The 72,089-nt window shown below is 47.9% G+C and overlaps 1 protein-coding gene across 1 annotated transcript; it reads left to right on the top strand.

The window, feature by feature from the left end:
* Positions 1-35,338: 35,338 nt before the first annotated feature.
* LOC138264911 (syntaxin-3-like) lies at positions 35,339-39,960 on the top strand. The gene has a single exon (XM_069212578.1). The coding sequence runs from the start codon at positions 35,513-35,515 to the stop codon at positions 36,404-36,406; it is 894 nt and encodes a 297-aa protein (XP_069068679.1). The 5' UTR covers positions 35,339-35,512; the 3' UTR covers positions 36,407-39,960.
* Positions 39,961-72,089: the final 32,129 nt, after the last annotated feature.

Genomic DNA, 72,089 nt, shown 5'->3' with positions numbered 1-72,089 from the left:
AAGACTCATAGCATATATGTGTCACATGAGGTTGAGATGATTAAGCTGTAGTTTGCTGCTGACCACTAAGTGTTATGGTATTAGTATTATTGTGTGCAGAAAGGTTGACATTAATATATTATACACAGACTAACCATTTGTCAGCCATTCAGTTTTCTTTGCAAAATATATAGTTGTGACTGTACATCAAGTCTAAGTGCAGTTACGTACCCAATAGAGTTGCAAACCCTATGCCGCCTAGAACAAGCCTCGACTGTCCACCCTCACTATCAATGGAGAGTTAAGTGTACAAAGGAAGTTACATGATTATCTAACTGAAGTACATTGGAATGGAATGTCACTGTATACCAGTGGTAAATAAAAGTATCCATCCAAATGCTGCTCAGTAATCTCTCAGCACTCTGGCACTGCAACCTTTAAGATAATTATTTCTTCAGGACAATTGATTTGACGTTAAGATGCATATACTTTTAAGGCGTAAAGTCAGGAAGATGCAGATATATTTAGAGATTTGACCCTGCAAGATGTGGACTGTTAGGTTAAACAGCAGTAGAAATCATTAAAGTGTAAATTGCAGCATTGTTAATAATTGTCAACCTCTAATATACTGCTTTCAACAGCAGGGACAAAATGAAAATATGGTGTATGAAGGCATGTAAACTGAAGTATTGAAAACTCAGCAAAGCTTTAAACATGTAGCTATTTAGCCAACAAAAGACTTGGGTGGCAAAGAAATTCTCCCCAGAAACCGGTGTTTTCCCTGGTCGTGGTTTGTTTTTTCGGTCTCACCTAGCACATGAGCTGCCTCTACGAGGCATGGTGTATCTGATCTGTGGGCATAGAACACACCCACCTCTTGTAATTCGTTCCTTTGCATACCCTTCGAAAAACCTTGCTTTTCTGTGGGCAGTTGCTTACATTTGTCCCTCCTTTTAGTATTCTGCTCACACCCATGGAACTGCCCCTGTTACTTGTAGGCTTTCACTTTTAGGCCACTTGTCTTACATTCAGGCACTATTTTTACGGGCGAGCACAAATTGCTCAGTTCCGTGTTGTTATCTCTCTTTGGGCTTCAAACCACGCCCATGTCACGTCAGTGTCTTTCATTGGTTCGTGGGCTTGCCTTTTAAAATCTGCTCACTTTCATTAGTGGAAGGCATGCATATGTCATGCCTTTTCCTGTGGTTAGCCCTCCTCAAGAGCAGCGACCAAGTACTGAAAACATACAAGGCTCGCTGTTTTCTGTCCTGTTTGTGGACTACCTTTTCTCTTTTTTCGCAGCGTGATCTCGCTTGGCAGAAGTCAGGCACTTTGCATGGCATCGACCCTGTTACATAGTTAATTGCACTTTTGCTAATTACGTAGATAATTGCACTTTTGCCGATAGGGTTTCACTACGTGTGAACTGTTATTTCCGTTTATGTGTCTGCGTTGCACTGATGGCAGCCATCAGCTCTCTTATGTGAAACTTTTACTTTTCAGTTTATATGGCAAGAAAAGTCCAGTTAGTTATGTGAAACTGTTTTATTTTCATTGTCAATTTATGTGGCAAGAAAAGTCCGGTTAGGAGTTTACAATGCTAATTGCTCGAGCTCAAGCAAACGCAAGACCTTTTGCATTGCAAATGCTTGTTTCTTTTACAGCTCAGCTCAGCCTGGGGGAACAGCAGAAGTAAGGGCCGTAGAACTCTGCATGTGAGCCCTTGTGATTCTTGTTTAATCGGCTCCCTTCTTGAGCCAAAGCCCACTGCTTCCCCTCCTCTTCCGTGGGCAGACGAAGAAATCCATCATGGCTCTCGTGTGCAGAGAAGCACTCACTTCCATCTCCCAGAGTGGGTCAAGTGGGGGCTTTCAGTAACAAGAGAGGTTGAAAAAGTACTTCTGTTGGGGCATTTTTCACTAATTATTTGCTGCTTCCCAACTGGATGGGACTCCTTTTACTTGTAATTCTTAGCATTCCACCCGTGTCTGGTTCTGTTTGTCAGTTTGCCGTACTGATCCGCAATTGGTGTTTCAGTTTACAGCCATGAGTATGCTTACAGTTTTTGGCTGCATTTTTTAGAGGTTTGTTGGGTAGTGGATGTCATAGGGGTTTAGTCCATAAAGGTGTGAATTGCTATATTTGCTGTTGAGGGGCAGGATGGCAGTCTATGAAAGTACAGAAGCCAGGGTCGGGGCCTGACCCTCTGGAAGTCCCATTGAAGCCATACCTGGGTGAATTGTATGCTTGATCGGTCTTGCCAAAACTGCAAAAGCTAAAACGCTCTCTAAGTAGGTCATTGCAGTCATGGCGGTACAAGTTCCCCTTTTATGGGCGAGCACAAAGTGCTCTGTCCAGTCTGTAATCTCTCTTTGGGCTTTAAACCACACCCATGCCACTTCAGTCACTTACATTGGTTCGTGGGCTTGCCTTTTAGAATCCGCTTGCTTTCATTTGTGAAAGGCATGCATACGTCATGCCTTTTCCGGTGTTTAGCCCACCTACACAGCACCGGTAAAGTACCAAAAACATACGAGGCTCGATGTTTTCAGCCTGGAGTCCGGATTACTTTATCTGTTTATTTTACATGCAGAGCTTTTTTTGCTTTACAACGCTAATAGCTCTAACTCGAACAAATGCGAGACCCGTTGCATAGAAAATGCTTGTTTAAACCAGTAAGAGCACATTGGTCCCGGGCTGCTACCTCTAAGACTGCACGTCCGAGATGCCACTACATTGTAAAATGAATGCCCAGTGGTACAGTGAAATGCAGCCGCACTAACCCCCGTGTCGTTGGGAAGCGGCTTTGAAGCAGTCAGTTGGCAGGGCTGGCATCGCCTCCAGTGCCAAGTCCCTTCCACGTCAGGGGCACCCTGGCTGGTGGTAGGAAGCTGGCGACGATGGCTCCCTGGTCGGTATCCTTTGGCTGGCACCACTGCAAGGTGGCTTGTTACTCGCTCTTTGTTCTAGGTCTGTGCCAAGATGCAGACCGAAGCTTTGCCCTCCAGAGCAGCCTTCCGCGCCCCCAAGAACAAAAGACTACGACTGGCCAGCTGAGGCAAAGGCTGGCAGAGATAAGGAGGGCAGGCCTGCAAGTGCGGCGCCGACCTGCAAACAATGTTCATCATTTAATTTTCTGTAACAATATCCTCCATGGCGCAGGACTCAGCCCAGCTCTGCAGTCTGTGCTGTTAAAATTCACGTTTATAAAATACAAGTTACAGACACAGTGCCTGTAAAGACAGGTGCCAGTGCAATGCTGCAGCGTCGCATGACCTCCCTGCACGGTTCCAGGTAGCGGCAAGAAGTGTTGTAGAAATAGGCCATGCAATGTACTTCTAAGACAGTTTTAGTGAAGTGAAGAACGCGTGCAAAGGAAGTAGATGTGATAAACGAGAAAGGATAGCTTTAGCAAGGCAAACTGGCAGGATTCAAAACTCCCAGACCTGTTTCTCCCCTATGAAAATGGAGCTCTGTGATAAGCAAACAGGAGAACTGAAGCATAGCCATCCTGGATTTCTGTTCAGGCTGCGCTGCCAACTGGGGGTTAATTTTCGTTTGAAGGCTCCTGCTTCCCTGCTGAGGTTGGACAGTTGGTATTGTTTTACAGGCACTATGCCATTTGTGACCAAACTCGGGATTTTGGCATCAATAGTATTGCACGAAATGCCTGACGACCCCACCTTCTTCAAGATGTTTGACTGTGGATCCAACAGGTCTATCTGCATGATTTCACGGGTTCCACGCCCTGCACAAATCTTTTTTGAAGTGCATCACTTGTTTACCATCTATTAGAGTATCACGGGATCCACTTTGGGGTTTGCTGTTATCTTTCTTTTGAAGGTAAGCCTTGGATATTCCGATCTCAAGGTCCTGCACTTTATTCAGAACCTTCCTTGGCCTGTTTTGCACATAAAGATGCACCTTGATTGTTTTGAATCACATCTGAGTGTCCCTGTTCCATATATTCTGGATTAAACAAGACATCATTGTCCCACCTGACCAGCTGCACATGGGTACATAACTGTACGTTTTGCCGCTGTAGATGGGACACTCTTGTCTGACACTGTCCCTACCCAAAAAAGAATGCCTCCTTGTGAAATGTAACATGTGCTCATCTAAAGTGCTTTAATACCTTCAGGTTCTACACTCTTCCCCCTCCCCCCTCCACAATCCCTCATCACCCCTGGCTACATGTTGTGAGCCAGGGATAACATCAGGGTGCTGATTACCCAAACTGCACGCATGCAGAATCGCATACACTTGCAAATTGGCACCACCGTAGGCTCGTAACCCACCAGGCAACATCCTCATCCTTGAAAGAGTCCCAGGAGCTGTTAAGTACGAAGGGAAGTGACCACTACTGACCCATTTTGTTGCCTAAATATGTGAGAAACTCACACTTCTTTGCTTGGATGATAGTTATCATGGTTAGGAAAACACTGACGGGTGGATTGCTGGACTTAACCTCAGTCACTGATAATTAAATATTTGTCACTACGTCTCTCCAGACTGATGCCAGACACAGGGCCTCATTCCGACCCTGGCGGTACAAGACCGCCAGGGCCGGGGGCAACGGAAGCACCGCCAACAGGCTGGCGGTGCTTCATTGCCCATTCTGTCCGCGGCGTTAAAGCCGCGGTCAGAAAAGGGAATCCGGCGGTTTCCCGCCGGATTTCCCCTGCTTGGGCAGAACCTCCATGGCGGCGCTGCAAGCAGCGCCGCCATGGAGATTCCGACCCCCTTCCCGCCATCCTGTTCCTGGCGGTTTTTACCGCCAGGAACAGGATGGCGGGAACGGGTGTCGTGGGGCCCCCTAACAGGGCCCCAGGGAGATTTTCACTGTCTGCATTGCAGACAGTGAAAATCGCGACGGGTGCAACTGCACCCGTCGCACCACTGCAACACCACCGGCTCCATTCGGAGCCGGCCTCTGTGTTGCAGGGCCTTTCCCGCTGGGCCGGCGGGCGCTCCCTTGGCGAGCGCCCGCCGGCCCAGCGGGAAAGTCAGAATGGCCTCCGCGGTCTTCTGACCGCGGAGCGGCCATTTGGCGGTTCCCGCCAGGCGGGCGGCGTCCGCCGCCCGCCAGGGTCAGAATGACCCTCACAGCCTTGGCCCTGCTCCCACAGGATTAAAGTGCCACATTCTACAGGGAATACCAGCAACTCCTTCCGGTTTTGGCCATTTTTACCACAAAGTGTTGCACTGTGGGGCATATTTATACTCTGAGCCAGATTTGCATCATTTTATTATTTATGTTTTAAACAAATCAAGCGCAAACTTCACTCCATATTTATATTTTGGTGCTAGACATGTCTAGAGCCAAAATATTGAAGTTAGTCATTTTTTGCCTGCGGAAAACTACCTTGCGTCAATGAGATGCAAGGTAGGCGTTCCAGGGCAAAAAATGACTAAGGGCCTAGCACCTTATTTATCCTCCTGTGCACAAATCATGCACAGGGGGAGTGTTCAAATAATGCCTGGGTCAGGGCAGGCGTGAGGGGACCTGTGGGCCTATTTTCATGGTGGAACACCATGGAATAAGCCCACAGGTATCCACACCAGCGGGACAGCGGAGGATGGGGGACCCCATCCCAGGTAAGTACAGGTAAGTATTTTATTTTTGTCTTTAAAGTGCCATTGGGGGCCCTGGAATGCCCCCCCCCTACATGGCACTGGGTGCGCAATGGCCATGCCCAGGGTCCCCTGTGCTGGCCAGTGGAGTGGTGGGCATGACGCCTGTCTTTTTCAAGACAAGAGTCATGTGTTATGGATGGTTTAGCGTCAGAAAATGATGCTAGGCTGATTAGTTTTTTTTTTTTTTACTCCAAACCGGCTAATGTCATTTTTTTCTGCTAGCTTACCTTTTGCACCGGCTTGCACCATTCCATAAATATGGTGCCCGGCTGGTGCTCAGAAATGGTGCAAGCCGGTGCTAAACTTTTTGGTGCAAAACTGCATTAGTGCAGTTTTGCACCAAAAAGTATAAATCAGGGCCTGTATTTTTTTTGCAAAATGGGGCCTTATTCTTTATTAATCCATCCGAGGTTATGTGGCCTCAGTAGATTACAAAACCTATATTGTTGTGCAATTTACATATGTTTTTATGTACCCAATGTTTCCATACCATCCCTATTCCCTATCACATAATCATATATTTCCTGGGTTACAGGGTGATATACTCTGTCAGGTGTATCTCAATCGATTTTAAATGCTTCTATACACTGGCAAAGTCCACTGTGAAGAAACTTTACTGAGCTCCAAAGTTTCTGATAAAACTACTTTTTTATGTATATGTGTTTGCAAATTAAATAAAATGCATCATCATTTGTGTATGTGTTTGATAAATGCTTTTTTCTTATCTTTGTGTATAGTTTTGCAGTTCAAATGATCAATAATGTTTAGGCCTGGGACCCCAGCTTCCAGTAATGTATCATGTGGGGTTCCCTGGATTCCAATAATGATTCAGTGGGGGTACCCGGCTTCTAGTAGTGATTAGGTGGGGGTCTCTGGAAGTCTTCCATTGTACCATCCCTGTGGAGGAAGGTTGCATTGTACCTTCTCTGTGAGGGAAGCTTGCACTGAATATTTCCCGCTAGGAAAGTTTGCATTGAACATTCCTTGTGAGGGAAGTTTGCTTTGTACCTTCCATGTGAGGGGGGGATGCTTGCTTTGTACCTTCTGCGTGAGGGAAGCTTGAACCAGTTACTAAAAAAACTACCTATCCCTCTCTATCTTCCTTTTTATATATTCTCCTCAGCTCTGACCCATATATACTCACCATGCCACATAATTCCACTACACAAATGCACTCCTTACCACACAATTCCACACTGCACAATTCCACAAGTAACAAAATACAAACCATAAATTTCCACTCCACACCATATACATCCCCTACTCTCTAAACCAAAACACATAAATAAAATACATTGTCATTTACAACACCAATCGCTCAAACTCTCATAAATGCAAGACCTATTGCATTACAAATGCTTGTTACTCATGTATGTTTGACATTTCTGAGAAATGTGACAAAACAGGGTTTCGTGGAGAGTTACAAAGCTGAGGGTCACAAGGTAAATTGTAAATAAGGTTTGTTCCCCAATTAGCAATATGCACAACCCTCTCTTTTCCAGAGCCAAATAATTTGCTGCTGACTTCACTTACAATTGACGCTAAGAATATTTTAACTTCCGATAGGAATCCTCATTCTACGTTTACAAATCACATTATTTAATAATTAAAAAACAATCATAAAAGCAAACAAGGCATGCAAACAAGTGTAGAAAAAGTAAATCAATGAATAACACAAACAATAAATATAAAAATCACGACTCATCAAGACATGCATTCTAGCAAATCAGTGACATTAAACAAAAATGTTTCTCCTGTGACAAAGAAAAATTAGAAAAAAAGAGTTAACACAGGAGCAGATAAAGGGTGGGCTGAGTGGCTGAAAAATAAAGCAGGGCTGCAGTTAACAAAACTAAGGCTTCTCAAAATAGGAATTAATCATCGTTTAGTGTATGCTATCTAAAATCTACAAAAATAATAAATGTAAAATGCAATTGGCTTTGGATGAAGGACTCATCACAAGGACAAAGTATAATAGACGACCAACTGAACTGTCCGAAGATAAAACATAAAGAACATTAAATAGTGCCAAATCTAAATTTAGTAAGGGGGATTTGGTCTCAACTATTGGTACCGGTATCGAGAAATGGTTCTGCCCCCATAGCTGTGCAGGCCATAAGGTGCTCTAAGCTTTTGCCCTTGGCTAGTTCAGCAGCTTCCCTCTCTTTCTTCTTAGAGGCAAAATAAAAACACTTTTAGCCAGATTTTGTCTTTGGAGGTTAAGCTTTGAGGATTTGAAAAAATTGAGGGTCTGCCCCGTTTATGAGCAACTAATTGGATATATGAGAACCTTGGGATTCAGAGCCCAAGCTCACAAGACAGGGAATCCTCGATCAATTCTCTATTAAGAACCACCTACGGTTTGCCCCAAATCGAACACCATGATAGTAACGGGGCAAGGTTGATTGAATCCTCCATGTAAGCAAACCCCAAGTCCTCGTGAATAGCAAAAGTCGGACAACTATCAGGCAGACCCAAGAGGCGTCTACAAACCTTATTTTCCTCCAATTGCAGGGCTGTCTCCTTGTTGCCCCACAACCCAGAACCATATGTTAAATCATATTAACGCTTCCTATTGTAAATGTCTAGCAGGGGGCCAATTGGTTTGCCACTGATACAGGAAGCCACGCTAAACAGAATCTGAACAGAGTTGGAAAACCTCAGTGCCATTTTAGGCACATACAGACCCCAACTGCCATTAGAGACAAATGTGACACTTAAGTAGGAGAATTTGTACATTCTAATAATGTGTTTTCCCTTTAGGTCCAAACCACTTAACCTTGAAACTAATCCAACCAAGACTTTTGTCATGGCCTGTGGTCCTAAAAACCTCAAATTAAGACATAAAGGGGGTCATTACAACATTGGCGGTAAAAGGCGCTTACCGCAGTGCAGAAGACCGCCAATACACCTCCGCGGTGGCGGCATTCCGCCACAGCTATTATGACACACATCTTGGAATCCGCCCAAAATCAGACACCCACACAACACCGCCACTCCAAAGGTCAGTGATAAACTGGCAGAAAACAATCCTCCACGCCAACAGAAACACGCCCATGCTATTACGACCCACGAATCCACGCGGCGGTCATTCAACCGCGGTATTCCATTGGCGGTACATACCGCCGCGCTCAAAATACACACACATCTCCAAAACACCGCCACATTGTACAATTACAAATACACACACCTGATACACATACACACACCACACATCCAATACAATATAAAACACACACCCACATCACCCACAAACCCCTACGACCAAAAATCAGAGATGAAAGCGACAGAGAGAGAGCACAGAATAGACAACCCCACCACACAGAGGCACACAACACCATCACCCACACAACATCCACGCACAAAACACCACACACCACTACACATACCACAACCATCACCAAATACACCACCCCACACATCACCCACACCACCCCATGGCACGCCAAAGACACTCCCGCTTCTCCGAGGAGGAGCTCAGGGTCATGGTGGAGGAAATCCTACGGGTAGAGCCACAGCTATTTGGCTCACAAGTACAGCACACATCCATAGCCAGGCAGATGGAGTTATGGCGCAGAATAGTGGACAGGGTCAACGCCGTGGGACAGCACCCAAGAAATCAGGAGGACATCAGGAAGAGGTGGAACGACCTACGGGGGAAGGTGCGTTCAACGGTCTCCAGGCACAACATCGCGGTACAGCGGACTGGCGGCGGACCTCCACCTCCTCCCCCACAACTGACAACATGGGAGGAGCAAGTCTTGACCATCTTGCATCCTGAGGGCCTCGCAGGAGTCGGTGGAGGATGGGACACTGGTAAGTAAAATCTTAACTATCATATCCCCCACCCTACCTGCATGCTATCACATACCCCCTCCCTCACCCCCTCCCCTATCACTACAACTCCTCACTAATGTACCCATGACACCAACCACCCATCCCAACACCAAGCCCTGCATGACACAACTAAGCATGGACACCCAGCACTAAAGCATGCCCACAGCACATACCCAGTACACCCCCACAACCATCACCACACAAACCCACACACAGGAATGCTTGCACTGGGGTACACAAACACCCACCTATTGCACACCATTACATACACACATGTAATAATCATGCTCTTATGCCCATGCAGGAACACGAAGGACCGTCACCACACCAGAGGGTCCAGACAACACCACTCCACCCCCAGAAGAGGCCCACAGTGACGATAGTAGCTCTGCCCTACTGGATCCTGATGACCAGCCCGGACCATCGTGGGCCTCGGACAGTCCGTTCCCCCTGCACAGGCACAGCCCAACACCGACCTTCCACCCTCTGGTAACACCAGCACAGCACCCACCCAGCGGGCCCAAATCTCCCTACCCAGGACAGGTCAATCAGCGGTGTGTCCATCACTACAGGGAACCCAGGATAACCCACCACCCCAACAACAGGGACCTGGGGGCAGTGGTAGTGGGCACACGGTCCAGGGGACGGAGGCACAGGAACACAGGGGAACTGGGAGGGCTGCTGTGCGACAGGGGGCGGACAGGCCAAGGGAACCCACTCTCCACGAGGCCCTCTCCTCCATCATGGGAGCCTACCACCACTCCCAGGAGATGATGGCCACGGTCCTGGACAAGTTGCAGGAGACCCTGCGCCTGCAGGACGAACTGTATTTGGGGTTCAGGGAGGAGCTCAGGACCATCAGCTCCGACCTGGGCACCATCGTAGGGGTGCTGAAGGACATACAGCAGACCTTGAGGGACACCGTGGCACTCCAAGGGACCCCTGACACGAGCATGGATGATGAACTGCCCACCACCTCCGCCGGCGCTAGTGGACAGGACCCCCCGCCACAGGACCAACACACCAGCACCCCACCCCCTGCAGACGGACAACCACCACGCAAGCGGTCCCTGAGATCCAGGAACAGGACAGAGCAAGATGGCAAGACCCCCACCAGGAAATGAGACCACCCTGATTGTCACCCCACTGTCCCACTTTGTTACCTTGTCCATACTTAACCTGCCCCAGCTCCACTTCCAATGCCCAGATGGGCAGTGCACCTGTGAGACTAATAGACTGGACTCTGCCATGGACATTCCTCTGCCATCACCCATCACCATTTTACAACCCCCTCCCATTTCTGAGCACTTCAATAAACACCCTTGAAACACAAAACTATCTGGAGTCAGTCTGTGATTTAGTAAAAATGTATTATCAATGACAGTGTCATAATGGGTGTACCATTGTAAAGCTAACATACCTATGTCACACATCACAAGCCCTTGAAGGATGCAAGGAGTTGACACCAGGGTAACCACACCTGTGAAACCGTTATGGGAGGGTACAACTCAGTTACCAAATAGTGATTGAATTCGAAAGAAAGGATAGAGGTAGACGTGTGAAAGTTAATGTAATGCAAAAAATGAAAATTTTCTCACCTGTGTCTCACTGGAAATATTGCTGTATGACTGACTCCCTGTTGTCGTTGTCTTCTTCATCGGCTTCATCCTCATCACTGTCCACAGGCTCCACAGGCTCCACAGCTGCTACAACACCGTCATCGGGATCATCCTCCTGCAGAAAAGGCACCTGGCGTCGCAAAGCCAAATTATGGAGCATGGAGCAGGCGATGATGATGTTGCACACCTTCTTCGGTGAGTAGAATAGGGATCCACCTGTCATATGGAGGCACCAGAACCTGGCCTTCAGGAGGTCGAAGGTGCGTTTGATCACCCTCCTAGTCCGCCCATGGGCCTCATTGTACCGTTCCTCTGCCCTGGTCCTGGGATTCCTCACTGGGGTCAATAGCCAGGACAGGTTGGGGTAACCAGAGTCCCCCAATAGCCATACACGGTGCCTCTGGAGTTGACCCACCATATCAGGGATGCTGCTATTGCGCAGGATGTAGGCGTCATGCACTGAGCCAGGGAACATAGCATTTACCTGCGATATGCACTGGTCTGCCAAACATACCATCTGTACATTCATGGAATGATAACTCTTCCTGTTCCTGTACACCTGTTCACTCCTGTGGGGGGGGGCCAGAGCTACATGGGTCCCATCAATCGCATCTATGACGTTGGGGATATGCCCAAGGGCATAGAAGTCACCTTTAACTGTAGGCAAATCCACCACCTCAGGGAAAATTATGTATCTCCTTACGTGTTTCAGCAGGGCAGACAACACTCTGGACAACACGTTGGAAAACATAGGCTGGGACATCCCTGATGCCATGGCCACAGAAAAGACCCACTTGCAAGGAAATGGAGCACTGACAGCACCTGCACGTCAGGGGGGATTCCAGTCGGATGGCGGATTGGTGACATCAGGTCTGGCTCCAGCTGGGTACATAGTTCCTGGATTGTGGCACAGTCAAACCTGTAGGTTACGATGACATGTCACTCTTCCATTGTCTACAGGTCCACCAGCGGTCGGTACACCGGAGGAGTCCGCCATCTTCTCATATGTCCCAGCAGACCGTGCCTACGAACGACAACAGCGAAGAACCAGTCATTATTCCTCCAGGTATGTACCCACAGTCACACACAAGACTACACCACTCACAAAACCCTTCCTGGATGTGTGTTGAGTGTAGGCCTAGCTATGTGTGACGCAGTAGTAAATGAAGCCATGTGGGCCCCTGAAATGGCGGATGCCTGACCTCTAAAGTGGGACAATGTGATTGTGGGGTAACTGCGCTGGCGTTGCACACCGTCGCAGTAGGGGGTCGTAGACCGCGGCACAATGCTGCATTGGTTAACATTGGACCCTATGGGTCCCAGGAGCCAATGAACAGGTGCGCCGGCGGTGATGATGCGCCCCGCCGCGGACGTCACCGCTGCGGACGTCACCGCCATTTTCTATCTGTACAATCACTAGATACCTGACCTTCGACAGGAGAGGACCTACACTGCAAGTGCTGCTGTGACCTCGGTCTGGAAGCGACGATGGCTGCTGCGTCTGGGGAAAGGGACCCTGCCTTCACTGCACAGGAGTTGGAGAAACTGGTAGACGGGGTCCTCCCCCAGTACATGCTATGCTATGGTCCTCCAGACCAACAGGTTAGTACACAGGGAGCACGTTGTATGGGCTAGGCCTGGGTGGAGAGGGCTGGTTGGAAGAGGGAAGGGGGCAGAGTTCATAGAACATCAATGCATGTGAATGAATGGGCCACATGGCCAGAGTAGGGAGGGGGCCACTCACAACGACGGTGCAGTTGGTAATGACTGTTCCTCTTTCCTTGTGCATGTCATGTAGGTCAGCGCCCACCAGAAGAGGGACATTTGGGGTGCCATCGCCAAGGAGGTCCGGACCCTGGGGGCCCACCAGAGACGGGGCACCCACTGCCATAAGAGATGGGAGGACATTCGCCGCTGCAGCTAGAAGATGGCGGAGGCTCAGCTGGGGATGGCCTCCCAACGTGGGAGGGGTGCCCGTCGCACCATGACCCCCATGATGTTCCGGATCCTGGCGGTGGCCTACTCGGAGTTGGATGGGCGCTTGAGGGCATCACAGCAGACACAAGGGGGTGAGTACAACCTCATTCTGCGGACTTTGTGTGCAGTGGAGGTGTCTGGGTGGGGGAGGAGGGCTGTGGGTGTACCTAGGCCAGAGCGAATTCTATAGGCAAGGCCCCTCCGTAATGTAGGCCATGTGGCACTCCACCCCACCTCAGCAGAGTGCCAAGTCGAGGTATAGTTGCCCCTGTGGCAACCATGTGCGCCGATGTGCACCATTGCCATATAGGCCAGATCCCAGAAACTGCATGTGCAGAGGGCAGGAGCACGGCGTAATGCAGGGGGCAGCTGCGTTTGTCTTGTCCGCCAACGGTAGCGGTATGCCATGCACTAAAACCCTCTTTCTTCTGTCTCCCCCCCTTTTTCTGCTCTCCCTGTCCTTTTGTACATCAGCATCAACAGGCGGAGGTACAGTGGCACCGGAGCACGAGGGAGCTGCATCCCACATGGCCATGGATGGCCACACCACGGACTCTGAATGCACCAGTGGGACGGAGGTCGAGGGGAGCTTCACGTCGGCAACCGGATCACCAAGCAGCGACACGGACTCGTTCGACGATGTGGGCTCCCTTGTGGTGGCGGCACCATCTGTGCCCCACACCTCTACAGGTACAGCCGCCACCTCCCCTACCAGCACCGCCCTCCCAGCAGTCCCTCAGCATTCGCCCCGTGCCCGCTCACCCAGGAGGGTGGGCATCACCTTCGCCTCAGGCACCTCAGGCCCTGCCCCAGTCACCCCTGCTGCCCTCAGTGAGGAGGCCATTGACCTCCTCAGGTCACTCACTGTTGGGCAGTCTACCATTGTGAATGCCATCCAGGGTGTAGAACGAGAGTTGCAACACGGTAATGCATTCCTGGAGGGAATTCATTCTGGTCAGGCTGTCCTTCAGCGAACCCTGCAATCTTTGGCCTCAGCACTGATGGCAGCCATTGTCCCTGTGTCTAGCCTTCCCCCTCCAACTTCCTCCACCCAGACCCAATCTCCTGTACCCCAGCCCATCCCAAGCACACCTACAGACCAGCATGCACACAAGTCAACACACCCAAGTAGCTCAAGCAAACATAGGCACCACACACACCACAGGCACTCACGCAAGCCTCAGCCACATACATACACAACAACATCCACTGCCTCCACTGTGTCCCCCTCCTCCTCTTCTCCCTCCTCCCTCCCAGTCTCGTCTACACACACACCTGCATGCACCACATCTACAGGCACCATGAATGGCAACAGGACACCCAGCACCACAAGCCGCTCACCTGCACTCACCACCTCCACTGCCATTTACACGTCCCCTGTATCCTCTCCCAGTGTGTCTGTGACGCCCCCTCCCAAAGTACCCAAACGCCGGCAATCACTCACCCAACATCCATCCACCTCACGACAGCCTCCAGTACCTGCACCCAAAACAGCTAAAGTGACACCTCCTACAACCACCTCCTCTTCCTCCACTCCCAGACCCCCTCCAGCTACCCATCCCAGTGTTCGTCAGAAACTGTCCCTCTGTAAAGTTGACCTTTTTGCCCCCCACCCTCCAATTCATCAGTCCCGTCGTAGCGCCTCAGCCAAAAAGCCTCCAATACCAGTGGTGCCTGTTCAAGGTTTTTGGAGTGCACCGTCCACCAGGGCAGGCAGTAGGACCCGGAGCCAAGGCACTGGCAGCCCACCCCCTGTAAAGGCTCTAAAATTGGAGAGTGGACGACGGGACCATGTTAAGACTCCTGGTGGGAATACAACTGACATGGGTTCCAAGGGGATTGGAGAGTCAGCTGTGACTTCACCAAAGGTGGGGAAGGGCCAGAGGAAGTCTCCCCAGCCTGTTGTGAGTGTCACAGCGGAGAAGTGCGCCATCATTTCCGGCGGTCGTGACACAACCGCCAGCACCGTCGTTACTGGTCAGGAGACCACCGCCGAAGTCACAGCCCAGGAGGGCCCAAGTATCGTCACTGGTCAGGAGACCACCGCCGGAGTCACAGCCCAGGAGGGCCCAAGTATCGTCACTGGTCAGGAGACCACCGCCGGAGTCACAGCCCAGAAGGGCCCAAGTATCGTCACTGGTCAGGAGACCACCGCTGGTGTCACAGCCCAGGAGGGCCCAATTATCGTCACTGGTCAGGAGACCACCGCCGGAGTCACAGCCCAGGAGGGCCCAAGTATCGTCACTGGTCAGGAGACCACCGCCAGAGTCAGTGCCCTGGAGGGCCCCGGCTGCCACAGCCCCGCTGGGCAATGATGAAACGTCATGGCACACACCAATGTCCTTATCAGAACCGCCATGTCAAAGCACCGCTGAACAGGGCAAAGACCGCCATGGCAAAGCACAGCTGAACAGGGCAAGGACCGCCATGTCAAAGCACCGCTGAACAGGGCAAAGACCGCCATGGCAAAGCACCGCTGAACAGGGCAAAGACCGCCATGGCAAAGCACTGCTGAACAGGGCAAAGACCGCCATGGCAAAGCACCGCTGAACAGTCCTGAACCGCCATGGCAAAGCACAGCTGAACAGGGCAATGCACCGGGTAGGTATGAATGGACCGCCACATCAGGCATCCTTATCCTATGTGCAGCTGGGACAGTGACAGGACACGACCTTTCACGGGAGACTCATCCAGTCTGGGCACCAGTCCCCCCCAAGACCAGTTGAGACCTGCATCAACTTGAGAGACTGTGGCTTTGTACTCCCCAGGATGGCACAGTGGGCAACCCACCCACTGCAAAGACTTGTGAGACTGTGGCTTTGCACTCCCCAGGATGGCACAGTGGGCAAACCACCCTTTGTAAAGACTTGTGAGACTGTGGCTTTGCACTCCCCAGGATGGCACAGTGGGCAACCCACCCACTGCAAAGACTTGTGAGACTGTGGCTTTGCACTCCCCAGGATGGCATAAATGGGCATGGAGCCCCGTCGTGGATCTGGCTTTGCAGTCATCCGGCTGAGGTGCCTCCCCTTCCCTTCCCCCTGAGGTGCCTGTAGTATTTCTATCTGATGCCTCGGCAGTGTTCTCTCCGATTGTGGTCAGGTATCGTTTGTGGGCCTCGCCCATGCATTTTTGGACTGTTGGTGCACGGACATTGTTATGTACATATCTGCACTACTTCTCGTCTTGTATATAATTATGACTGATTTTCAAATATATATCTGTATATTTTTGTATGACATGTATATTGGCACATTACATTGTTTGACCGATTTTCGCTTTGTGTATTCATTCTTCCAGGGGGATTGTGGGTTGTTACTGTGAGTTTTTGTGAATGCATTGGTGTGTATGTTTTAATATGCGAGGGTGGGGGTGTTTGGTGTGTGTCCCCCTAACTTTTGCCTCCCCCATGTCGTAGGTGCAGTACTCACCATTGTCTGCGGCGCCTACGTAGCTGTTGGTCGTAGAGGAGCAGAAAGACAAGGGCAGGGAGTATTTGGAGTTCCGGCTCCATGGATTCCTCGTTCCTCCTGGGATATGTTAAGGTGAGCGTTTTTCCATAGCAAAAGCTGTTTCTGCCGTGTTTTTATCCACGGTGAATCCGCCCCGGAAAAGGTGGCGGATTGGCGGGTTGTAATACTGTGGGCGGTACATTGTCTTCCGCCTGTCTGTTGGCGGTGTCCGCCCTGCTGCTTGTCTGAACCGCTGTGGCGGGCGAAGTGTTAAAGTGGCTGTCTTTGTTGGCGGTTTCCGCCAGGGTCATAATTCCCTTTTTTTGTCTGCCGGCCTGTTTGCGGTGTTTCCGCTGCTTTAACACAGTCCACCAGGGTCGTAATGACCCCCAAAGTCAACAAAGGCATCCAGCACAATTTTAAGCCCATTGGAGTTACTTGCCATTAGAACGGCATCATCAGCATACAGTAGGACAGGAACTGTCTTGCCCCTAATACTTAGCATGCCTCTACCCTGTTGAATTTAAGGAGCTTCTAGCCCATTAACATACAATAAACATGTTTGGGGTGAGCACGCAGCCCTGCCTCACTTACCACGATATACTAAAAGGATCTGATAATTCTCCATAAATACCATATGTAACACAGACTTCCAAGCCACAGAAAAAAGGGCACGTAAAACAGTACCAATGGGTTGGTTGACCATCAAAAGCTCCAGGATTTTCAAAAGTTTGGATCTTACAACACAATCAAAGGTGCAAGAGAGGTCGAAGAATGCCAGGTAGATGACGCCAAGCATAGCAATGGTATATTTATTAATCAGTATGTGGAGATTTAGACACTGCTTCATCATGAACTGTTATTGCTGAGCGCTACTAGTTCTATGTGTGATTGATGAGTGAACTGCTGGTGCACATCCTATTGCTGTTATATGCTTGTGGTAGGCCTGCCCTGCTGGTAAATGTACTGTGCACCATGGAAGCTTACCATGAAGGTGCAATGCCCTATCTGTTCCCAGTGTGTGAGGGAATCTGCAAAAGCTGCCTAACCATTCTTTGTATGCTATCAAGAACTCATCATATAAAACTGGGCCTCCAGACCCTTAACTCCCACCATTGAAAGAACCCCTCTGAATATGCAACCTCAGAACATACCCCTCCGTTCTACAAATGTATCTCCACTACATTGAACAACTAGGTACCACTAAAACCAACCCTGAGTTATCATTCAGAAGTCTGTATGAATGCACCCTTTTAGGACATGGTTATTGCCCAGTTTTTGCCTGGTATCTGATGTAGTTTCGACAGAAAGTGCACTGGGTTCCTCCTAACCAGGTCCCCAGTGCCATATTTCTTGCCCCTAAAACTGCACAGTGGTTTCCCCTGATTGACAAAACCTTTCACACCCTCTGTAAGTCCCCCAGGAAATGGTACTCCTGGTACCTAGGACCTTGGGTACTCAAGAGGGTTCCCAACGGAAGCAGCACAAATTGTTCCACCCTAAGGGACCCCTCACCAAGCTCATGGCAGGCTGCTATTGCATGCTGTGTGCCTTGGGGCGGACAAGACAGAAAACACGATATGGCACACAGCCTGTGTGCCATGTCCCCTAACACTGCATGTAAGTCACACCTCAGCAGGCCTTACCGCTCTAAGGCAGGGTGCATTATTTTACATGTGAGGGAATATCTGCACGAGCACATATGCCACTACGATGTCTTTGTCAATTCTCAGACACAGTATGTGACCAGGGAAGACACTTTAAAAATATGTGCTGGACACTGGTCACTACAAGTTCCCAAGCTACATGACAGCTTCACTGAAGATATGGATGTTTGGTATCAAACATCTTGCATTGACAAACCCACACTTGATACCAGTGTTGGATTCACCAATACATGCACCCAGAGGGCACTTTGGAGATGCAACCTGAAAACCTACTAATTGCTAGTGTGTTAACTGACTGGTCCTAAACAGATCAGCCACCTTAGCCACATATCTGACCCCCTAAGGTGAGAGCCAGTGATCTTGGGGTCCAGAGACAAAAGCCTGCACTGGGTAGGGGTGTTGGCACCTCCAGGCACAATGGACATTCCAGGGTGGGAAGCTTTAAAGTAGTAGATGCCTTTGTAATGCAACCCAGGTCTCTCAACTGGCAGAGATAACCAACCTCCCCTGTCCTGACCCCACTTTTGGCAGCAATGCAGGCAGGAAAATTAGGCAGATTAGGAGGTGTGCCCACTTCATGCCAGTCCCACCCCAAAGATGGACGAGCTGAAGTGACACACTTTTTTAATTCTTCCATCTTGGTTTGGAAGGAATTAGGCCATTAGGGTCAGGATTATGCCCACTTCCCAAAGGAAGTGGTCATACAAACAGTGTAGTCACCCTAAATGTGGTCAGCCTATTGGCTGCCACCTGGCACTCTCTCCAACACCCCTAAAATTAATATTTAGGTGGCACCCTTGAATCCCAGAACTCAGATTCTGATGACCTAAGAAGGAAAGTACAAAGAAGAGACTCGCCCTCAGAAGAGGAGAAGCAGCAGCTGACCTGCTACTAACCCCGCCAGTCTGTCTGCACTCCTTGACAGACTATGCACCAGAAGATGCCTCGTCCTGCAGCTGAACCTCCAGAAACCTGGGAAGGCTGCCTGCCTTCAAAAAAGACTCAAGTCTCCTATGAGCAGCAAACCTGCTCTAAAACCAACTCTAAAGAAAGGACTCTGCAGCCCCTGGGACTGCAAAGACCCAACACCTGAAGTCACCACTGCATTCGCCGTCACTGTCCCGAGTGGGAGTGGACATCCAGTGCCAGCAAGGTCCCCTAGCTGTCCAGAATCCAAGTCTATTGTGGTTTTACCCCTCCCGGACTCCCTGAAGTCGCCTGCAGCCTCTGCACTCAGTCCACCTCTCCTGAATGCTCTGAGGTGAGAGAAACCTGGCACCTAAAGCAACCACTGCACCTGTCCCTGCTGGTCCCAGTTGAAGCGGTCCCCAGGTGTCAACAACATCTCCCAGCTCTCCTGAGGTTGAGTCCACTATGGTTTCACCCCTCCTGGACTCCACAACGATGCCTGCAGCCTCAGAACAAAAGACCCCTTAACCATGAGTGCTCCCCGACAAGGAAACCAGAAGCCAAAGGACACCCCTGCATCCGTCATCCCTGGGCCCTGGTGAAGAGGACCAAAGGTGCATCTACGTCCCTATGCACCCCTCATTTGTTATATACCTGTTTGTTGTTCCAACTGGCCCCCTACCCAGAGCCTGCAGCCTAAATCCACTGAGACCAATCCCAATTGAATTACATTGGTCACCTGACACTGTACCACACCTCTGCACCCAGCCACCCCAATGCCGCCTGGAATGACCTGTTGGTGTGGTTCTGACTATTGCCCAGTACTCATCTTAAGTCTACAAGAGTGATCCTATGAGTGATTGTAAAGTGTTTGTTACTTAATATGCTTTCTTTCCCTAGGCTAATATTGAAGAACTCTAAAATTGCACTGTCTCTATTTTTTTCAAGTGAAAAGTATTTATGCTTAAAAACATACTTACCTTGTGTAGGAGAGTAGCCTCTTTCTTGCTTAGTTACCCCCACTTTTGGCCTGTTAGTGTGTTTGACTGTGTTCACTGGGATCCCGCTAACCAGGACCCCAGTAACTGTGCTCTCTCTTCTAAATGTGGTTGCTGGTAACTTTTTATCCCCACAAATGGCATACTGGTGCCCCTGTGTAAGTCCCTAGTATATGGTACCTAGGTACCCAGGGCATTTGGGTTCCAGGGGATCCTTATGGGTTGCAGCAGTTACTCTGCCATGAACCGGGAGGCCATGCAAAGGGTTCTGCAGGCCAGTCATTGCAATCTGCGTGAACTGGGTGCACACACCCGGTTTCGCTATAGGTCACTGTAAGTCACCCCTGTGGTAGGCCTTCTCAGCCCTGAGGGCAGGGTGCACAAACTCCAGCCCCAGTTTACTGGACTTCGTGAGTGCGGGGACGCCATTTTATATGTTTACTGGACATAGTCACTACCTATGTCCAGCTACATAATGGTAGCTCTGAACCTGGGCATGTTTGGTATCAAACATGTCGGAATCATACCCCAAAACTAATGCAAGTATTAGAAGTATGATTCCATGCACTCTGGGGCTCCTTAGAGGACCCCCAGCATTGCTACCACCAGTCTTACAGGGTTTTACGGGCAGCCCAGCTGCTGATACCCCTCAAACAGGTTTCTGCCCTCCTGCTGCTTGATCGGATTAAGCCCATGGAGGCAGAACAAAGGATTTCCTTTGTGAGAGGGATGTAACACCCTCTCCCTTTGGAAACTGGATTGGGAGGGGTAGCCTCTCCAAGTCACTGGTTTGCTTTGAAGGGCACATTTGGGGCCCTCCATGCATAAACCAGTCCACACTGGTTCAGGGAATCCCAGTCCCTGTTCTGGCGCAAAACTGGACAATGGAAAGGGGAGTGACCACTCCCCTGTCTATCACCACCCCAGGGGTAGCGCCCAGAGCTCCTTCAGAGGGTCCCTGGGTTCTGCCATCTTGATTCTAAGCTTGGCAGGGAACTCTGTGAGCATCTGAGTGGCCAGGCAGGTGACTTCAGAGCCCCCTCCTATTAAATGCTTACCTGGTTAGGTGACCAATCCCCCTTTCAGGACTATTTAGGGTCTCTCTTTGGTGTGTCCTCATATTCGGCTTGCATGATTCCAGCAGAACTCCTTTGCAACCTTTACTTCAACTTCTGGCCGGAACTGCGACTGGAACCTCCCGGACTACAAGCTGCAGATCCACGAGGAAGACTCTTTTGCAACATTGTATCCAAAATTCCTGCCAGCTTTGCAACTTTTCCCCGGCTGTGCATCCTCAGAAGACTGCAACTCTTCAGCCTGCACAAGAAGGAGGAATCTCCCTTGGGGTGAAGGCATCATTCCCTTGTAACAACAGGTACCTGGCTGCAACGATGACGGGCTGCGTGGATTTCCCCTCATCCTGAGTGGCGTGAGTCCTGCATCACAGGTGGTGGTCCAGAGAGTCTCCCTTGATCCTCCCCACCAGCTGTCGCACCCTTTGGTGGTGGTAATTCCTTTCCACTCCACACAAGACAGCACCCCCTTGCATGGCTTGTTTGCTTCACCTTCAAGGGGAACTTCAGGCAACGTGTAGCTCCAGCCCCCAGCACTCCCTCCTGCAACTCTTGGGCCTCTGCGTGGTCCTCTGACGACGTGGGAGCAACTTCTGTGCTGCTGCCTGAGCTCTTCGGCAACTTCTGTGTCCCTGTCCTGTGGATGCTGTCTCTGCTCCTGTGGGCCTTCTGCAACGTGGAGGGTCCCCTATGACCCCCCCTTCCTGGGTAGAGTCCTCCTGGACCTTGCTGGTCCCTGGCAGCACCTCTTTTCTTCCAACCGTGAATTTACCCTTGCCAAGGCTTGTTGGTGGAACTCCTTCACCGACACCCATCTGCAATCCAGCTTCCAGTGTGGGACACCTTTTGTATGCATCAGGAATTCTTCTCCCTCTTTTGTGCAGACCTGTCTTCCTTCTTCGTCGACCAACTCCAAAATACTCACCTTTGGGTTGGTAGTATCTCCTACTCCCCCTGGACTCCACAGACACTTCTAGACTTGGTCCCCTCTCTCCACAGGTCTCCAGCTTCGTAAATCCACTGCTGGTTCCTTGCATGTTGTTCTCGGTGTGTTCTTTTTCTTTTTATCCTTTGGGGTGGTTTGGGGGAAATCCAGTGTTTTACTCCTGCATTCCTGGTCGCTGGGGGATACTACATTACTTACCTGTGTGGTTTCCTAGTACTCCCAGCTCACCTCTACAGGATTTACTTACCTAGGGGGGGTCCTGTGTTCGCATTCCACTTTCTTAGTATATGGTTTGGGCTCCCCCTAGGGCTACTATGGCTTATTGGTATTTCACACCGTTTTCCAACTGAAAATAAATATTTTTCCAGATTGGTCCCAGATTCATTCTCTGAATGTGTGCCTCATTCATTGTCTCGGAGTACAACAAATGCTTAGCACTACCCTCTGATAAACCGAACTTCTCGCCCAAAAAATATTTATTTATTTTCAGTTATCACTCTGACAGTTCCTCCTACAGCATCCAGCTCTTGTTCTTGCCAGAATGTCCTCTGTACAGAAGTGTTCTAACTTTGTATTGTCAGAGGCCCAGTACTTATACACATTTCTTTGAAGTAGGCAAACTTTAAAAAGAAGTCTCTGTAGTGCCTTTCCCTGCCCTGACCTCAGACACAGGGGGTTGGAGACTGCTTTGTGTGAGGACAGGCACAGCCCTATTGAGGTGCAAGGGTCAGCTCCTCCCATCACTCTAGCTCAGGAAGATCCATTACCCTGGTGATGGACCATCAGGGTATGCAAGACACACCTTGGCTCCCTTTATATGACTGTCTAGAGTGAATACACAAAGAACCCAGCTGTCATCCTGGCCCAGATGTGTATTCAGCAGACAGGCAGAGGCACAGAATGGTTAAGCAAGAAAATGCCCACTTTCTAAAAGTGGCATTTTCAAGCTTACAATTCAAAAACCAACTTCACCAAAAGATGCAGTTTTTAATTGTGAGTTCAGTGACCCCAAACTCCATATCTCTATGTGCTCCCAATGGAAAGGTACACTTGAAAGATATTTTAAGGTGATCCCCATGTTACCGTATGGGAGAGATAGGCCTTGTAATAGTGCAAACAAAGTTATCAGTATTTCACTATCAGGACATGTAAAACACACCAGTACATGTCCTACATTTCTAATAAACTGCAGCCTGCCCATTGGGCTGTCTTGGGCCTACTTTAGGGGTGATGTACATGTAGTAAAAGGGAAGGTTTGGGCCTGGCAAGTGGGTGCACTTGCCAGGTCGAATTAGCAGTTTAAAACTGCACACACAGACACAGCAGTGGCAGGTTTGAAGCATGTTTACAGGGCAACCCATTTGGGTGGCACAATTAGTGCTACAGGCCCACTATTATCATTTGAGTTACAGGGCCTGGGCACACATAGTGCACTTTACTAGGGACTTACTAGTAAATCAAATATGCAAGTCATGGATAAACCAATCCCCAATACATTTTAGAGAGAGAGCATTTGCACTTCAGCACTGGTTAACAGGGGTAAAGTGCCTAGAGTCCTAAAGCAAACAAAACTATGCCAGACAAAATAGGAGGAAGAAGGTAAAGAGTTTGGGGATAACCCTGCAAAAAGGGCAAGGTCCAACACCTTCAAAGATGTCTTTTGCACAACCTGTGCAGGGGAAGTAGCTAGGAGCATACAAAACAAGCCTTTAAAACTAGGATCTGTCTCATCTGGTTAAAAACCTCTTCACATTCTCAGGAAGAAGAAACTCTGCCCATTCACTCTAGCCATATGCAAGCCAATTTCCCATGAACGGTTACTAGGTCAACTATTTGAAAGAGCAAGTTTTTCAACTCTCCAGTTTAACTGAGGAAAATAGCTTACTGGGTTCAGACCAGTTAAAGGCATGGGGTCACCTCTTATACCATGTAGGAATGTCAGAATTTGGGTTGTTGGTTAAGGGGGATGTGAGCCTTTCTCAAGCACAAGCCACAATCCTTGTCAGGATGAACCACAGAAAGTCACTAACCTATGCTTAACCCCCTGGTAGATTGGCACAAAAGCAGTCAGGCTTAACTTAGAGGCAATATGTAAAGTATATATGCAGCACTAAAGTAGTAATACAGTGAAAACAGAACAGAAGAAAAATCCCAAGCCAGCTGAGGATTGTACCTTATGTTTTTGGTGCTCAGTCTGTGCTCTCATTCCTTTCTGAGGTGTCACATTATCTGGCTTTGTTTCCAATAAAGCTATGCTGTGAGTCTTTGGTGGGCTTTGCGCTGCTCTGCAACACTCCTAGTGAGCTGTCCGGCAATGCTTTGCGTCACTCACCATTGGCTCCCATGAAGCTGGCAGCTGTGCAGTGAGGCTTTACGTGGCTTTATATCACTACCAATGAGACTGGCAGCTGTGCAGCAAGGCTTTGCAGGGCTTCTCAATGCTTCATGTCAGATTTGGTGGAACCTTCAGTTAGGACAGGAGGCACTGTTTCAGATGCCAGCCAAGGACCCAGGACCACTTGGGGGATCTTGAACCCAGTCCAGTAGAGACAAGCATGGCTCAGGTAAGTCTAGTGCAGCAGGTCAGCTGGGCAGTAGATGGGAGGCCTCTCGATCCTGTTGTGTCCCTGTAAATCAGAACAGGAAGTCAGTTAGCTGACCCTTGCAGTCACTCAGATAGCCCAGAATAAAGTGAACAGGTACGGTCCTTCTTTTATTATAGCAGAGCAGGCCTCAGGTAGCATGGCAATCATTCTTCTCTAGTAGCCACGGGTCCAGGAGTGTACTGAAATGTGGGTCTCAGAGCCACCATTTTCTACTTGGTGCTAGCTTTAAAATAGGAGAAGCTATTGGAGTTTTCCTTCCACAGAGGTGTTGGGAATTTCATGACACCCTCCCATGGTCCTAGTTTGTCTGGAGTCACAATAGCAGAGTGTGAAGTCCTTTGTGTGTGATCTGAGGCAGTGCCTTTAAAGTGCAAGTGTGACAGGTGACAGATGTGGCCCATCCTGTCAAAAACTCAGACTCTCTATTGTGTGGCTGTATGAGAGGAATACCCAACTGGCATCTACACACAGTCATGTGAATAAGGAACTGGCAGCAGGCATTAAGTGGTTAGGGCAAGAAAACACCAATTTTCTGACAGTTGCATTTGCAGAATTGTGACTGAAATTATGACTTCAAAGTTTTTCATTATAATTCCAGCAGACGCCAAACATGACATTTCCGCCTGCTCCCAACCAAAAGATATCACTTATTAAATGCAATAAGGTAACCCAATGTTGTCCTATGGGAGAGGTAGGCTAGCCCATTTCACATACAGAATGACCCATCATGGTAACACATTCCCAGGTCTACTTTGGATCATCGTCCTTTCAAATGCAGCGGATGTGTCTTTGCCCTCTTAGGGGAACCCTGCCCCATGATAATCCCACTGTTTTCTCCACACCTTATTCAATTTTGGGGAGGCAACCTCTTGATTTGTATATTGTTTCTTCGTGCTGACCATACCAATCCATATCCCTCATCCACACCTCTATTGAGGTGGCTGTGGGTGATGTCAATGATTGGCAATGTCACTTTTAGCTATTATTGTGCATAGGCCAACAAGTGCCCTGTTGCCCCTTGAACCACCCATGTCTTCCATGATGCCCAATAGTGTACTTTGAAGATTTGGTTTGATGGGGGATTCTACGACAGCGGAAAGAACATTTATAAAGGTGGCCCAATAGAAATGCATCACCAGACACTTCCATACTTCACTGTGGGTGACGTCAATGATTGGCTATGTCACTTTTAGCTATTATTGTGCATAAGCCAACAAGTGCCCTGTTCCCCGAGGAACCACCCATGTCTTCCATGATGCCCAATAGTGTACTTTGAAGATGTGGTTTGATGGGGGATCCTACGACAGCGGACAGAACATTTATAAAGGTGGCCCAATAGAAATGCATCACCAGACACTTCCATACTTCAAGAAAAAGGTCCCCCCGAGGATCTTGGTATCTGTAACATGCTGGAAAATCACGAATGCCCACACTCCACATGTGATGGGGTGTCATGTATGCCTGATGCAGATAACTAAACTGCACCAGGCAGAGTCTAGCGGACATCGCCAGTATTTGAGAGGCCATACAGGTGTCTCTCCAATCTGCTTTGTCTTGTCTAGGGCTCCAACTCAACTCTCTCACTTTCCTTTTTAAAACATCTAGTGATGTGGGGAAATGCACTTCGAGTGACCTGTGAAATCTGGGACACTCTTCCCCTGCCCAAGTGACCCATTATCAATTTGCACTCCAGGGGGTTAAATGTTTTCTAGCTGATCTTGATAAGTGTAGAAAGCATAGTGGAGTTGTAAATAACTGAAGAATTGGGAGGACGGAATACTAAATTCCATTGTAGGTTCCTGAAAAGACTTCATATGGTCCCCCTCCCAGACATCACCAATCTTTGAAAGTCCTATAGAGTCCCAACTTCTAAATCCCTCCAGTCATACCCAACTTCTTAAATACAATGCACCCTGCTCCTATGGGCTGCGTATGGCCTACCTTAGGGGTGACTTACATGTATTAAAAAAGAAGGTTTAGGCCTGGCAAAAGTTTGATTTTGCCAGTTCAAAATGGCAACCCAGTGAATAGGCAAGCGCATGGGCAGTGCAGGGCCCCCCCTGTACCTGTTCCCGGCCACCCTTTTCATGGCAGTAAAATCTCCAGCAAAAAGCTGGCAGAGAACCAGGTTGTAATCAGGTGTGCGGGGTTGCATGCAGCACCGCCCTTGCTGAGTCTGACCTCCACCACCGTCAGCTCATCGGGATCACTGATCCCGGCAGAGATGGCGGTACCTTGGCAGTCTGACCACCAGGGTCTTAGTGTGTCATTGGGACAGCTACAGCAACAAGGGTCCTGAACCCCACCACGAGGCTGGCAGTATCAAAACCACTAGCCTCGTAATAAAACCAGTGCTTTTATACCCTTGGGTAATGTTCATGCTTGAGAAAACTAATAAAAGAAATTAACAAATCTGGCACTGACCAACACTAGATGCTACTATACAGACTCCATCATCTCACAATATCCCAAAATGCTTTATAATTGATTGCCTCATGCCTCAATGACAGACATTGGAAATTATTTCTATCACTTTTTATGTCCACCCTTCAAACCCACCACAATGAGTTTCTTCCGGGGTTCAATGCCTCTATTCTCCTATTCCGCAACTGCCTAACCTGATTACTGGACCTGATAAAATCCTTCAACCTGACCTGTTATAACTATGCATATGATATGCAAATAATACTAAAAACTCATGGTTCAGAAGACCTCTACAAGTTATGACTTAAGGGCTACTTCCATGCCTTAGATTCATGAATGATGATTAACCACCTAAAGCTCAATATAGCAAAGACATAGATCATGACATGTGGACAGCAGCACAAACATAAGCTTATGAAAATAAGCCACAAGGAGCGCAATGCCCCTCCAGCTTTATTGAAAGGCATGAGAATCCTAGGAGAAACTAGAAAGAAATGTATTTTTGTATGGTCACACTCAAAGTTTTGGACTGATGCTGCTGTGGTCTTTCATCTTTCGAAGTGCATTGAGGTCTGCTTACCAGATGACAGTGTTATGCTATATTGGTTTGTATAGCACACTAATCACCCAAGAAGATATTCAAGCACTTGGACATGTGTGTAGTTTTGTGGTCCCAAAGGTGCTTATACGAGGAGCCAGGTCTTCAGCTTCTTGCAGAACTCAAGAAGTGAGGAGGAGGCTATGCTGTGTAGAGGGAGGTCATTCCATTTCTTGGGTTTAATGCAAGAGAATGAGCGAACCCCACAGCGTAGGTTTCGGGTGGGTTGGTGAAAGTGTATGTGGCTGTTCAGGTATTCTAGCCCTGTGTTGTGTAGGGCTTTGTATGTGTAGGAAGCTGACTCTCTATGTAGAGTACCAATATAAGGGGACACTATGTAGATAGTCCATGGCGCCCTTATTGGCTGACAGGGGTTGGAATAACCCTGAAAGCTCTCCCAAATCATGTTAACATTGCCTTAACCCCAAATAGCGTATTTAATTTACTTGCAAGTCTCTAGTAAAGTGCACTACATGTGCCCAGGGTCTGTAAATTAAATGCTACTAGTAGGCCTGCAGCACTGATTGTACCACCCACCTAAGTAGCCCCCTAACCATGTGTCAGCTCTGCATTGCAGAGCCTGTGTGTGCAGTTTTACACTGCCATGTTGACCTGGCAAGATAAACCTCTTGCCAGACCCATAACTTCAGTTTTTATATATATGCCACCCATAAGGTAGGTCTTACATGATCCACAGGGCGGGGTGCAATATATTTAAAAGGCAGAACATGTACTATGACATGTCCTGGTAGTGAAAACCTCCCAAATTTGTCATTACTGCAAGGCCTATCTCTCTTATAGTATAACATGGGGGTTACCTTATTACATCTTAAAAGTGTAATTCCCAATCTGGAAGATATAGGTTTGTCATGTTTGGTGGCTCTGAACTCACAATTTAAAATCACAACTTATGGTGAAGTCGTATTTCAAACTGCAGTTCTTAAAATGCCACTTTAGAAAATTGGTACTTTCTTATTTTAGCCATTTGGTGCCTATTGCTGGTCTCCAATACATGTCTGGGTGGGCTGACAGCAGGTCTAGTGCATTCCCTGTGGACAACCACACACAAAGGTAGCATAGGTGTGACTGATAAGCCATCAACATCCTGATTGACCATCCTGGGCAGGATGGGTGGGTGGGAGGAGCTGGCACACCTGAAAGGGCAGTGTCCTGCCACACACAGAGAGCTCCATACCCCCCTGTAGTGAGTCTGGAGTCCTGGCAGGAAGGGAGGGCATTGGTGCACTTCAAGGACCGTCTTTGAAGTCTCCCTCACTTCAAAGGCACAACTGGGTATAAGTACTGGACCTCTGTCACCACCAACTCAGTACACTTCTGCCCTTGTAAATACTCTACCAGGAAGGAGGACTGCTGTGCTGATACAAGGACTGCCACTCTGCTGAGCTGCTACTCTGCTGGGCTCCTGCTTTGCTGAGCTTACCTGCTGTCTGCTGCCCTCTTGCCTGGGAGTGAGAAGGACTGAACCTGCACCTCTCCATTCCAGAACCAAAGTGACTCCAAGGGCTTGCTGGCTTGCCTCGTGTTCTGAAGTCTCAGGGACATCAAAGACTTCCCTTCCATCTACAAATAGCACCTGGACTTTTACCTGCTGTAAGTCTTGCTCTGCCAAGTAGTGCCAACCTATTCAATGGCCCTTGGAATTGCATGTGATGTGTTGCAACTGCAAGAACCTGTGCATCACAGCCATTGTTCGGATTGTAATTGATGCATCGCCTGCTGCAAGATCATGATCAATGCATCACTGCCGCTGCAGGGACTAGACCAGCACATTTCACACACAATCACTGCATTGGAACCAACGCTTTGCTGCCACTGCGTGGAGAAGATTGATGCATCGCCACCTCCAACGTGGACTGACCCGGTGCATCACATTCAGATCCGCTGCACCTAGAACCGGCACATTGAACTTGGACTCGATGCCATGCTGCCACTGTGTGGAGAAGTCCGGTCCAACACACCAAGGCCCATATTTATACTTTTTTAGCGCCACATTTGCACCACTTTTTGACGCAAAAGTGCCACTTTTGAGACAAAAAATTATGCAAATGCAGCACTAAAAAAGTATAAATAAGGGCCCAACTGTGTGGGGATTAGCAACACATCTCGTGCTACAAGGATTAAGGTACCGTTGCTCAGCCGGCACTGCGTGGGTCCTGCTGCCAGCTTGCGCTCCGTCGCGTGTGGCCTGAACTATTGACTTTGTCCCAGTCCAGAGCGACCAGACATCCCAATAGGTGCTACTTGCCTCTAGGCGCTACTTGCACATTTAATCTTTTTAAAAAATCATATCCCAACTTCTATTCATTGGATTTGTGTTGTTATAGTCTTGTTGCGTTCATTAAATTCAGATCTATTTTTCTAACCTGGTGTGGATTATTTTTGTCTGGTGTTTCATCATTTTACTGTTTGAAGAGTTGCACAAATACTTTACACATTGCCTCTTAAGTTACGACAGGCTGCTCTGTGTCAAGCTATCAGAGGGGGAGCACATCTTAACTTTTAGTGTGTATCTGACTTCCCCTGACTAGGATTGTGGTTCCTGCTTGTACATGATGCATACCTCTGCCAACCTGAAACCCGATTTCTAACAGTGACTAAATCCAAACATAGAACTCTTCAACAAGTGAAGGCACCAAAAGTATCAAAATTCCTCCTGCTCCTAGGGTTCCTGGCAAAAGCATATGGCTTAATTGAGACCTCATCTAGCAGCTATACGATGATGTGGAGAATTCATCAGCTTTCCTCCCTAAGGATTTTTGACTTCCATTTCGGAGGGTAAGTTTGATGGTAAAACTTCTGACAGGGTTAAACCTGATTTCTGTACCCGACCCACACTCAATTGGGGCCTCAACTTGAGCCTAGGTACCGGGGGCAAACACAGCCAGATGACTCTGGTTGACTTATAACACTTTTGGCGCTATTTTAAAAATTCATATCTTTGGTTTCTCCTATTGGATTTATGTTGGTTTGATGTAATTTTATTTATTAAAATGTACTTTATTTATCTAAATTGGTTTGAGGTTTGTCTTGTGTTGTGATGTTATTATTGTTTTGGGACTGCCTAAATATTTTATATATTGCCTCTAAGTTAAGCCTGTCTTCTCTCTGCTATAACTACTGGGTTAATTTAGTGACATTAAGGGATCACCCTGATAAAGGTTGTGATTAGTAGTTGAGGTGGGTGCTCCACCTCCTCAACTTATGCCCCAATTTCTTACAATAATGAAATTAAAACTAATAGTTTTCTAAATGTATGTATGTTTGTATGAATACTACCATATAAAATCTTAAACTTGCTTCTTGTGAAGTATGTATGTATGTATATGGGCATTTATATAGCGCGTTCCGGCCTTAGCATCGAAGCGCTCAATGACATAAATAATGAGAGGACGACCGAAGCCAGTAGCCCTACCGTGGAAACAACCAAGTTTTCACCCTCTTCCTAAATATCGAGAAATTATGTTCTTTCCTGATGTATAGCGGTAGACCATTCCAATATCTGGCAGCCGCCACTGTGAACTCTTTGTCTCCCCACCTGACTCTACACGTTCTATAGACCTGGATCAGGTAAGACTTGTCCGATCTTAGACACGTCCTGGACGATACCACCTGAGTCTATCAACCAGGTATTCAGCACCGTCCCCATATAGTGCTTTAAAAGGTAAGGCAGAGAGATTTAAAAATAATCCTCTTTCCCACCGGGAGCCAGTGAAGACACTTCAGGCTATGGGAAGCCGACGCTAAACGTGGAAGTGCCAAAATCATACAGGCTGCATTATTCTGAATTAGTTGCAATTTCCTCAAAGTGCTCTCATCAATATCCAACAACAACGAATTGCAGTAATCCAATCTGGACATGATCAATGCTAACATAACCATGACTCTTTCCTCCTGCTTCAGGAACGGTAAGATTTTTCTCAGGATTTTCAGGGCCCAGTAACTAGACTTGACTAAGGCACTAACCTGAGGTTTAAAACTTAATGAGTCATCAAAGATCACTCCTAAATTTATAGTAGCCCCGCATGGGACCAGTAATTGCCCACATTCATCCGGCCACCATTGCGGACTCCACAGTTCCTTACTGCAACCATATAGGACAATCTCAGTTTTGTTAGTATTAAGCTTAAGCCAATTCTGTCTCATCCATCGATTAATATCCTGCATGCAACAATTAAACTGCTCTGCCACTTCCTCCCAGTTACTCCTAGACACTGGAATGATAAACTGAGTGTCATCTGCATAAGAATATGGGATGAAACCATATGATCGGATAAGTCTTACCAGGGGGGCCACATAGACATTAAAAAGTGTTGGACTCAACGCCGAGCCCTGGGGTACACCACATGGAAGATGAAAAGCCGGTGCTTTAAAGCCCTCCCAGCTTACAATATTAGATCTATCACTTAAGAAGGACTCCAGGATTTTAAGAGCTAAATGTCTTATTACAGCATGATGAAGGCGAGAGACCAAGATCGCAGGCGAAATGGTATTAAATGCCACGGACAGATCTAATAGTACAAGAACAGCGCCTTGCCCCTCGTCCAGTAGTTTCCGGATGGAGTCCGATGTCGTAAGTAGCGCTGATTCCGTGCTATGAGCCCTTCTAAACCCATGTTGAGACTGATCAAAGTCTCCAGCCTGGTTAAGAAACATGGACAGTTCAGAATTAATGTGTTTTTCAAATATCTTAGCCAATGTCGGTAGCAAGGAAATAGGTCGCAGGTTGCTTAAATCAAAGGCAGTTTGATCTGACTTCTTTTTAAGGGAAATAACAGTGGCAATTTTGGTTTAAAAAAACTCCGCAATTTGATTACAAGTTGCCTGAGAATTCGGTGAGGTGGTAGGTGGAACAGGAGGCGTGATTAGCGAGCGAACTAACTTAAATAGTTCTTTAGGCGCATTAGATGCATTCTTAATTTTAGTAGAAAAAAAGGCTGATTTCGCCTCAAAACAAGCTGCCTTGTACTTTTTTAAAACGACTCTTAATTTCTCCTTCTCTGTCTCATTAGGATATAACTTCCATTGTCTTTCTTGTTGACGGTACTTCCTCTGAAGCACCTTCAAATCACTTTTAAACCAGGGCCAACTAGTTTTCTTAGGCCTGCCCTCCTGCTTTAATATCACTGGGGCCAATTTATCCATGGCAAGGGCCAAACCTAAATTAAAAACTGCCAGAGCAGGCAAATGAGGATTCCCCGCTGCCTCCCAACCTTCCTTTACTGCCGGGCCCACCTGAGTCTTGGTAATTTTATTCCATAACCGCAATGATTTGTTGCCTGATTTTATCTGTTAGTTAGGGAACCCCTTCGTACTTTTAAACAGGAGAAGGTGGTGATCCGTCCAGGCCAAGGGAGTGTTGGGCACAGTCACCAAATCCTCTGGGCGGGCAAAAGTCCCATCTAGAATATGCCCTGCCTGATGTTTTGCCAAGGTGACTGAAAGAATCCAGTCAAACGAGGCCATAAGATTCACTAACTCTCTGACATAGGGAAGCTGAACATTATCAAAGTGTAAATTAAGTAATAAATGATTTGTTCAACAGTGTGTTCCAAATATTGATGCTATGAAAAACAGTTCTAAAGTCACTACATTATAAGGCATTCTCACATAGTTTGATCAAAGAAATAGTGAAACCTTTCCAGAAGACCACAATAATCATGCCATTTGTAAGGATGAAGATGGATCCAAATACAATAATGGAAGCAAGGAGCGGTAACCAAAAACTAGGTTCATTAATGTTCAAGTTTATATGGAAGAAATCCAAGTCGGCCACAGTTCTCTCCATTTTTTGTGTGAAATTGGTTGACTCCAAGTGCACATACACTAGACGCACGATCTGGTTAATTGCGACTGAATAGTTTCAAGTACTAGTTCCAACATTCATCAGATTAGGCTTGCATTTGACCTGATCATAGAAAAATGATATTTAATAAGATTCTATAAATAATGACTGTAGCACAGTCTATCCAGGGGGATCTTTGGCTCCCCCTCAATTGTTTTCTTCACCTGTTACCTCCATCAGATCCATAAGATTTCAGAGCTATGACCTCCTGCCAAATCCAGCACACAACGTACAAATCCTCAAAGCAAAGACAACTAACTTACAATGACGCATCTACACTGTGTAGCATTCTGCAGTAACATAGTATAAGATTATGAAGCTCCCCTGCAGAATATGAAGAGGGGCCCTTGTGTCTCCCATATCTCACAGATAATCATTGACCTTTGGTGGAATCCGGCCCCTCTGAAGAGTTTGGCTGTCCCTGAAGGGTTTTTGACCCCACCCCAAACCTCTCCTGCCACCCCTGTGCCGCAGGGGCTGAAAGGGCCAGAGTTACCCGCTGCATTCTGTCTTTATGGATAAGCACTTCAGTACCCTTCATACAGTTAGTAACTGCTATGGAAATACCATTATACAGTACATACCCGTCCTAACATTCAATTGCAGGGCGAAACTAAAGACATGCAGACATCATAAAGACACATAGCTCAACACATACAAACAAAAAAACACACAGGCCAATAAACATATAGGCATCCTTGCACACAAAATTAAATGCATCAAGCACTCATGCACACATAAATATGCAGACACCATTGCACACAACAGATATCCATATTAGGTCAAACAAAACAACTGCAGGCATACGTGCACAGGCCATCATGCATAAAGGCGCCAGTGCTCACAGATCAGATAAAATGCACATGAACGCAAAATGGAGATGCATAAATAGAAGTACACGCAGTCAGGTGCACAGACAGTGATTTATATGTAACTAACATGCTTGAAGGAACACATGCAGACAAAACAAATGCAGGAATACTTGACAAAATGCACACAGGCACACCGTCACACACGTAGCTAGGCAATACATGGGTTTATGGGTGAATATTAATGGACAAATAAGTATGAATGGATACATGAATTAGTAGAGGAGTATGTGGCCACATGAATGCCTACTCCCAGGGGTATATATGGTGGAGGAATGGATGAGTGTGGGGGTGAAGGAGGGATAAGGATGTGAGAATGGATGGTTGCATTATCAGACGAATGCTTAGGTGTGGATAAAAGAATAGCCACTTGGTCCATCTATGTACTCACTCATGAACTTACCCATAAACTCACTCATTTATGCAGCATCCATTCATGCACCTATTAGTCCAGAGCACTCATCCATCTAGGCACATACTCACTCTTCGAACCATGCACGCCCTAATTCACTCAACCATAAATAATTTAGTAATTCAGGTATTAACTCACTCACCCATCACATGCATATAACACGTCAGTCAATAGACTGCGTTCACTTGTAAAGCCAACTCTATGAGATTTTCCAATGTTTGTTGAAAACATTCTCCCCCCTACCCCCGCGCCAATTTTTCTATTTTCTTTTTTCTATTTGTGCCTAATGGGTCATTTAGTGTGTTTGTGATGCTGGTGAAGATGCCATGACCGCAGTTTGGTTTTAAACTTCCTCAAGCGTGAAGTTTTTCCGTATCTCCTCGAGTCTCGCTTTCAGTACCGGGTTCCGCCCACCTCTGGCATGCAATGTCACCAAGCCTGTATGGCGGGGGCACGTGACCATCGAAGTTAACAATGTGTAAACGCTTCGCTTTGTCAATATTTGCCGGCTGTGGGAGGAAAGCTGTAACAGCTTGAACTGACGCAAAAGAGCTCAAGCTCCCAAAGCTGTTCCTTTACACGAACTCCGATTTCATTTTTGACTGTGTCCTCCTGCGGTAGATGTTGCTTAAAGTTCGACCTGAAAATGAAGGACAGGCTGGAAGAACTGAAAGAGAGAGTTAACTCAGACGACTTTACAGACTTTGAGGATAATTTAGCATACGACAATCCGGTCTACAAGGAACATGAAACCAATTCCATTGAAAGATTTTTCCAAGATGTGGCTGAGCTCTCCTTGGCGCTGAAAAAGCTGGCGGAACTTTCTGAGAGCATTGAAAAGAAGCAGGGGGAAGTGCTGTGCAGCACGACGGAAGCAGGAATATGCGAAGGCAAGAAACAGCTCGGTAATCTGAAGAGCACCTTCACTGCGGATGCTACTCTCATCCAGTCGCACTTGCATAAAATGAAAACAGCGATGGCGGAGGACCACAAAAACTGGATGGCCGAGTACCGGATTCGTCAAAGCCAGTTCACGGTACTGACCAATCGATACAGAGATATCATCTCCCAACACTACGCAGAAGAGACAAAGTATGTTGGCAAACTGAAGGAGCAGATTATGAGGCAGGCTGAGCTGGCCGGCTTGAAACTCCAAGAAGATGACATCAATCGGCTAGTAGAAAGCCCCAGGGGACCCCAAATAGTGGGGACAGATTTAGAGGTGCTAAAGGCTCAGCAGCACCTTGCCCTGGCGCAGGAGCGGCACAAGCAGCTGCTGGACCTTGAAGCCCAAATCACAGAGCTGCACTCCCTCTTCCTGCACCTCGACATCTTGGTCTCCGAGCAGAACGACGTAATCAACAGCATCGAGCAAAATGTCCTCCAGTCTCTGGACTACATCTCGCAGTCCAACGAACAGGTCAAAAAGGCACTGAAGTACGAGCGCCAGTCTCGGATATCTGCAGCCGTGGCTGCCATTTTAGGGCTGTGCGCGTGCTGTACGTGCATGTCTTGTTGTGCGGCTGGAGCTGTGCGCTGAGGCAAGAGGATGTGGGACATTTCCATGGATTTTGTCTGCGCCGGCACTGCCAAGGTCGCATTCCATAAATGGCCTGATGCGCTTGACCTTTGGCCACTGGAGGTCATTCTTTAGGCCTACAGTGCGCCGTTTCGTCAGTTCCACGGGTTCGACTTCTGTTGGTGTCTCTGGGTCCCCAAGAGTGACTTTTTAACTGCTTAACATTGAAATACAGGAGTACAGGTACTCTCTATTTAGAGTACCTGTTTGCTCCTGAGAAGTGCAGGCACTCTCCCTTTCAAATTAGAGAAGTGCAGGTACTCCGTACCGGACAGTACCTGCCCACTTAAAGCACTGACTGGAACAGTCGTCCTTTGTTCCTTTCTGTTGAAAGGGATACTTATTTTTCTGAAGCAAAACTAAAGTGTTAAAATTTCTAAGTACTTAGATGGGTTGAAACTGTCAGTAACTTTGAACCAAAGAGACTGAAGCCAATAATTCGAAGTAGACCGCTTACAAACATGCCTAATGTAAAAGACACCCCTTTGCCTCGCCAGTTAGACGAACAAACATTTTCACTCAGAAGTCATGAAATGTAGTCACCTTTCTTTCTCTTCAGTTATTTCATGTACATTTTTTATGCACGGACAATTTTATGAAGTCTTAACATGTATTATGATTTAATGTCCACATATACGCTAGAAACCCAAGAGTTGGTCTTTTGCAGGCATTTGTTAAATAGAAATATACAATTGTCCTACTCACTGCGGGATGTGTGGTGTGTGTGTGGAGGAAACGTTTACATGAATATAAAGGTGACTGCTGCGTGCTGTTTGAATAGAGTCGGGCCTCTTTTGTTCGGGGGAGGACACTGGGTAGAGGAGCCCCCTTTACTGTATCGATATTTAGGTCATGTGTAAGATATGTTTTTTTTTAACATAGTACCGTGCCTCCTCTTAGCACATAACCAGAAAGAGCAGTGGGAAGAAAAGGGTAATACACAAAATATAAAGAAGGGTAATGTCAATAAGTACCATCCCAGCATTCTTTTTTGTGTGTTTATATCCAGTGTATTTCTCTTGAATATTTGTACCCTCTGCGATGATGCTAAATTGGCCCATGGAATATCGATATTTTGTTCCCTGTTAATTTTGTGCACACATCTCTTGTGAAATCGAGACAAAAAGTGAATAGCAGTGTTTTGTTTGCGCATATCTTCTTTTAAAGTTAGGTAGTGGGTGCTATCTCACTAGTTACTGCACAGTAAGTAAACGGGTATTTATCCATTTGCTGATTTCATATCTTCTCTTTATACGTTGTGATGCTCTCTTAGATTATTGTAGGCAGACGGGTGAGTTATGATTAGGCAGAATCATCCACAGCATAGAGCTATTCCACACTCCAGTGTAACAGAGGACAATTACCGATACTTGGCCAAAAAAAACCCATCTTCAAGTGCTGAGGGAGTTTAATGGCTGTTGATCCAAGAATGTGGTTGGTTGTAATGGATATATCCCATGTGTAATAGGCATCCGAAGGTGTGAACCGAGTCTCCAGTTACAGTCATTTTGAATGGTATATTATGGATGATCACAGTGCGTTTCCTATTTTGTAAATATACGTGTAATTATGTTATATTCACGCATGAAGCATTTAACCCACAAGAACAGTGCCAACAGGACAGTAACATTAGATAAGTGGTAACGCGGATTGGTAAGGAATGTTACAGAAAAGTGATAGTTCATTAAATTACATAACGTTTCAAAGTTTACTACTCATTAATATAAATATATAATCCTTCTTAGAGTAACAGGGATGAATATGAGGCTTGTTTTTTTGGAAGCTCAACCTGATTGCGCATGCTGCCACCCACCACGTCCATCCTGGCTCTGCCTCTCTCGCAGCTATGATCAACTCTTCTCCCTGCTTCTGTAGAACTTTAGCAGATGGCACACTTTATATGCAAGTAAGAAGATGCAGTCCCTAAGAACTGCCTGCGATCACTGCATAAGGGAGACCCGTAGCTCCAGCAACCTCCCACTAACACCCTTGCTGGGCAAACTGCTCGCTTCACTGGAACCTACAGGTGTAGACTAGGTGGACAGGAAGGACACCAGTCACAATGGTGACAACAACATTGGTCTCGGTTGGTTGGTTTGACCTCACATCAATCGAGGAAAAATGGGATAACATCCTCTTTTGTGGGAAGGACTGCACACTAAGTAATGTTGTCCTTGATGAACAGTCACTGAAAGGTTGATGGATTCCTTAATAAAATTGAATTCCTCCCTCTCGCCAAACTCCACAAAAAGATATTTTTTAAATCACTTTTCCTTTAGGCTCAAGTGTGGGGCATAGATAACCATGGAGTATCGCGATAGTGGGGACACCAGTCCAAACTTCGGATTTCCGTTTCCCTATTTTACTTCTATTTAATTGAGAAGTTAGATCAGCACAAACATGTTCTGTTGCTCGCCTGATGGACAAACTGTTTCACAAAGTTGGGGTTTTACCAAAAGACATCCAGCTTCTGGTAACAATGTATCTTTCCTAATGGCATTTGTTAAGAGCCTGTCATTGTTGTGGGACAGTAAATAGTGGATACGTTTAATTTGATTTGAATGCATTGTTACTATAAATGTTATTGAAATCAGTATTTTGGCACATAGTGTTACAATTGTATGCGGTGCTTCTCCGGTAGAGTGCATACTGAGCAATTCGGTTGTATGTCTCATAAATAGAGGTTCATTTTAGGTTATTGGGAATCTTGGTCTGTGTGCACTTATTACCCTGTCCACATTAGGGGCAGCACCTGTCTGACAGGCATGCCAGGCAAAGATCTTATCCTGAACGCAACACTAACATTTGTCACAGATTCTCGTATCTTGGAGTATTGTTGGAAGGGTGTTGACAGATATTTCTTATGACATCTTCTGATAGCATCTTAGCTTAGTTCCTGTTTTAAATATAATAGGAATGCTTGAAAAAAGGTGTATGTTTGCAAGATGCACTGGGTCAGAAGCTGAAATCGCTGAACTTGTAAAACTGCTTGCCAACACAGCCCTGTAGTTTGGGAGATATTTTAACTAACCAAGTGCTTTCTGGACAGGCTGACAATAGTGCTGCGTGGGCGCCTATCACTATAAATCAAATTCCTCATGGTTCAGTTTCCTCTCCTTGTGAACAGAGAAGTAATTAATATATTTTAAGGCACTGATTGTTGATACGGATTTGAGTTGTTTGCCTCCCTGAAACATAAAAAGCACCCCTCTTGATAAAGCACACATTTGCACCAATGGATACCTATTTTGTGGATTGTTTTCAGTGGTTCATGCCACTGTGCGTTTACATGTAAAGAACAAACCTAGTAGTCGTCTTTCTCTTTGTCCCTTTAACCTTCCATTTGCAATGGCAAGGGTGTATGCCCATGTGTATAATAGTATTTAAAGAAAATCATGCTGTGATAACATCTTGTGTGAATCTGTAACTGATGGGCCAAATAATTGTACAGTTTTTTGGTTCATTGTTATATTGAAAAAGTCATATTATGACATACAGTAAAGCAATATTTGTTTACCTAACATTCTTGTCTGTCTGATATTTTATTCACCTTTGTCGGCACTATAACTGTCTTAGTTACATATAGAGACTGACAGACAAACACACATGCACAACCTCCTGTGGCAATGACAAATGAAATGAATGTGATCCAATAACACATTATGTAGAGCAGCTGTACTAACAAACAAACATTACTACAGTGCAAAGGCCAAATTCGAGTTTATTAGCACAACACAGCACAATTGCCATGACAAAGCAGTGTTTGCAGCACACACAGTACATGCAACATTTACTTTACACAGGTAACAACTTTCTTAATAGGCATGAGGTTTATTCAATGTGATATTACCATACTGCACAAATGCAACCCCTTGCATCCTGGTTTGGTTAAAAACCTTTTGTACAAACACTTGTAAACTAAAAAAATCACATGGCATAAACCATACATGAAGAAGTGCAAAGTACAATATACCATTTATTGCCATTGTTGAAAGGCAGAGGAGGCAACGTGGCATTATGACTCATTTGAGGCTTCCCCTCTCGTGTGTCATAGCCACTTCTCATACTCAGCAATGGTAACAAATAACATATTAAACTCTGCATATCTCCATATATACTAAATGTTATTAGGCCACAATATCAACTGTGTAGTTATGATTAGGTCCGATTTTCCATTGAAAAAGGGAACATTTGCCTTACTTATAATTTTGCTACCTTTTCCCAAATAAAAAAGGGGACAAAAATGTGAGTTCCTCATTTAGACTCCCATATACAATTTGCTTTCTTCTATAACAGTTACATTTGATTGGAATTGCACATATTTGGTGTGAAAGTAGAACTTTGCTCAGAGGAGTGCTTTCCATTGTTGGAGTAAACCTCTAAGTAGTTTTTGAGAAACTAGCTTTGTAAAAAGATGTTTGAACGATTAAAATCTAGGGAGATCTTGATAGTTGAAAAGGTGTTTGTTTGTTAGTAACTTTAGTGCTGGTTCACAAATGTGTACACAACTTAGCAGACATACTGCTGACACTTTCAAATTCCTACAGTTCCATCAATGGGGTGACACTGTTAAAATGGGAGAGACCAATACATTGTATATGTAGTGATAACTGTGATACCAGTTAATGAACTTGCATGAACCATGACAGTCCTTTAGCATATTTTGTTTTCTGTTGGTATGTCAACTTTTAATGTGACATGTTATTTATTACCTTTGTTGAGTGTGGGGAGGGTTATAACTTCATGCTTCCCTATTTAAAGTCATTGTAACCTGAAATTTATCAGTTGAGATGTTATGGTTAAAACTTTCACTTTAAAACATCTGAAATTGACCTATTATGGATATCAATGCAACTATGACTCACCCTTAATGAACTGCTCATGACCTCACTCATGGGTTCAGACATCAGCCCCTTCTCATCCAAGCCAGTAGCACATAGCCTTTTGTTGTGCACAGTAGGCTATGAGATTAGGGAGAAAGATGCAGCCCCCATTGTGACTTAAACTTTGGCACATGACCTTCATTGCCATTGGGCTGGGAACAGCAAGGTTTGGGTGCAGGACGTGTATTTTTGTCTGATCCTTTGCTGTATCCCCATGTAAATAGAGCTCAGTGCCCATTACCTTAAAATCTGTCCAGTTGGGGTTTATCATAGGGCCCCCGGCAATTTGTCAGGCCCTGCAATGATTTGACAAGTTGATGGGCAACCTCCGTGCACTGTCCCACCAAAACCAGTAGCACAAGACATTGAGCCACGAGGAACCGCCTGTAGACAACGGATCTGGCCTAGAACAGTCTATCAACCACATCTGCATTTTTCTAAGCATGCACTCGGCCCCCTTCTGACACAACCAACGTGCATGGTGTCTTCAGCTGTGCTCAGTGACCATTTAGCACAGGTCCTGGTCTAGAACCGGATTATAAACCCAGTCTCTTGTAAACAATCAAGTTATGCACGGCCTTTAACCATGTGCATCAGCTGGTGGATGCAGACATGGTCTGGCTTATGTCAAAGGTAACTGAGAAACTTGGTAATAGCTGTAACACCATTTGAAAAATATGCATTTAATTTAGCGAACTATTAGCACTGTAGGCTCAATTCTAGTATTTCAGAGTTTGTACAGATCCACCAATTGGTGTAAATGTTATAAGAAACTAAATAATGTTTTGACATCCCCACAACTGTTAACCTTCTCCCATTTGCAAACCTGCATGACCATTAATAAATCCCCATTGAGCTTACTGTACTGCCTACCATATTATGGGGGTCATTCTGACCTCGGCGGTAAAAGGCCCTTACCGCAGGTCAGAAGTCCGCCATTCTACCGCCATGGCCGCGGTAAACCGCCACGGTCATTCTGACCCACAACTGACAAACCTCCAAAAATCCGACAGCCACAGCAGGCCGCCACATCAGCGGCCAGTGGTAAACTGGAGATGACCAAACCTCCACCGCCACGCCAACAGAAACACGCCCATGTCATTTTGACCCACAAATCCACGCAGCGGTCTTTCAACCGCGGTATTCCATTGGCGGTACACACCGCCGCGCTCAAAATACACACACAGCTCCAAAACACAGCCACATTGGACAATTTGAAATACACACACCTGATACACATACACACACCACTCCCACACACCCAACACAATATAAAACACACACCCACATCACCCACAAACCCCTACGACCAAAGATCAGAGACGAAGGAGAGAGAGACACATCACAGAATAGAGAGCTACATCACACAGAGGCACACTACACCATCACACACACCACATAGAAGCACAAAGCACCACACACCAACACACTCATCACCACATACACCACCCCACACCTCATCCACACCACCCCATGGCACCCCAAAGGCACCCACGCTTTTCGGACCAAGAACTCCGGGTCATGGTGGAGGAAATTATAAGAGTTGAACCCCAGCTCTTCGGCTCACAGGTGCAGCACACCACTATAGCCAGGAAGGCGGAGCTATGGCAGCGGATTGTGGACAGGGTCAACGCGGTGGGACAGCATCCCAGAAATCGGGACGACATCCGCAAACGCTGGAACGACCTACGGGGAAAGGTGCGCTCAATGGTCTCGCGACACAACATCGCAGTGCAGAAGACTGGCGGGGGACCCCCACCCACTCCACCCGAATTCACAGCATGGGAGCAAGAGGTACTAAACATCCTGCATCCTGATGGCCTCGCTGGAGTACACGGAGGAATGGACTCTGGTAAGTACAATCTTAACTACTTCACCCCCCCAGCATGCTAACCCCCACCACCACCCTCAACCCCAACCCCCCATCACACATCCTCCCTGAGAATGTCTCTCCAGCACAACCCACCCAACACCAACCCCTGCATGCCACCACAAACTATGGACACCCATCACCTAAGCATGACCACTGCACATACCCCCCCCCCAAAACACCCTCACAACACCTCCCCCAAGGGAATGGCAGCACTGGGGGACAAGGGCACCCATAAATCGCACACAATAGCACACACAGAAACAATAACCATACTCTCTTACCCCATGCAGGACCCGAACGCCAACACACCGGTCAGGAGGGTCCAGAAATGTCCATCCCACCCCCGGAAGAGGCCCCCAGTGATGACAGCAGCTCTGTCGACCTGGAACCTGATGACCAGCCCGGACCATCGGGGACCTCTGGACAGTGGGTTCCCCACACACAGACACAGGCCACACCAGACCCAACTCCCTCTGGGACCAACAGCACAGCTCCCACCCAGCGGGCCCATGCCTCTGTCTCTAGGACAGGTCAATCAGCGGTGTGTCTGCCACTACAGGGCACCCAGGCTAACCCGCCACCCCAACAACAACAGGGACCTGGGGGCAGTGGTAGTGGGCACACCGTCCAGGGGACAGAGGCCGGGGGAAACCGGGCAACTCGGAGGGCTGCTGTGCGACAGGGGGGGGAGGAGAGGCCCAGGGAACCCACTCTCCAAGAGGCCCTCACCACCATCATGGCAGCCTACCACCACTCCCAAGAAACGATGGCGACGGTACTGGCCAGGTTCCAGGAGATCCAGGCACAGCAGGAGGAACGCTACATGGGGTTCAGCAATCAACTCACCAACATCTCTACCGCTATGGGGAGCATAGTCCAGGCCCTGAACCGTATAGAAGACACGTTGCGGGACCATGTGGCACCACACAGGGCCCCTGTCACTAGCCCGGACTAGGAACAGCCTACCACCTCCGCCGGCGCTAATGGACAGGAGGCCCCACCACAACGACAGGCCACCAGAACCCCACCTCCTGCTGAAGAACAACCACCCCGCAAGAGGAGCCTGAGATCAAAAAAATAGACAGAGTAGGATGTCAAGACCCCCGCCAGCATGAGATACCCCCTGAAGTCATCCCACTGTCCCACATTGCCACCCTGTCCAACCTTGAACTGCCCCTGCTCCATCCTTCCACAGGAATATGGACAATGCACCTGTGAGACTGAGAACTGGACTCTGCCATGGACATTACTCCACCTCCACCCATCACCGTGTTAATATCATGTACCATTATCTAGCACTACAAATAAATCACTCATTGCACTGAAATCTATCAGGAGTCAGCCTGTATTATTTACAAATGTATAACACATTACAGATCAATTATGTTCGGTTAACTTTGTGTTGAAAACATACTGAGGTCAATAAGCATTAGTCCATGGGCTAACCAACCAGAAGTCACGCAGTGGGTCATACAGCACTGAAAAGGGAAGGGAAAATCAAACATCAGTCTAAAAGAACTGGGGGGAAATAGACAAAGTTGAGATGCAGGAGTCTTCAAGTAAATGTAAAATGGCGTGGGTGATTCTTACCTGTGTGCTACTGAAAATACTGTTGGATAACTCTGTCCCTGTTGTCTGTGTCGTCCTCTGAGTCTTCCTCCTCTTCACTCTCCGCAGGCTCCACAGCTGCTTCAACACCACCATCTGGACCATCCTCCTGCAGGAAAGGCACCTGACGTCGCAATGCCAGATTGTGAAGCATACAGCAGGCCACGATGATCTGGCACACCTTCTTTGGTGAGTACATCAGGGATCCCCCGGTCATATGCAGGCACCTAAACCTGGCCTTCAGGAGGCCAAAGGTCCTTTCTATGATCCTCCTAGTTCGCCCATGGGCCTCATTGTACCGTTCCTCAGCCCTGGTCCGGGGATTCCTCACTGGGGTCAATAGCCAAGGCAGGTTGGGGTAACCAGAGTCACCTATTAGCCACACACGTTGTCCCTGTAGCTGTTCCATCACATAAGGGATGCTGCTATTACGCATCACATACGCGTCATGCACTGAACCAGGGAACTTGGCATTTACATGGGAGATGTACTGGTCAGCCAAACAGACCACCTGGACGTTCATAGAATGATAATTTTTCCTGTTTCTGTACACCTGCTCATCGTCTTTTGGGGGTACTAAGGCCACATGGGTCCCATCAATGGCACCAATGATGTTGTGGATATGTCCAAAGGCATAAAAATCACCCTTCACAGTGGCCAAATCAACCTCCTCAGGGAATAGAATGTAACTCCGCATGTGTTTCGTCAGGGCAGACAACACTCTAGACAAAACTTTTGAAAACATGGGCTGAGACATTCCAGATGACATGGCCACTGTCGTCTGGAATGAGCCACTTGCAAGAAAATGGAGGACTGACAGAACCTGCACCAGAGGGGGAATTCCTGTGAGTTGGCGGATGGGGGACATCAGGGCTGGCTCCAGCTGGGCACACAGTTCATGTATAGTGGCACGGTCAAGTCGGTATCGTAGTATGATGTGGCGTTCTTCCATTGTCGACAGGTCCACCAGCGGTCGGTACACGCGAGGATTCATCCTTTTCCTCGCAAGTCCCAGCGGACGGTGCCTAGGAAGGACAACATGGAGCACAGAGTCAAGCAAATCACAGGTACGTTCACCACAGCTTGCATAGCACACGGTTATCTATGTATTGAAAGGCGTGTATGTGTGGCAATGCAAGGCCTAGGCCTGTGTGACGCAGTACAAATTATGCCATGTGGGCCCTTGAAATGGCGGCTGCCTGACCTGTGAAGTGGAACAATGGGATGTGAGGTCAATGCGCTGGCGTGGCGCACCGTGGCGGTAGGCGGTCGTAGACCGCTATACGAAGCCGCATTGGTTAACATTGAAGCCTATGGGTTTCAGGAGCCAATGACGAGGTGCGCCGGCGGTCGCGGTACGCACCGCCGCAGTACGCACCGCCGCGGGCGTGACCGCCATTTTCTATCTGATTAATCACTCGAGACCTGATCATCCACAGGAGAGGACCTATACTGCATGTGCTGCTGTGACCTCGGTCTGGAAGTGACAATGGCTGCTGCGACTGGGGAAGGGGCCCCTGCCTTCACGTCTGAAGAGTTGGAGAAGCTCGTGGATGGGGTCCTCCCCCAGTATGCGTTACTCTACGGTCCTCCAGACCAACAGGTAAGTACACCGGGTGCACATGGAATGGGCGATGCCTGTGTGGAATGGGGTGGATGTAAGTTGGTGGGGTGGGGGGCGAATGAGGAGTGCAACGCACAACAGATGAGAGCATGTGCCATTTGGCAAAGTTGGTGAGGGGGGCCAATCACATCTAACATGCAGTTCATTGATGAATGTTTCCTTCCCACCCTGTACATGTCAAATAGGTCAGCGCCCATCAGAAAGTCGTCATTTGGCGTGCCATCGCCAAGGAAGTCCGGACCCTGGGGGTCCACAACAGACGGGGCACCCACTGCCGCAAGAGGTGGGAGGACATCCGCCGCGGGACCAGGAAGACCGCTGAGTCACTGCTGGGGATGGCCTCCCAACCTAGGAGGGGTGCCAGTCGTACCATGACCCCCCTGATGTCCCGGATCCTGGCGGTGGCCTACCCTGATTTGGATGGGCGCTTGAGGACATCACAGCAGACACAAGGGGGTGAGTATCAGCACATTCTCCTATCTTTCTGCGCAGTGGAGGCGTCTGGGTGGGGGAGGAGGGCTGTGGGTGACATTAGGCCAGGGCGCATTCTGTAGTGTAGTCCCCTCCCTTAGGCATGGCCCTGTGCTCCCGGCCCCCACCTCTGTAGGGTGACAAGTACAGCTATTGATGGTCCAGCATCACACATGTGCGCGTTTGTCGTCTCTAGACCTGTTGTCCTAGTCAGGAGTACTGAGTAGTGTACCCCGAATGCGCGGCGTAGTGCATGAGGCTCCTCTGTCTGTCCTCTCCGCCAACGGTGTTGACATTGCATGCACTCAACCTGGTCTTCGTTTTTCTCCCCAAACCCTTCTTCTTCATCTTCTTGTGCATGTGTCCATTAGCATCATCAGGCGGAGGAGATTTGGCATCGGAGCACGAGGGAGCTGCCAGTCACAAGGCCCCGGTGGGCCCAGGAACAGACACCGAGGGCACCAGTGATCCGGAGGGCGAGGGGAGCACCACAACGGGGACCGGTGGTGAGACCAGCGACACAGACACGTCCTCGGATGGGTGCTCCCTAGCGGTGGCGGCAACATCCGTGCCCCCCGCCTCTACAGGTACAGCCGCCACCCATCGCACCAGCCCCGCCCTCCCAGCAGCCCCTCAGCCTACGCTCCGTGCCCGCTCGCCCAGGAAGGCGGGCGTCTCCTTCGCCCCAGGCACCTCAGCCCCTGCTCCTGTCACCCCTGCTGCCCTCAGTGCGGAGCTCAGTGACCTCCTGAGGACGCTCATTGTTGGGCAGACTACCCTTTTGAATGCCATCCAGGGGGTAGAAAGGGAGGTGCATCGGAGCAATGCCTACCTGGAGGGCATTCATTCGGGTCAGGCTGCCCATCAACGATCGTTCAATGCTCTGGCCTCAGCACTGACGGCAGCCATTGTCCCTGTTTCCAGCCTCCCTCTTCTGACTGCCTCCACCCTGTCTCTGTCTCCTGTTCCTCAGCCTATCCCATCCACACCATCTGACCAGCCTGCACACACCTCAACACCCAAGGGCAGCTCATCCAGACACAAGCACCACAGATCCCACAAACACTCACCCAAGCAACACCCAGATGCAGACATTCCAACAGTCACTACCACCTCTGTGTCCCCCTCCTCCTCGTCTCCCTCCTCCCTCCCTGTGACGTCTACACTCACACCTGCATGCACACCAACATCAGCCAGTGCTTCCATCACCACCACACCCTCCAGTACAGTCCGCACGCGTGCAGTCACCACCCCCACTGCCATTTACACGTCCCCTGTGTCCTCTCCCACTGTGTCTGTCACCCCCTCTTCCAAGACACACAAACGCAGGCAGCCACCCACCCAACAGCCATCCACCTCACGACAGCCTACAGCACCAGCACCTTCACCCAATGACAGCACACCTGACTCTCCTACAACCACATCCTCTTCCTCCACTCCCATCACCACTTCTCCTACCCTTTACCTTGGTCCTAAAAAACTTTTCCTCGCTAATCTTAACCTCTTTCCCTCCGATGACCCACCCCCTCTGTTGTGCATGGGTTCTGGAGTCCACCCTTTGCCAGCAGTGACACTTCAATCAGCAGCAAGGACACATCCAGCCCCCCCCCAGGGAAGAGGACCAGGAAACAAAAGGGCCGCCGTGAGAGGACTGACACGGCTGCCCCCAAGGAGCAAAGTTCGCCCACTTCACCTGCCACAACATCTAGGGGAGGCAAGGGCCCGAGAGCCACATCTAAGGAGCGAAAGGGCAGCAGGGCGGAGAAGTCAGGCAGCAGGAGCGCGGAGCAGGTGGGCCCCACATGCCACGTCCCAGCTGTAAGGGAGGACACCCATGGGCCCAGGACTCCGTCACCGAAGGGTCCAGAAACATCACGGTCGGAGGGGGACTGAGCAGGGAGTCCAGCCCAGGTCTGGCTCCCTTGACTTACTGGATGAGCACCGCTGAACAGGGCCCCGCCGTGTAGATAGGCACCGCTGAACAGGGCCCGCCGTGCAGAAGAGCACCGCTGAACAGGGCCCCGCCGTGAAGATAGGGACCGCTGAACAGGGCCCGCCGTGCAGAAGAGCACCGCTGAACAGGGCCCGCCGTGTAGATAGGCACCGCTGAACAGGGCCCGCCGTGCAGAAGAGCACCGCCGAACAGGGCCCCGCCGTGAAGATAGGCACCGCTGAACAGGGCCCGCCGTGCAGAAGAGCACCGCTGGACAGGGCCCGCCGTGCAGGAGAGCACCGCCGAACAGGGCCCCGCCGTGAAGATAGGCACCGCTGAACAGGGCCCGCCGCGCAGAAGAGCACCGCTGAACAGGGCCCGCCGCGCAGAAGAGCACCGCTGAACAGGGCCCGCCGCGCAGAAGAGCACCGCCGAACAGGGCCCCGCCGTGAAGATAGGCACCGCTGAACAGGGCCCGCCGTGAAGAAGAGCACCGCTGAACAGGGCCCGCCGTGCAGAAGAGCACCGCCGAACAGGGCCCCGCCGTGAAGATAGGCACCGCTGAACAGGGCCCGCCGTGCAGAAGAGCACCGCTGAACAGGGCCCGCCGTGCAGAAGAGCACCGCCGAACAGGGCCCTGCCGTGAAGATAGGCACCACTGAACAGGGCCCGCCGTGAAGATAGGCACCGCTGAACAGGGACCCGCCATCTCAAGCACCGCTCCGCTGGGCCCCGCCGTCTCAAGCACCGCTCCGCTGGTCCCTTCCTGTCAAGCACCGCTCCGCTGGGCCCCGCCGTCTCAAGCACCGCTCCGCTGGGCCCTTCCTGTCAAGCACCGCTCCGCTGGGCACCGCCGTCTCAAGCACCGCTTCGCTGGGCCCTTCCTGTCAAGCACCGCTCCGCTGGGCCCTTCCTGTCAAGCACCGCTCCGCTGGGCCCCGCCGTCTCAAGCACCGCTCCGCTGGGCCCTTCCTGTCAAGCACCGCTCCGCTGGGCCCTTCCTGTCAAGCACCGCTCCGCTGGGCCCTTCCTGTCAAGCACCGCACCGCTGGGCCCCGCCGTCTCAAGCACCGCTCCGCTGGGCCCTTCCTGTCAAGCAATGTTAACGGTTCACTGTGCCCACCATGCCTCCTCCTTGACCAGTGGAGACTGTAATCCACCTGATAGACTGTGGCTTTGCACTCCCCAGGATGGCACAGTGGGCAATCCACCCACTGTAGAGACTTGTGAGACTGTGGCTTTGCACTCCCCAGGATGGCACAGTGGGCATGGTGGCCCCTTCGTGGATCTGGCGTCGTGGACTCATGTGGCTGTGGTGCCCCCCCTTCCCTTCCCCATGAGGTGCCTGTAGTTTTTTCATCAGATGCCCCTGCAGTGTTCTCTCCATAGGACTCAGGTCTCCTGTGTGGGCTTTGCCCTTGTGTTGTTACACTTTGGCCCACGGACACTTCGATTTACTTTTGATGTACGGAACTAATTGCCTCGGTTATCCATTGCAGTGTATATAGTATTATTTTGGTATGAATATTTTGCATAGTTGACCTATATTTGTCAGAGCCTATTTATTACATAAATTTTTCTTCACAATTTAATTATGTCTTTGCATTTTTCTGGGGGGTTTGGGTGGTGTCATTGTGACTTGTTGCTCTGCATTGGTGTGTACATAGTTTGGGGGGGTGGGGGTCGCATATGTGTGTGCCCGTAACCTTTCCTCCTCCCCCCTCCCGTGTGTCGTAGGTGCAGTACTCACCGTTGTCGTCTGCGCCGGCGTTCGTACTCGTGGTAGATGAGCAGGTAGACGAGAGCAGGTAGGATGTTTAATTCGGGTTCCATGCTGTCCTCCGTACTCGTGGAGTGTGTTTCGGTGAGCGTTTTCCCGTTCGTGGTCTGTTTCCGCTGTGTTTTTATCGGCGGTGCTCCCGCCCCGGAAGAGGTGGCGGATTGGTGAGTTATGATAGTGTGGGCGGTACATTGTCTGCCGCCTGCCTGTTGGCGGTGACCGCCGCGCTGTTTGTCTGTACCGCCGTGGCGGTCGGAGTGTTAATGTGGCGGTCTCTGTTGGCGGTTCCCGCCAGGGTCAGAATTCCATTTTTTGGACCGCCGGCCTGTTGGTGGGTTGGCCGCCGCTTTATCACCGACCGCCAGGGTTAGAATCACCCCCTATATGTAGATTTCTCAAACAAAGCGAAAGTTTTTAACAAATAAGCACTATTTTGACACTTTTACTTTGCTTCCATTTGTGGCTCTTCCTGAAACAAGGCAAAGGGCCTGATTTAGAGTCTAGATTATGGGTTACTCTGTTACAAAAATGGCAGATATCCGTTCATCTTATTACAAATGCTATAGGTTGTAATGCACTGGTAATAAGGCGAACAGTGTAACCCTCTGCTAGACTTTAATAAGGCTCGTACTGTAGGCAGATTTGTTAAACTGTTCTAAAACTGTATTTAAATAAAAAAAATGCATTTTTAAATGTAAATTGCAAAAACATAACTTGTGCATCTTAGATATCTAGTTGAATGACAGCATTTCTTCCTACTTGTGAAGTTGGTATTCACATATCCTGGACAGATCTTTGTAACTAAGTATAGACAGGAAACAGTCATTAAAACGTGGCCCTTACCACGCATCAACCTTACAACACAGCTGTTACAACGCGAGTGCCATTATCACGCATAACATTTACCATGCAGGACTTTACAAAGCAAAAGCCTTTACCGCGCATGCATACAACAAATTTTATTTTAAAGGCATGAATGGTAAAGGCAGATGTATTTTAAATGGAAGTATTAGATTAGTACATATATACCTGGGAAATGTTTTCTATAAAGCATCTAGGGTGGGCATTTGTAGGGTGGGTTTGGGTTGCATTTTAAATGTAAGTATTAGGTAAGTATTAAGAATATATTAGGGAAATGTTTTTTTTAAAATGGTGTAGGATGGGAAGGTTTAGGGTGGGTATGTTTTGTTTGGGTTGCAGGGGTAATTTTACGGTTTAGGGTGGGTGTTAGACCTGGCATCTTTGGCGTGGTCTCCTCTAACTTTTTGCTTTTACTTTCCAGAATCTTGCTATGTGCTGGACTCTGTTTTTGCTGTTTTTGTTACTCTGGGCACTTTACCACCCCTGACCAGTGGTAAAGCACAACTGCTCCCTTTGTGAAATTGTATGTATAAATGACTTTTTCATGATTGGCACATTTGATTTACTAGTAAGTCCTTAGTAGAGTGCACTAGAGGTGCCTGGGGCCTGTAAATCAAATGCTACTAATGGGGCTGCAGCACTGATTGTACCACCCACATGAGTAACCCTGTAAATATGTCTCAGACCTGCCACTGCAGTGTCTGTGTGTGCAATTGTACACAGCCAATTCAACTTGGCAAGTGTACCCACTTGCTAGGCCCAAACCTTCTCCCTTTAGACATGTAAGGCACCCATAAGGTAGGCCCTAGGTAGTCCCATGGGCAGGGTGCAGTGTGTGTTAAAGACAGGATATGTAGTGATGTGTTTTTACATGTCTTAACAGTGAAATACTGCCAAATTTGTTTTTCACTGTTGCAAGGCCTATCTCTCTCATAGGTTTCCCTTTGAGAGCAGATAGAAATTTGGAGTTTGGGTCTATGACCTCACAATTAATTTATAAATACATATTTTAGTGAAGTTGGTTTTTGGATTGTTAGTTTGAAAGTGCATTTATTAGAAAGTATGCCTTTTCCAGCTCAAACCATTCTGTGACTCTTCACGTTTGTGAATTCCCTGTTTGGGTCAGACTGACTGTTGGGCTGTTTGTGAATCTCCTATAGACAGAGACACAAAGAGAGCTGGGATGTAGCCTGAATATCCTGATGCGCCACCTGGGGTAGCGTGGAGGGAGGAGTGGTCACTTGCACCTGAATGGGCTATGCCTGCCCTCACACAATGCAGTCTCCAACCCCCTGGTGTGTGCCTGGGGTCAGGCCTGGGCAAGGCAGGATCCGGTAAACAACAGACTTTTCTTTGAAGTTGAGCAACTTCAAAGGCAGAAAGGGGTATAAATATTGGACCCAAAAACCCAGAATTTAGATTACTTCAAGGTCACTTCAAGGATTCAAGAGGAACCTCTGCCAGGAGAAGAGCTGAAGGAGGAGTGCTGCCCATGCCTGTGACTGTGCTTTGTTGGGCTATACTTCAGTTGCTGCTTCTGCTTGAGAAAGGGGACAAAGGCTGGACTTTGTGGTATATTCCTGCTTGAGAGGTATCTGTAAAGGCTAGGACTGAGATTGGCCCCTGTTCTAAAGTCTCAGGGCCATCAAGGACTCCTCTGTCAGCACCTAGACTCTCTGCTGAGACTCCTTCCCTGTCAAGTGATGCCTTATCCAGTCCCTAGGCACTTGAAAGGAAAAGCTGGTGGAAAACTAAGAAAAAACAAGTGCATTAACTTCGAACAACCCCAGACGGACGCCGCTGCTGGATTCAGTGACACCATCTGCAACTGAAGCCATGGTCCTCGCTGGAGTGAGACGACCCCGCATGCCCGCCGCCGCAGCCCGCCGCCGCAGCCCTGCTGAAGTCTGTGACTCCATGAGCCACCGACATCCGCAACATCCAACTTCGCCGCACCACGCCGTGACTGCTGGATATCGACTCCACCAGAAGCATGCAGAGCAAATGCCTCGCACCGACACCGCCTCAGCTCCACAGCAGGGACCTGGTGCCTCTTCGTGATGCATCAGCTCCTTCGCTTCGCAGCACAGGAAACAACGCTGCATCGGATCCAGCGACGCCACGATCCCTGACTCTGTGCACCTGGTTGTTTCCTCATTTTCACATGGTACTGTACCTGGGGGTACGTGTGACTCAGTGACCAGCGCCATTAGTGTTGGATTTTTGGGAAGGACTGTCACAATGCCATATCATCACTAATTCGAAGCATTTGTGTTTCTAAGTGCTAAATTGACGTTTAATCTTTTAAAATGCATAACATTGCATGTGTATGTTAGGATTTTTGTCGTTTTGGTCTTGTTTTGTTCAGATAAATATTGACTATCTTCCTACCCTGGTGTTGAGCCATTTTGGAGTGTTTTCACTGTACTACTATGTGTGTTGGTACAAATACTTTACACATTGTCTCTGGGTTAAGCCTTTCTGCTCATGCCAAGCTACCAAAAGGGGTGAGTGGGGGTTAACCGAGTGTGTTTCTTCTTTGCTCTGACTAGAGTGAGGGTCCTTGCTCGGACAGGGGGAAACCTGACTGCCAACCAAATTCCCTATTTCTAACATTTTGTGATCAGTGGTGAGAATTGAAATTGTATTTGTGCTCGACATACAGTGATTACGTGGACACTACTATTGACAGTGCTGACCATTACATAACCACATACCACTTGCTTTTGTGATTTTGCTTTTTTTTCTCTCTCTTCTTGGACTTCATCTGCTTCCATTTTTTTTACTTTTGAACTTCTCATTGGGAACTCTTTGTGGAGATACACCAGCTGGAGCTGTTTTTGAGTTGGAGAAGCTGGAGAGTTATATAGTTGCCCAACAGAAACAGTTCAGTAAGGATCTTGCCTGTCCCATTAGAAGCTCTGCCAGGAAGGAGGAGCTTCAATAGGCACTGAGGGCCTGGATGACCGCCAAGGAGGTTGGGGGGCACACAGAGGAGGAGATTGAGGGTGAGGAGGTGCAGGACAGCCATGAGGGCATAGTAGAGGCACCTGTACTGAATGACGGAGGGTCTCCAGGGAGGCTAGCAGTGTGTCCCCTAAGGGTCTGAGTCCTGAAGAGTTGCAGGACAGACAGGGAGAGAGAGTGCACCAGTTGGAGTTGAAGGTCAAAATGGAGATGGAGGAGAGGAGGCTGGCCATTGAGGAGAAGAAGATACTGCTGGCTCTTGAGCTTAGTTTAAAGGAACTAGATCAGAGAAGCCAGTCTAGTAGAAATGGTGGTAGCAGTACCGCAGTGCAGCCTCAAAAAGGAGGGTGACTATTCCCAAATACCTAGTTAAGGATTACAAAAGAGAGGATGATATCTACTTGTGGTTTAAGGGGTATGAGTCTGCTCTTCACCTGAACAACCCTGAAGTATATTAGGGGGCGGGTTTGTGGAAGCATTTCGAGGTAGAAGGGAGGGACACCTTGACATCCTTAGGGGATCCTCAGGGACTCACCTACACTATCATGAAGGACTCCCTACTCAGAAGGTATGGTTTCACTCCTGAGCAGTATAAGGACAAGTTTAGGTCCTACAAAAAGAAGGAATCCCAAACATGGTTAGAATGTGTTGTTTCTTTCTGCAGGTCACTGGATGGTTGGGTGAAGGGTAGTAAGGTAACAACTTATGAGGGGCTTTACAACTTAATTGATTGGGAGCACTTGTACAGTCTGCGTTTTCGAGAGCTTTGCCAGCACCTGATTGACAGCAAGCTGACTGACTCCAGGAAGCTTGCAGAGCAAGCTAACTGTTGAGAGAGCACCAGGGTCCAAAAGAGGTATGCGGAAGGGGGGTGCCAAGGGTGGGCAAGGTCTCCATCAGAAGAAGTGTGGGGGCAAGTGTAAACAGGGGGAGTTTTCCAAAGGGCCCCAACCTAGTTCCCAGGGTAAGGATTCCCAGCCCCTGATGAAAAGAAACCATGGGTATCTACAGGGAAACCTGCAGAGAGGGGTCACCGTAAGTGTTAAGCATGTGACCAGGTAGGTCATGTGAGGGGGGATCACAAATGTCCCAAGTGGACACCACCACCCACTGGTGCTCAGTCACAGGGTTTGGCCAGTGTAGCGCTTGAGGAGGAGTTGGTTCCAGATGGGAGGGAGCCAGCTGAGATGACCCTTGTCTCACTAAGGGACACTGAGATGGTCTAGCGAACCCTTGTGCCTGAAAACTCTAAAAAGTACAGGCAGTGGGTGACCATCAATGGACAGAGGGTGGAAGCTCTGGGAGACACAGGAGCCAGTGTGACTACTGTAAGAAGTCACCTGGGGTCTGAAGAGCAGGTAGATCCCCATGTACTTCACCAAGTAGTTGCAGTAGACAACTCAGAGCACCCGTGCAGAGTGGCGCAGGTTCCCTTTGAATGGGGGGGTCTCAAGTGCTTGAGAGTAGCTGTGAGTCCAATCATGCCTGTAGATTGTCCGCTTGGCAATGACCTGGAGGAATCCCCCTTGGAAGGAAGAGGAACATAGGTCTCAGTTGGAGATTTTGGGTCAGCCTGGGTTGGTGTGTGTGTCTCCACCTGGTCAACGGCAGCCTGTCATGGTGATCAGGAGGCCTTGGAGCATGAAAGAGTGGCCCAGGTTCAAAGAAAAGGAGCACACTGCATACACTCCAGCTTTAAAGTATGACCCCAAAGCATCATGGTAAATGCAGTCGAATTCGTAGTCCATTCAAAAAGTCCCGATTCTCCATACACATGTTTCTGGGTTTAGCCCGTCATCAGCAGGGAGCAGCATGGTATAGGGGCTTGCTTGAAATGCCGCTAAATGTTTTCTCGGGCTAAAGTACCACTCATGGCGCACAGGTGCCTCCCAAGGCTCGTCAGCCGTGGCTCAAGGGAGCCCTCAATAAGACAGTTTCAAAGAAAGGCAGCACACTGCCTACACTCCAGCAACAAAGTATGATCCCAAAGAGTGGCCCAGGTGCCTGCCAGAAGGAGGAAGGACAGGGGGCGTGGGAATCCCACCCCAGAAGTTCTCACAGTCCGTGAGGAGGCTGAACCTGAAGGGGACCCCTGGAGCCTACAGGGAACATGTGGCTGAACTGGAGGAGGTACCCCAGCTGACTCAGTGGCAACAGGAAAGGGGACTCACCAGGGAAGTATTCTGTGAGGCACAGAGAACATGCCATACTTTAGAGGGTTTGTGGCAGCAGGCTGCAGACCAGGCATCTGACAAAGAGTCTGGATCACACTTGATCTACTGGTAGGACAGACTCCTATATAGTGAGCCTAAGGATGCTGAGCCTGGGTCAGGCCATATTCTGGTGGTATCCCAGTGCTTCAGAGCCTTCCTACTGGGTCTGGCTCATGATGTGCCTTTAGCTGGACATTTGGGGCAGGACAAGACCTTTGAATGGCTTGTCACCAACCTTTAGTGGCCCCAAATGCGCAGGCACTCTGATGTGCACTGTAGGTCTTGCCAAACGTATCATGCAAGTGGTAAGAGTGGAGGGAAATGTAAGGCTCCCCTCCAACATTTTCCTGTAGTCAGCACCCCCTTTGAAATGGTTGGTATTGACATTGTGAGGCTTCTGGATCCCAAGACAGCCATGGGCAACAAGTTAATCTGCATTTTGGTGGACCATGCCACCTGGTACCCAGAAGGTATCCCTCTGAGGTCAATTACAGACCCTGTGATGGGACGGGCATTGATGGGGGTTTTTACCCACGTGGGGTTCTCCAAGGAGGTGGTATATGATAGGGCTACCAACTTCATATCTACATATATGAAGTCTCTATGGAAGGAGTGTGGGGTAACCTACAAGATCACCACTCCTTACCATCCCCAAGAAAACGGTCTGGTTGAGAGATTCAACTGCACCTTCAAAATCATGATTATAGGCCTGTCAGAGCCCTTGAGGCATAAGTGGGATGTCCTCTTGCCATGCGGTCTGTTCGCCTATAGGTAGATGCCACAAAAGGGTCTTGGATCTAGCCCTTTTGAATTGCTATATGGCCACCCTGTCAGGGGACCTTTGAGTCTTGTTAGGGAAGGCTTGGAGAATGCCTCCAGTAAGTCCCCCTCCCCCAGGATATATTCAGTTCCATACTGGCTTTTACGAACCAGACTTCCCACTTTAGGAAGCTTGCCCAAGAGAACCAGGAAACAGTGGTATAACCAGAATGCCAGTCTGGTTGAGTTTCATCCAGGACAGAAAGTGTGGGTGACGGCCCCAGGGGAGCCTCGCCTCTCCAGGATAAGTGGGCTGGGCCTTTTGAGGTGGTGGAGCAAAAGAGTGATGTCACCTATCTGGGGAACTTGCGGACTCCTAGGAACCCTTTGAGGGTCCTACATGTGAACTGGCTCAAGCCTCACTTTAAGAGGACAGAAGTGACAATGCTCCTAGCATCAGATGATGGGGTGTGGAAGAGTGTGAGCCTCTTTCTGACCTTCTGTCTGCTAAGGAGAAAGATGGGTCTGTGGAGGGTGTGAACCTCTCCCCCTCACTGACCCCAGATCAACAAAGGGACTGTCGTCAGGTGTTGGGACAGCTTGCCTCATTGTTTTCCTTGATCCCAGGGGTCACTCATTTGTGTACAGATGAGGTGGACACTGGGGACAGTCCTCCTGTGAAAAATAAAATGTACAGAGTGACTATTAAGGTTGGGCCAACATTAAGGATGAGGTATCCAAAATGTTAGCTCTTGGGGTTTTTGAGTTCTCCAGTAGCCCTTGGGCTAGTCTTGTGGTCTTGGTCCCAAAGGCTGCTGCTCCTGGTGCTATTCAAGAACTCAGGTTCTATGTGGATTACCAGGGACTCAATGTGGTCACTAAGAATGACGCGCACCCCATTCCCCAAGCTGATGAGCTCATTGGTCTGTTAGGGGCTGCCAAATATCTCAACAAATTTGACTTAATGTCTGGGTATTGGCAGATTGCTCTGACTGAGGGGGCCAAGGAGAGGTATGCATTTTCTACCCGATGGGCACTACCAGTTTAGGGTGATGCCCTGTGGGATGAAATATGCTCCTGCCCAGGTGTTGGTTGGATTGGATTGGATGATTTCAGTGCAGCCTACCTGGATGATATTGCTGTGTTCAGCTCCACTTGGGAGGAACATTTGCAGCACCTCTGCAAAGTGTTAGAGGCCCTGCAGAAGGCAGGCCTCACTATTAAGGCTAGCAAGTGCCAAATAGGTCAAGGCTCTGTAGTGTACTCAGGGCACCAGGTAGGGAGTGGCCAGGGGGCACCCCTACAACCCAAGAGTGACACTATTCTGGCTTGGGAGCCTCCCCAGATGTAGGTGAGAGCCTTTTTATGTCTCACAGGTTACTATAGGAGGGTTTGTTTAGGGGTGTGGCACCACTGTTGCTCCCTTAAGAGAGTTAACATTCAAGAAGCAACCAAAGAAAGAGATCTGGACTGAGTCTTCCAAGAGAGCTTTCGATGCCCTGAAGGCAGCCATGTGCACAGCACCAGTGCTGAAGGCACCTGACTTGTCTCAAGAATTTGTCATGCAGACTGATGCTTCAGAGCATGGTGTAGGAGCAGTGTTGTCACAGCTAAACGTAGAGGGCCTATATCAACCTGTAGCCTTCATCAGGATGAGGTTACTTTCCCAGGAACGTAGGTGGAGTGAAATTGAGCGTGAAGCTTTTGCTGTGGTTTGGGTGCTGAAGAAGCTAAGACCCTACTTGTTTGGGACTCACTTCCGGATTCAGACTGACCACAGATGTTTATACTTACCTGCAAAATACTTATATTAACTGGTACAACCTTTACCATGCATATGCCTTTACCATTCATGCTTTTACAACGAAATTCATTGTAAAGGCATGCATGGTAAAGGTATAGTCGTTGTAAAAGTATGGGTGGTAAAGGTATTTGCATTGTAACTGCACGCATTACAACGGAACACGTGATTCCGGTTGTGCCTATAACATTTTGTTGTGGCTACCAATACATGATGCAAGGGAACCGCTGCTATATAGAAATCTTGCACTGCATGAAAAAAGGAGGCCATAGTAGAAATGGAGGTGCATCCCCAAACTCAAGGATTACATAGGAAATTACAGAGGTGCACATCTGGTACACTAAGTATAAAAATTACATAATTTGCCTTGCGGGATATGGATATTTAAATAGGGAACAGCGTTGACTACTATTTTGTAATGTTTTATTCAGCAAATATTTGGGGATTTGGTTTCATTAATTTTGAGTGCTCTAAAAAAAAAGATTCTGCAAAAACTTTTTTTTTGCATGTGACATTCACAGATTCCCAACAAGACTATTGCATCTAATGGATTTGCATTAGCCCCATGGATTTAAAAATAGATACAAAAGATTGGAATCCTTTGATGTAAAGATTATAAAGCCCAACTCCATTTTAAGTAGGCCTAGGCTTTATTTTCTATGCTTTTTGCAGAATCATCAACGTGGCTGCCTTTGACGCAGATGTCTGTCCTTATCTTTCCAAGAACCTGTGAACATGTCAAGTCACTTTGATATAGACAGGACACCACCATTCTGGAAAAGTGCTTTGTTTTCTTAATTTCCAGGTCAAACAAAGAGCAATAGCCAAACGATGTAGCCTGAATTGTTGTATTTTTACCCTATTTGTTGAAAAGAATGCATCTTAGATTAGCGTCTTGATTAGCGACATTTCTAAGGTCAGTCAGTAAATACACTTATTAGTTACTTAAAACCATAAACATACAATCAAAAAAGAAACAATGAAAATTGCATTTTGCATATACTGCAGCCATTTAAAAAACATACTTTAAAATTAATTCCACAAGGTTTAAAATACACAATTCATTTCCCAGTAATTTTATCCTACAACCCACTAGGTACATTGTGCAAGCTTGCATGTTGGCTAAACCGATCTATCAGCATTTCCCACTCATATGGGCCACTTTTAAAACTTTTGACATAAACCGAATTAAAACTTGACACGGTCCCAAAACCCAACTCACAATATTCCCTAAGTCTACAATCCTGCTAGAGTGCATTGTATGAGCTCACATGCAACCAAAGTCATAGTATGAGCACATTCCATGAGCCTGAATAAAGATTGTCACGTGCTCACATACAAACTAGATCATTGTATGAGCACACTCCACTCATAGGAGGCTCAATAAACAAAACCCACCTCTACCAACACCTCAAGTATCCAGTCCAACTGAAAAGTGTGTTGTGCAAATAAATAAGCAATCTAAAACTATTACTAACCTTATTGCCTGATTCCAAATATACTCTGGGTACTAGACAAAAGTAGGGATAGCGAACTACAATTTTCTGACCCTACCCCTAGGAGCCCTACCGGCACACATTTATTACAAAAACCTTGAAACCCTAAAGTAATCCCTGTTGCTCCTAACTATATCACATAAGTGTGCTTGATGGGTGGTAGTGATAGGGGAGATGTTTTTCCAACACTACCCTTAGCAGCTCTACAGTGTATATTGAATTAATCCCCCTACTTAGCCATAAAGCACAGCCTCCCCAATACCTGCTCTCATGGTTAAAACCCTGACAGTAATTTAACCCAGCTATTAAAAACTTTAAAAATTTGCCCCAGCCAAACATTCAACATAGAATTTTGTGCGTTTAGAGCCTCCATTGCTGCCAACCTGCACGTTCTAACACCCAGTGCTAAAAATTAATTACGTAGCAAAGCCCTTCGGTCAGATAATAATTTGCGGCATAAACATAGAATGTGCTCATATGTTTCATTATCTACATCCAGCTGTGCTATCTAATGATAGTTATGTGGAGAGGCGGCTCGCCCACTTTTAAAAATTGGATGAATAACAGACCCTGTCCAGCTTTTTGGGGTAATGCTGGTACGCAATATGTAATTAAGTACAGTTATCAAGAAGCCTGCCCAAATCTAAATATTCTGTTTTAAAAGGTCTGTAGGGACTTCATTAGGGCCTGGAGCACAGTTGGAACATGAATTTTTTCCAGTGCCACCTTTGCAAAATTCAATGGGGCCAACACCTCCATTGATGTTGGTGTCAATGCATCACTTATTTTGTTGACAGTCATGTGGCTCCTGGGTAATGCCATTATCCACACTTAAGCAGTCCACCTATTCCCCTTCACTTATATTGCCATTGTTTGGAGCCCTAGGTCCCTTGTCAATGTCATTCAACAACTTCCAAAACTGCAGATGGTCATTATGTTTGGTTAAATAAAGAAGTGTTGGCCATAGTGCCTTTGATGATTCGTTCTTATGTGCCCAGAGCTCTTTTTTTAAACTTCTGTGATCTTGATGAAGAGCCGTTGGTAAGACATGGCTCTATGGTACTCGGCGCAACTGACAAAGGGTTTTGTTTATCCATGATCTAATAGGGCGGATTGATTTTGGCCATATTATGTTCCTTTTGGGTTTGATACTCTTCCCGCTAAGGGAGGGTTTAGCTGAGTGGTTAGCTCTTAAAAGCTCTGTGAAGCCTTTTCAGATTTTTAGGCTGCCTTCAGTGTTTCCACTGCTTCGGTTGCAGCTGTTGGAGGTTAACCGAGCTCCATTTGAGACATTTTAAATTTTCAGTATGGGCTTCTACATGCACTGTCCTAGTGAAGCCCAGTACTAATCTATTGTAGCAAAGGAAGATGTTTTGTGAATGATGATCGCTCTCCACTCTCTGGTCAATTGTAGAATCAGTTACCTCACTGAACATGCTAGCACTTACTATTTGTATAATCAAGATAGGAGATCATTGTTTCAGAACACCATGTCCAGGATGGAGAGACGTCCCCAGGTAAGTGTCCATTTAGCATTGTCAGCCCAGCTGGACCACAGGCTGTTACAAATTTCTTCCCCAGCTTATCAGAACTTCTAATTTCTGGATAGCTTAAGACAGTCTGAATGTGTAAATATTGTAATATTCCACCTCATCAATATTTTCTTGAAAAAGATTCAAGTTCAAATCACCAGTGAGTATCACATTTGCCATCTGGGGGTCACCTTTCCCGTCCACAAGCAGATTTATCAGCTTATCTATTTTTCTTTTCTCCTTCAGGTTAATATAAATATTAACAAGGACTATGGGACGTAATAGACAATTATCCCAGTTTTCCAGGGTTATCACCAATAGCCACAGTTCATTAATGTCCAACACCGTGACTTTTGCTGCAAGCTTCGTAGTTACATAAATCGCCAGCCCTGGTTGCAGCTTTTACTGGTCAGCCTGTTATATTCAGTAAACCCAGTTAAGGGGAAGCTGAATTGTGTCCATGTCTCTTGGACCACAATGATATAAAATTTATTGAGGTATTCTGAAACTGTTGGTTCTTCTATTTTCTGAGCTAGACCCCCTACATTCTAAGCACAGATACTCAAACGACCTCACTGGCATTTCAGTCCTTGTGTGCGCCACCCTGGTGAGTCAATAGCGCAGAAGGAAGCTAGCTCCAATACTCTACTTCGTCTATTTTAGTTACCAATTTTAGGTCCAGACCTTCCACCGACTGGGCTTTAGTAGTTTGTATCTTCATATTTCCAAATACACCGAAGCACTTCAAATAGTTCATAATCAGCAACTCATCCAGAAAAGTTTGGTTGTAGTAGGTTCCATTTATTTGTAGCTATGGACATAAATGTAGCAAGATGTGTATGGTTCACAATCACAGCAAACACGTGTTTCGTCACAACTGGTGACTTCTTCAAGGTTGATATGATGAGCGAAGAATCGGTCGGTAAAGCACAACCAACATGTGCGCATTCCAGTGTCTCAATATTTCAAATTGTAACAGCAGGTGAAAGAGAAATTGGTCAAAGTGTTCATGCATCAAAGCAACAGGTAGTCCCTGATGTAAAGACCATAGCAACTCTATGACCTGCAGTGTCAAGAAGAAACGTCCAAATGAAGTGCACCCATTTCACCACCACTACCCTTTTTCTTCTCTGTATATTGTTTCTTCAACCTAGGATTTCCATTTGTTGAAGGTGAATAGCCAACCACACTTCTCAAACTGAAGCAGCCAGTTGACCTATTTTTTTGCATGGCGTAGGAGGCTGGCCTTGCTTATAGTGGGTACCTGATGGTACTTACACCTTGTGCCAGGTCCAGTTATCCCTTATTAGTAGATTAGTAGTGTTCTAGCAGCTTAGGCTGATAGAAGCAGCTATAGCAGAGCAGCTTAGGCTGAACTAGGAGACATGCAAAGCTCCTACTATACCACTTATATCATATAGCACTGTATCACAAGAAAACACAATACTCAGAGTTACTAAAAATAAAGGTACTTTATTTTAGTGACAATATGGCAAAAGTATCTCAGAGGATATTCTCCCTTAGGAGGTAAGTAGATTACACAAAATATACACCCAGACCAAAATCAGGTAAGTAAAACACTTAGAAAAGTAGTGCAAACACTGTATAACACAATAGAATGCAATGTGAGAAAATAGGCCTAGGGGCAACACAAACCATGTACTCCAAAACGGAATGCGAACCATGAGTGGACCCCAGGCCTAGTGTAGTGTGTAGAGGGTCGCTGGGAGTGTAAGAAAACACTAAGGGTGTCCAAGATACCCCACCCCAAGACCCTGAAAAGGAGGAGTAAAGTTACCCTCCTACCCCAGAAAGAAAGTAAAGTCGAGATAGGGGATTCTGCAAAGACCACAACTGACTGCAAAGCACTGAAGATGGATTCCTGGACCTGAGGACATGCAAAGGAAGGGGACCAAGTCCAAAGGTCACGCAAGTGTCCGGGGGGCAGGAGCCCACTAAACCCCGGATGAAGGTGCAAAAGGGCTGCCTCTGGGTGGAAGAAGCCAAAAATTCTGCAACAACAGAAGGTGCCAGGAACTTCTCCTTTGGTCCGAAGATGTCCCATGGCGTGCTGGAGGATACAGAGTTGTTTCCATGCAGAAAGACCGCAAACAAGCCTTGCTAGCTGCAAGAGTCGCGGTTGAAGGTTTTGGGTGCTGCCAGGGTCCAGGAAGGACCAGGTGGTCGCCCCTTTGAGGAGACAGAGGGGGTGCTCAGCAACAGAGAGAGCCCACGCAGAAGCAGGCAGCACCCGCAGAAGCACCTGAACAGGCATTTAAGAAATCTAAGCACAGCGGTCATCTTAGCACAACAAAAGAGGGTCCCACGAAGTCGGAGGTCAACTCAGTGAGCTGGGCAATGCAGGACGGAGTGCTGGGGACCTGGGCTGTGCTGTGCACGAAGGAAGTCTTGCAAAAGTGCACAGAGGCCCTAGCAGCTGCTGTTCATGCAGTACACAGGATTACTGTCTAGCGTGGGGAGGCAAGGACTTACCTCCACCAAATGTTAGAGTGATTTAAAACGTCATACCTTCCCCTGGATCTATATTCTTGAATACATAAACACCTTGGTTTTATAACATCATGGTCTGCAGGGGCATTGAAATTCCCTCTGCCAATGTTTCCAAGATGCATTCAGCATTACGTATTTCATCTGATACTTCCTTAGTGCCCACATGGTATACTGATGGCTTTATTTGCTGCACCAACCTTTCTTCCTGACCTTCTTGAGTGTACCTTGAGAGCACCGTTGCCATTGGGGCATTCATTCTTCAATCCCACATTTCTTAGATTATCCAGGGTGGCTTCACAGTTGCCGTAAATTCCAACTTTTGGTTCCAAGTTGCCCCTATTAATGAAAAGTGGCTTTGAATGCTCCTCTTGGTGCTGCTCCAGCCTCACAAATGGCTGTAAATGCTGCTCTGGCATTGCATGTGGGTGATTACCATACAGGGCACCACATACTGATTTGTTGCTCGGGATTTGAACGTCATTCTCCTTCCTTAACACCCTATTACTGTTGTTTATCTGGAGTTGAGATGTCATGAGGTGATGGACCATCATGCCTTCTTCCTGCAACTCTCCTCACCCACCGGCAGTCCGAACACTTTTTATGGTAGAGGCCTCATTTATAGGGCGTTTTTTCTTCTAGGTCCAGGCCGTTGCATCACATGAAGGAACACAGATAGCCTAGTCCTTAATCTCAACTTGGCTTTCGTGTTCTTTTACGGGGGTGGACCTGCTTATTGTCCTCACTGTCCCTGTAACTACAGTACTCAATGTCCTCCTCAATTACCGGTGTGCAAACCCACATGTAACCTTTGCCCCCTCCTGGAACCTGGGCTTCGGGCATACTAGCTGGGTTGACCATGTTTCTGCTCTTTCTGGCTCATTTTCTTTCCCTTTTTGTCATCTTCTGGGGTACTGAGGAGGTTTTAAACAATTGGCAAAGCGCTTGATTAGCTTGGTCCAGAACAGTCTTGGCATCTTCTTGTGCTTTTACCTCTGCCTGGGATCACAAACTCTTTAGCCCTTCTATTATAGGAGTGACCCAAATGCTTCCCTGTACATTTCTCAATCTACTGTCTTGACAGTCAGCATCTCTTGTGCTCTCACTTCCTACTCTTAGTGACTGATCCTGATGGAAGTTGGATTTGCATGACACCGCCATTAGCTCCCCAACCATTGCCTCTAGGACTGCAGGCGATTGCACCAAGTACCAATCACCTTTTGCAGGAGCACACTGTGAAATCAGTGTCATTCCTAGATTAAACCCTATTTAGGGGGAAACATGACCTTCCAGCAGACTGTTGTAGTAAAGATAATTCCGGTGATAGTTGCTCACGACTGTCCACAGCCTTACCCCCCTCCAACTGCTTCTGGTCTAGCTTCAAACTGGGGGAAAATTGACATTATCATTTGTGGGACCCTCAGATGTAGGAAAGCCCCGCTGCCCCTTGTCATCTAGTGGCCCAAAATAGTCAGTGATTTTTAGGGGCTTTGAGCCCTTAGGAGTTTCCCGTATGTTATTTCTAATTCTCTGCTTTCGAATGATCCTCCTAAGACAACCATATTTACCTCTGGCAAGTCTTCTAGCTATTCTGCAAGCACAAGCAGATCACTATCCTCACCAAAGGATATAACTAACATCTTTCGCTTTGTACTTGTGGCGCGTAATGCATCAGATGCCATGGTCTTCGTTTTCCTCTGTGGTGCTTGCACACAGGACCTAGTCTTCCCTGATCTCATTTCAAACTAGGGGGAACAGTTGAGCACCAACAATGTTTACCAGGATTTCTGTATCCACCTATCCGCTGTCCCCTATTTTTTGTAAGCCTCGTTTTACTTTAAACATCACTTCTATTAATTTCCCTACAGTTTCTACCTTATTACTGCCCCTGTGAACACCCATGAAATCCTTTTTAATGTCTTATTCTGCTTTTTCCTTTCACTTTCTTGTTTGTTCCTGTCGAGCTCTTATTAAGAACCTTTGTTGAATTTCTTCTGAATCTAAGAGATCATTTACCAATCCTATGAGCTCTTTAAGATTCTTTGAGGCTCTTAAAAGTCACTAGTGCCAACACACCCTCCAGACGTAAAATCATACAGAGTGATGAGTCTAGAGGAGTGAGGGGACACGAGCATGCTATATGCTAAAAATAACTGTTGGATTAGATAATATGATTTGCAATACTTATTATACAAATATGAGGTGCACCACTGGCAGGCTTCCTTTGTTGTGTAAAACTAGGCCATTCTGTGCCACCACACCCCTAATCAAAAGCCCACAGCACTCTGTGTTATTGTTCAGTGGAGCGGGGGGCACGAGCACACTATGTTTAGGAGCTGATGCTGATGTGATGCATATTTGCCTTTCGCAGGGAACACAGCCTTCCTGACTCCTGATAATTACATCGCTTTGCTGTGAACAAGTATGCAGTGCACTCATTCTAGCTAAGAAAATCTAGGCACAAGTTATGCTACTCCGTGCTATCCTCAAGTAGTGCAGAGAAGTAGGTTTTAGGGTGTTAGGCTTTATTATATGACATTTTAACCATCGTAAAAATGTTTCATTTCATTCTCATTGTTCAAAACATGCATTTGTGCTGTTTTAATCACATTCTGTGTGCTCATTTTAAATGTGCTGAGCAACAGTGTGAAATCTGTTGAAAGAAACATACTTTTTAAAATGTATTTTTCTTATTGCAGTTGATGTGTGTGGTATTTAGAAAAATGAGAAAGGTTTGTTTCTAGTGGCCATGGTGTCTCTAGATCCCTGTTTAGGGACTGTTAGTAACCCAAAAGCATTGACACCATTTCAATTATGTATTGGGTGGGTTTCTGTGGGACTGAAAAAAATCTGTCTTTCATACTCAAGGTTTGATGCCTTGACCTAAGTTCACTTGGGTCACCTGTGGGGGGTCAACCTTGTAGAGCTGAGCCAGAGACTCAGTTTATGCTACATTGGTGCCTAATGCACTAGGAGATATTACACAGTTGCCACACACAGGAGACTTGTGCAGTTTATGCTACATACTATGAACTCTAGACCTGCTTTTGCAGCAGGACCAGCAGTTCCGGTACAACCTATTAGTTCACAGACTATTAACACTATCATGGAAAATGCACCAATGAAGTATGGAGAGATTCCTTTCTGAGTTGCTGGCAAGACAAACCAGTTAGAAGCAATGTATCCATTTACAACAGCTCAAGACAAACATAGAATCTTGACTGTGTCTCTCCCTCTAGGAATAGTGCCACCCGAAGAGGAATGTAACACCTGCTAAAGCACATGTGCATGCATTTACACCAGAACATATGGCACGCCTTTATTGGCAGTTCTTCCTGAGGTACTAGAACAAATACAGAATGAGTACAGTGCTGCACCAGCTCTGGACTTAGGAATCATGTTAGTGGGGAACTTTGCTTCAGTTTTCTCAATCAGCCTGAGCAACATTAAGGGAAAAGCTTCAGTACTCCAGATTGTGAATGGGACTAACAAAAGCAAGTGTGGAAGTTTACACCTCTCTGGGTCATGATTGATACCCTAGGTTTGTGAGATATTAAGCCACATTTAAAACCTAAAAGTTAAGTTAAAGAGAAATCTGCAACAGAAGGTATGAAGAAATAAAGGGGTAGAGAATAGACAGACTGGCTCTCCTCCATTGTATGAATCTAGCAGGGGTAATAAGTTAAGGGACCTACATAAAAATTTAAAAAAACTGAACAGTATGCGCATTCTGATATCCACTCTCCACATTCTTTTCAGGACACTGACAATAAATGAGCAGAGAGAGGGAGTTGATCCGAGTACTGAAGAAAGGCGGAATATAGCAGGAAAAGTTAAATTGGATGAGAGGTTGAAGTAAGCAGAAGAGGGAAAAGAAAGGATTGGACTCCAAGGCTCCAGTCAAGAAGACAAAAGTAGCAGGACTTTCTAGGAAACATGCTGGTCCAACTATGGATTATCCTCACAACAGGACTTGGGCAAGTGCACTCATTGACAGTGTAGCAGAAGTCACAATAGTACATCAGACGCTTCAGAGGTTTCTTGTGGTGAATCCAACTGATGAGTTCATACAAGGTGAACCTCCAGATAAACATTTAAATCCTCCTGTTAGAGTTTATGATTTAGAATTACAAATTTAAGGGGATATACCAAAACACTATTAAAGCTGTTTTCTGGTTGCATTTGTCTGAAGATGACAACATCATACTAGCTGAGGATGACTGGCCTCCAGTCTTTGATAAGGAAGTGCCCCAGTGGGAGGAAATAATAAGAGTGCCTGATGAAAATAACAGGAAAATGTACACCAGTGAATGGGCTGTAAGATAAACATTCTCCCCCACATGTCATAGTCTTACTCACTGAGCCTTAAACTTAAGCTCAATAGTCTCTTAAACCAGAATTACAGTGTGGTAATAAAGCAATATTTGATCATTGGCAATATCAGGGCATAACAGAGCCATGCCTTCCACCCATGAACAAACCCCTTTTTTCTTTCTCCAAACCCAACCAATCCTAGAGGATAGTTTTGGACTATAGGAATTTAAAAGCACACACCAGAACATTTGCAGTGCAAAATGCGCATAGCACAGGTTTGATGATGAACTGGGTGAGGAAAAAATACAAAAACAATCGGAGCGACCCTTGACCTGTTTGTGGTCAGAGAAGCTCGACACGCCGCGCAGCTCCACCTGAATGTGCCCGTGACTTTTCCCCGCCCTCGCTGCTGCTGGGATTTCAAGGCCCTCTTCCGCCTGCAGGCACCTGCCTGCACCTCATCCCTGGTGGCCAGTGGAGAGCGGTAAGTATTTTGTATCTGCCTTGTGTCTGTTTTTATCCTTTTTCTGCCTTTTCACTTTCTTTTCTCTGCTTTTGCCTCTTTCTTGTTTTTTTGCCCTTTTCCCCCTTCTTTTCCCTGCCTCTGCGTCCCCTGTGGCCCCGCCCCCTCGCACACCCATTCACGTTCCGCTTTCGCCTCCCAGCTGCTCCTCCCTCCCACCTCCCCCTCTTAATGGCAGCCGCTGTGTGGCCGCGCCACGCCGGAGGCAAGCCCATCTGCACCCATCCGCGCCTGGACCGCACCTAGCATCAGAGCCCCTGTCTCCCGTGACTGCCACATCACCAGACGCTACTACGATGCCAATACCCTCCACCCACTCAACACCGGCCGATAGGCCACCTGGTTCCAGGCCTCACCAAAGCTCATCCACGGACCCTTCTCCTGCCGTAGCTGTAGCTTTACCAACCCCCGAGCTGTCGCCCCGCCCGCCAGAGCCAGCCACAACCACCTCAGATGCATCCTTCTCAACACCCGCTCAGTCCACAACCACGCCATTGAACTCTTGGACCTTCTTGACTCCTCCTACCAAGACATCGCCTTTCTGATGGAGACCTGGATGAACCCATCCTCAGCACCCGACATTGCCAAAGCCATCCCGGATGGCTACATGATAACCCGCAGGGACCGCACCAACAGACCGGGAAGATGGATCGCCATGGTCCACAGAAACACCATCAGAATCTCGACCAACACCGAAGACACCCTCAGCACCGCTGAACACATGCACTTCCAAATCCACATCGACCCCAAGACAACCCTCAGAGGAACCCTCATCTACAGACCCCCAGGACCTCGACCACAGTTCCATAGTCAGCACTCAAGCCCTTGCTTCTATAGACTACATCCTCCTCAGAGACCAGAACTTCCACCTCGAGAACACCAATGACAGCAACTCTGCTGCCCTGCTCAACAATCTCACCAGCCTCGGACACAAACAGCTTGTCACGTCCCCCACCCACGCTGCTGGACACACGCTCAACCCATTCTTCTCTACCAGCAGCCATGTCACCTTCAGCCACACCACCGATCTCCACTGGACCGACCACCGCTGCATCTACTTCACCTTCAAGAAACCCACAAGGCACCACCACCCGCAATGGATCCCTCGCCGCAGCTGATCGCCGCCCTCGCCCCACCAGCCGAAACGACCAACACCATCACAGCTGCCCGCAACCTCAGGCATTGGATCGATGACTGTGCCAACGCTCTCACCCCGATCAAGAAACCCTCCAAAAACAACACCGTCAGAAAGGCCACCTGGTTCCCCGCCGACCTCCGAACCTCCAGACTCGCCGAAAACTCAAGAAGAAATGGCGCCAAGAACAGACACCGGTCACCCACACGGCCCTCAATAACACCATCTGCAGGCACCACCACCTCATCCGGACCGCCAAGAGATCCTCCTTCAAGGAACGCATTGACAACAACGCACACATCAGCAAAGAGCTCTTCAACATTGTGAAGGAACTCTCCAACCCCAGCTCCAGCACCAACAACTTCCCAACTTCGCAAGACCTCTGTGACTCCCTTGCCACATCTTCAACAAAGTGAGCTCCATTATCGCCCCCCAACTCTGGATGATCATTAACAGCTCCTTCGAGACTGCCACCTTCCCGGAAAGCTGGAAGCCCGCTGAGATCAACGCCTTACTCAATAAACCCAAGGTAGACCCTAGAGACCTCAAAAACTACCGGCCCATCTTCCTGCTCCCGTTCCCAGCAAAGGTCATCAAGAAGATCGTCAACAGGCAACTAACCCACCACCTTGAGGAAAACAACACCCTGGATGCATCCCAATCTGGTTTTCGCAGCAACCACAGTACCGAGACCGCTCTCATTACCGCCACTGACGACATCAGGACCCTGTTAGACAAAGGCAAGACCACGGCCCTCATTCTCCTGGACCTCTTAGCTGCTTTTGATACCGTCTGCCACCACACCCTCCGCACACGCCTCCACGACACAGGGATCCGCGACAAGCCCTGGACTGGATCACCTCCTTCCTCACTGGCAGAACCCAAAGAGTCCGCCTCCCCTCCTTCCGATCTGAATCCACCAAGACCATCTGCGGCATACCCCAAGGATCTTGCCTCAGCCCGACCCTCTTCAATGTCTACATGGCACCGCTCGCCAACATCGTCCGATCTCACAACCTCAAGATCGTCTCCTACGCCGACGACACCCAGCTGATCCTCTCCCTCACCAAGGACCCCGCCACTGCCAAAACCAACCTCCACGAAGGAATGAAGGCCGTCGCCAACTGGATGGAGAAGAGTCGCCTTATACTGAACTCGGACAAGACAGAGGTCCTCATCCTTGGTCCCACCCCCTCCACCTGGGACGAATGATGGTGGCCGACCACACTGGGAGCCGCACCAATGCCCACCAACCACGCACACAACCTGTGTTTCATCCTAGACTCACCGCTCTCCATGACCCAACAAGTCAACGCAGTCTCATCCTCCTGCTTCAACACCCTCTGCATGCTCTGCAAGATCT

This window comes from Pleurodeles waltl, chromosome 2_1 (genome assembly GCF_031143425.1).
Source record: "Pleurodeles waltl isolate 20211129_DDA chromosome 2_1, aPleWal1.hap1.20221129, whole genome shotgun sequence".
Taxonomy (NCBI): Eukaryota; Metazoa; Chordata; class Amphibia; order Caudata; family Salamandridae; genus Pleurodeles; species Pleurodeles waltl.
Note: the sequence above shows the minus strand (reverse complement) of the source record. Positions and strands in the feature narration are given on the sequence as shown.

What these genes read in the sequence shown, in the direction of transcription:
- LOC138264911 (XM_069212578.1), top strand. Translation starts at nt 35,513, where the DNA reads ATGAAGGACAGGCTGGAAGAACTGAAAGAGAGAGTTAACTCAGACGAC.